We start from the raw sequence: 72089 nt of genomic DNA, 5'->3' as shown, positions 1-72089 counted from the left end.
AGTGCTTGTGTTATGTGGCGGATCCTGGCACCTGACAGGCAGCTAACAGTAACCTTCCCCTTATTCAGCCTAGTGAGTGGGACATCAGTGTGCCTGACTATAGAGTCACCTTTTACTAGTATGTTGGGTATGTTATTTTGCCTTAAGGGCTGTGATTGCATGGTACACTGGTTTTGTGAAGTATATGGTTCATGGTTTGTGTTGGGGGGTGGAGGTTGCTTGGATGTTTGCTTTGGAGGTCTCTGTTGGTTTTGCAGATTTATATTTAGAGCTTCCGAGTATGTTTTCATATATTTATGTGTGTTTTTTGCCAGTGCTGGTTTAATGGGTCTATGTAAGACTGGTGGTGCGATGCAAGTATTTCCCTTCTCCTCTTGACTGTCTGATCCAGTCTTGGATTGAGAGAGCTTAGCCTCTAGTTTGAGTGTATAACTGCATCATTCGCATGTAATCAAATGGAACAAAGAATCATTTGTTGCTAAGTAAAAACCATAATAGAGAATTGTAAAAAAGGGGAAGAATTTATGTATGGCATGGATAGATTACAAAAAAGAATCTGACAGTGTCCCACATTCATGGATTGAGGAATGCTTACAGATGTATATGTACAGAGAGACATAAAATGAAATATCAGGATTTGCAGGCAAAAATGAGAGCTATGTGGAAGAAAGATACACAGACAGTTTCAATAGTAGGAGGAGGTCTAATAAAAAGTGTTTACAGGTGTATTTAGATATGCTACCAATACATGTAACTCCATATGAACTGCAGAAGGGGTAAGCTCTGGGCACTTTGTGGGACTGCAAAGAGCACTTCTAGCTAACACCGAAGACTGAAACAATACTACTTTAAGAACTTTGATCATACCCTGACTCAGGAGTGGGGTCAAGATAGCTTCTTCTTCTTTCGGCTTTTCCCAGTTAGGGGTCACCAGAGCGGATCACCTGTCCGTTCATGATTGGCAGTGGAGCTTTGCAGTGTTGAGTTGTCAGCCCAGAGCCCAACCTTCCACAGAAGGCACACACATGCACGCAGTCATGCCTAGAGCCAATTTAGAGTGTCCAATCCACCTACAGCATGTCTTTGGGATGTGGGAGGAAACCAGAGCACCTGGAGGAAATCCACGTGACCACAGGGTGGACAAGCAGACTCCGCACAGAAGGCACCCCAGCCGAGGATCGAACCAGAGAACCTCTTGCTGTGAGGCAGCAATGCTAACCGCTTCACCACCAACTGTCAATATAGCTTGCTGAAGGAAATTATCTGAGAGTGTATAGAAGAGTCTTGATGGTTCAGACAAATAGAAGTCAAAAGGTAAGTGTTTGAATGAAATGTGAAAGAGTCCAGAAACATGCATAAAAGATGATTAGACATATTTGAGGATATCAGGAGAAAAGTGCTTATATACGTATCTTGTATTAATCATACAAGGAGAGATGGTTTCAATATCCTTGCTGGGAATGCACCTGAAATGCCATGTGCTGTTTGATTGCATGTTTCTATGTGAATTGTTCAGAAGAGCAGTTGTATGTATTGGTTAACTGAAATGTCTTCCATTTTTAACTAACTTATTCTGAGTCCTACACCACCAATGAACCATTCTCATGCAGTGGTCTCATCACACTAAGCATGGCTTCAATTTTGTCACATTTTAGGACCTCGTTCCATTACTTTACTGTAAAAATAGCCTCTTCAAAACTCCATCCTTTGCTAAGTTGTTCACGAAAGATAAAAAGCTTGATCATTTAACCTTTCATAATGATTTCCACAGTTAATACCTTTATCCTTACAACTGTAGTCCACTTCTCCCTTTAGCATAATCTTAATATCATGGATAGAATTAAAGATTTCCTCTTTCACTAACTACTCTTTAACAGAAATCTTTAATTGTTCAAACGTTAACCAATCTCCTTTACTTAAATCAAGCAACTCTCTGAAGTAATCCCAGTCTAAAGCAGACAATTTTTTTCCTTTTTGGAATTTTTTGACATTAAAATTTTTTTTTTTTTCAATAATTTTTCTTTTTCTTTCACAATTATATATGACACAAAAACATTTAAATTTTTACAACATGACCATAGGAGTATGTTATACATTAGTGTTGATACCATAAGGTGTAGGTCATACAACACATTTATTTACACTATTTACACAGATGCTTTCACCATTAGCTCAATTGTTATACAAAACAACACATACAATCTTAATACCTAAACTATGATTCGTCTGTCAAATCCTCTATGAGTTTCTAGGTTCCATTAAGGTGTATTCTTAAGTTGCTATGTGGTTGACTATGCTAATATTATAGTAAAGGTTTGTTCCCAAATTTCTCTGGACTTCATGTTTTGGTTTCTTTTATCCATTACTATTTTGTGAGCTAAAAGATGTTTTATGGCTATTTGTTTAAAACCCTCCCAAGATATATTCACCGGCTCTAGCCATTTGAGAGCTCTCTATATATAGTTTCATTAGTAGAAAAATTATTAAGAGTGTATTTACTTGTTTTTTGGGGATGTTAGATGGAAGAATGTGTAATAAGGCAAATTCCCATGTTAATGTTGATGCTTGGTAGCCCATCTTTTGTAACTGTACTTTGAGAGAATTCCATAATTTGTACACACATTTGCAACTCCAAAATACATGCAATAGGTCAGCTGTCTGGTCCTTGCATTGTGGGCATAGTGGTGTACTTGATGAAATGAATTTGTGGAGGATTGCAGGTATGAAGTATGCGTTATTATTAATCATTAGCTGTGTGTAAGCTAATTTTTTAAGTGGTATGATCTTCAGTGTTAAGCTAATCGCTTGTGCTATTTGTTGGTCATCTATGGAGCGTTTTAGTTTTCTCCAGTAGTTGGAAAAAGGAAGCCTCTTGTGGAATTTAATCTTGCTTATCATTTTATATGAATTAGTAATAGTTTTCCTTGTTGAAAAAATAGTTTTCCAAAGCAAATCAAGTTTCTATGTTACTATTGGATATAGTAGTGTTTTGTGGTAACTGGAACACAGTTCTTTGATTTGTCTTAGTATTATTATGAAAGATTTGGAAAGATTTAAGTTAGTCCTAATTTCTTGTATTGTGCAATTAAGATATGGGAAGATATCTTGGATTGTTTTGTCTTTTAGACACGAAAAGCATTCTAAGTCTAGCATTTTGTTATTTGTTTTTAGGTTTGGATTTTTATGGAGAGGTTGTAGTACTGTTATGGCTTGTCTAAGGTTCAAAGATTGAAACAGTTTTTGTGTTATGTTGCTAGGGTGTTTTAAGTGATCTAAAATGTAAGTTTGTATTTCTTTTTAATTCAGGAATGGGAGTGTTTTAGGATTGATACCTAGTGCTTTAATATATCTATGATATATTGTCACCAAAGGAGATGACCAGTTTTTCTTTGTCGGATCATGTTCAGCTATTCTTAGTATTCTGTTGGTGTTAATGATAGAGTAATAGGTTTTAAAATCCAGTAGATTCAGCCCTCCTTTGTTCTTAGGCAGTGTTAATTTTGGATAGGAAATTCTGGTTTTCTTAGGTTCCCATATAAACTTTGCCAGAAAGATGTGTATTTGGTTATAGAGTTTATTATGTATTATTACCTGTGATGTCATGAAAATGTACATTAGTCTAGGTAGAATAGTCATTTTTATTATTGATACTTTTGCCATGAATGGTAGTTTTAGGTTGTTCCACCTTTTACAGTCTTGCATTATGTTTTGCCATTTGAGAGTTACATTATATTGGTAGAAAAAATTAGTTTCTTCTTTTATTTTTATTGTGTCCAAAAGTGGTATTAATGGAATGAGTTTGGGTATTTTTAATGGGAAAATATTCGTTTTATTAAGATTTAGTTTATAGTAAGACATGGTCGAAAACTGTTCAATTGCAGTTATTATTTTGTTTATATCTGAATTTAGTATAATGCAGTATATGTTCAGATCATCTGCAAAAGTGGTGAGATATATTTTGAAGTTGTGTACTGATGGGGGGGTTATGGTATGTATTTTGTTTGATGTGTAAGAATAGTGGTTCTAAGTACAGGTTAAAGAGAAAGGGTGATGACAGGCATCTTTGCCTTGTTCCATTTTTTATCAGAATTCTATTTCACCACTTTGTATTAATATATAGGGATGTACAGGGATTACTATAGAGAGTTTGGATGATCTGTATGAAGTTATTAGGTATGTCAAAGTACGGTAATGTTTGGAGTAAGAATTCTATGTTGACCCTGTCAAATGCCTTGTGAGCATTTACTACCATTGTATAGATGTTAGTATTGTTCTGGTTTGCATAGGAAATTAGTGCATCTAATGTTAGTGTGTTGTCACCAGTCTTTCTATGTGGTGTAAATTCAGATTGTTCTGGAAAAATGATTTTCTCTATCAGGTTTTTCAATCTATTCACAAGTACTGAGGTAAGTATTTTTGTATCCACGTTTAAGAGGGAGATGGGTCTGTAGCTGTCAGGGTTTTTGGGGTCCGCATGTTCTTTTAATATAAATATGGTTTTAGAGGCATTGAAGTGAATATCATTTATTTTATTGTTTATTATGTAGTTCAAAATATAATGTAGTAATTTAGCTATCAAGGGGTTAAATGCTTGTAGAATTCTGAGGTGAGACCATCTGGTCCTGGAGCCTTGTGCGCTTTTAAGTGTTTGATTGTTGTGATTATTTCATTGACGGATATGGGTTCAGTTAGTTTTTTTTTGTTGGTCTAAATCTAGTTTGGGGAATTTCAGTTTTTGAAGGAAAAGAGTTCTATCTTCCTTTGTTATGTGTAATGTTTGCTCTCCATATATCTGAGAGTATATTTGTTCAAATATTTTGACAATGTCCTCATTTTTTGTGTAGTTTTTGTCCTTGTGGTTTATTTCTGATATACTGGAGGCGGTTTTATGTTGGAGATAATTCTGGCTAGAGCTCTAGATGGGATTTCTGCTTCCTCTGCATAGGTGGCTAGCATACTAGCTTCGTAGAATAATAGGTTTCTGGATTCTAGCATATGAAGGTCTCCTTGCATTTTTAAAGGTTCTTCCTGTGTCTGTTTCTTAGGGTTACTTAATAGTTCTTTTTCAAGATGCTCTAGTTTCCCTTTTAGTGTCTGTTTCTCTTTCAGTTGTATTGTTTTATAATATGCTGCTTTTTTGATAAATACTCCTCTAATTTGTGCTTTGGTCACAGCCCATTCTATGTCCATTGGTACTTGAGAGTTGATAGTATTAGCAAGAGATGTTTTTAGTATTTCTTTGACTTCTTTTATCACTTTTATTTTGGTGAGCAAATTGAGGTTTAATGACCAGTTATGCCCTCTATTCTCTCTATATATTTTTTTATCCCAGTAGATGTTCAGTGTGATTTTAGAATGGTCCAAAAAAAAAACCTGGTGTGGATAATTGTTGTTTGGGTCCATACAAATGAATATATCTGAAATTAAAAAGAAGTCTGTTCTTGACCACATTGTATGGCATTGCGAGTAAAATGTGAATTTCCCGGTTTTATCATCATTATCACCATATTTAAATGGGTCATATAGTTTAAAGTCTTGTTTGAATTTGTTTAACGCTAAAGAGGCTTGTTTATTATATTATTTAGTCAAGTTAGATTTGTCCTTCTCTGGGTTTTGGTATGTGTTCCAGTCACCTCCAATCACTAAATAGTGGTCTTTAAATTGGTTTAAGGTTGGGTATAGTGACATAAAGAAGAGCTGTTGGTTACTACAGGGTGCATATATATTAAGCACCATTATAGGTTTTGGTAATGTAGGGTTAGTAAATGTTATGTAACACCATCTTCCCTCCTTGTCGGCTTTAGTTTTAAGGATTTTTTCCTGAAATTGTTTTTTGATTATTATGACCACCCCAGCACTGTTTGTTTTTCCCTCTGAGACTATGATTTGCCTTATCCATTTCTTCCTGCTAATTTCTGCCCATTGCTCTGTGGTCAAATGTGTTTCTTGTATTAGTATGAGATTGGTTTTGTTTTCAATGCAAGGTGTAGGAATAATTTTCTTTTTTTCGCATTTTGGAGTCCTTTAATATTCCACGACTCTAGTTCCCACATTTATTTATTAAATATATTCATTAGATATGACTTGTATGTTAGTTTGGATTCATGGTCTTCATATGCATTGGTGTGTAATGGTTGTGTAAAGCATCTATCTATCTCCGTCCCTTCTCTGTGCCTATCCACTATACCCCTGGACCAGGAATAATCGGGGGGGGGGGGGTTGAAGGTTCAATATGTGGATTACTTTGCCATCTAATCTTTGGTTGTGTTTTCTTTTTACATGTGGATTTGTCACATATTAACCCCCTTGTGTGACTATATACAATACAAACTAAACTGAACAAACTAGTTCCCCAGAAAACACTGCTAATAAAGTCCCTAGTCCCTTTCAACAAAACTATTATACATTTGCAGTATTGCAGTTAGAGTGCAGCCATGTATTGTTTTTATCTTGTGATTTGTTCTTCCTAATAGTGTTTTTAAAGCAGTCCATTGAAAGTATTTTCTCAATAGCATATATCAGGTTGTGTAACATCGTATTGTCATTTTAATGTCAAGTTTGTCAAACTCCTTTGGTATCTGTATGGTCTTTCACATATATTTATGTGGGTTGTGAAATAAAATCTTGGCACTTATAACCTGTCTAATAATGTAACTTTAAACATCATATTCATACACATTTCCTCAGTAGTTTATATACAGTTGCATAACATGGTATTAGTGTTTAGTTGTCAACCTTGACATATTTGCCTTTCCCTTCCACTTATTACTTAACCTTCCCTTTATTTATTCAGAGTTTTTGTATATCTGTGGTGTCTATTTAGTCTTTCGCATCTATCTGCAAGGATTATAATATATGTACTTGGCACTTATCTTTCTAATGATATATTTTTAAAACAGCATGTTAATAAAGAATTTCTCAGTAGCTTATGTCAGGTAGTGTAACACAGTGTTATTAATCAGATGTCAAGCTTGCCATATTTGCATTTTCCATTCGTTCTGCTACTTTTCCTTCCCTTTATAAACTCAGTATTTAATCAACATTGGTGCCTATATAGCCTTCCGCATATATTATGTGGGTTATATAATGTGTTGTTGGCACCTATACTCCTGGGTAGGAGAGAGATAAAAAATATATATATATATATATATATATATATATATATATATATATATATATATTTCTCAGTTTGGTCAGGCAGATCCTTATCAACAGTTTGCTTAGCAGGTTACATTTCAGTTTTTAAGTATTATTAGATTTCCTTTGCAAGTTTCTGATTTTAACATTTTTAGCATTTATGCAAGTCATTAGTCCTTTTCCTAGTATATGTCTGCAAACTAGGTTTCTAGTAGATTATTACTTATTTATTATTTAAGGCTGAGTTCTTCATTCAGTCATATAGTGATGGGTGTAGAGTCTTAGTGAGTGTTTCAGTGTAACAGTACCTTAATTCTTCAAGGTCTTGCAAAATGTTGTACATATTTGGTGCATGTTTACTTCTTTAAAAGGAGCAGGTCGATTTCCGTTTCTGACACAAAAGTCTCTTCGGAAGCTTTTAACAGTCCCTTTAGTATGGTTGGTTTTCATAATGGAGCCCTCAGGTTCATAGGGGGAATGATTTAACAAGCCAAAGTCCCTGAAGGTGGTGCCTTCCTAAAATGTGCCCATTGGAAACTGCAGTTGATTTTTGGTTCCTACACAGGCTATACTTCCTTTTCCTGTGCTTCTTGTGGCTTACTTGTGAAGTTACGGGCCTAGGCAGCCAGGGGAAGTTCTCTGGAATGGATTCCCATCTACAATGCTAGCCAATCAGCTTGTTTCTTCACTTGAGGGTCATTTATTGTATTTTGAACTTGTATTCCCTTTCTGATGGTGGAATCTGCTTGAAAACAGCCATGAATGTCTTTTTTTCCTCTTTGGGGTTAGCAACCATATATTTGACTTCTTTAACATAGAAAATTAATAGATTTGGGAATTTCATCTGGAATTTGATTTTTTTCTCTATTAGAAATCTGCAGTATGGTGAAAGGAGTTGCCTTGCTTGTCTTATCTGTATGGGAAGATCCTGGGCAAAGGAGATTTTGTTATTATTCCTGGTAAGTGTGCCTTTTTTCTTGGCTGCCAGGATGATTTTGTTTACATCTTGATAGTTTAGTATTTTAATGTACACAGGTCTTGGATTCAGTGTTGATTTTCTTCAGACTGATCCAGCAAGGAATTTATTATTTGTCTGATTGTAGGTATTAGGTTATTGTGAGTCACAGATTCAGGTATTCCTATGATGATATTATTCCTTCAAGGTCTGTTAGTTTTTCTTGTAGGCTTTGTATTTCTTTGTCATGGGAATCAGTTCTTTGAGTTAAAGACTATTTTTATCTCATTTTCATTTATTTTGGATTCTGATTTTTCCATTCTGGTTATCATTTGGCTAAATGAATCCCCAAAGGTTTGGAATTGTAAGGATAAGTCCTTCATTGCTTGCTGGATAGATAGCAATGCAGTTTTTATGTCTTCCAAATTTGCTGGCTGATCACTCTTACTTTTATTTGCAGTTTTACAGTTGTCTGATTGTTCAGTTGCCTTCTGTCTTTTGGTAGTTGTATCCTTTTCATGTAAAGCTAGCACTGAGAATTTAGTCTTAGTTGTGCTGGTTTCCATAATATTTTCCTCTTTTGACATATTTGCTGTTTGAAGGTATTTCCAGTTTTTGTGTTCAGATTCTGGGCCTTAGGACCACATGGCTTAAGCTGTTTTTTCAGAAATCGTAGTTAATCCTGTTGTTTCAGAAAGAAATCTGTCACTTTTTCTTCCTTTGTTAGTTGCTGACTGTTAGCTGAGACATATATTTAGCAATATTTTTGCATTCTTGACTTAGATTTATCTTCTGGGTTTGTTTAAATCACGAGTATTTCAGAGAGCTAGGTACTAGCCGTGCTTACAGAACAGTGGCCATCTTGAACTCCCGACATTAAAAAATTCTTAATTTTCCAACTTTCCTTACCATTTTTTTCAATTCACTGATATTTCTTCTATTCTCTTTTATCTTTAGAATATATATTCTTCTAAGACTTTCCTGAGACAGCTTTATATTAAATAGGAAGAAGTGGATTTGGGTGGATAGTTTATTATTATGAATGTTTTCCAAACAAACAAAGCAGTTAATAAAAAATTGTCCACTGTTTTTATTTTGGACAGTTCATTGTTATTCTTGGAAATCTGTTTCTGCATACATACTTTGCCTATTGGTTATATAGACAGATTAATGCCGAGTAGATCAGCAGGCCCAATTTTGGATTTGTTTTAAATCTCAGTACATGACCTTTCTAACAGAAGAATATTTTTTTCTCTTCTCTAGGATGAGATGACATTTGTTTTGATTCTGTATGACATGATGGGCATAGAGCAGATACAACTGAACCATTATTCAAGAATACTGAAAAATATAAATGCTATATACCTTAAGGTGTTGATATGCATTGTGACAAAACTAGGATAGATGAATGCAACTTTTCAGTTTTCATCTGCTTTATATTTATTGTAAGTAAGCACTCAGTATGTAAGAAAAAGCAACTGCAGGTAATATGAAAGAAAAGGAAACCTGGAGGGCTGTTATAACTGCTTTTGGAAAGGAGATGGTGTTATCAGTAGAAGGTGTAAATGTAATAACTTCGCTATACTAGAACAATCATAATACAGAAGGAAAGACCTTCTCAGGGGACCATGTATGGAAACAGGCAATCAGTCTAGTTTAGCAGCTGAGAAAGACTAATATAAAACAGGGAGAAATGAAATGTCACTGTGTCAGTATCAGGACCTACAATGAAACAATGACAGAAATAATAAATCCTCTACCAAGTAAATTAAAACAGTTACACTAATAAAAAAAATGAAAAATCTACAAGAAAATAAAATAAGAAAATTTGTTTTAGCAGACGGCAAACCCTCCTATACCACTAATGCCCTCTTACCAACATACACTTTCTCCATGGTTGCACTGAGCAAGGGACATAAGACAATGAGAGATGGAAAAAGTGTTCCCACACCCCATCTGCAGCCTCCTGCTGCTGAAGACAGGGTACTTATTCTACACTTGTAATTAAGAAAGGAATCACAAAAAACAACACAGCTTCCAGTTCCCTCATTTATATTCCATCAGTAAGAACTTGATAGGAAAGATGACTCCAAACATAGATGAACAAAATGTTGTACGTTGCACTTATAGCAGTATTCTCTATTAGCATTTTCAGTGTTTCTGTTCTGATAATTCATGCTCAAAACCAGAGGCCAAGAGCACGTCATCTTCCATTGCATATCAAGTGCATTTTCTGATAAAGATGAATACTGTGAGGCTAAAACAGAAGGCATGTGCAAATAATGAAGATCCGTGCACAAGGATGATGTTTAAAAAGTCAGCAGTATGTACAACAAATCAAACATGAGGTAGGTAACTGTCCTAAAGTTGATCAAAGCCCAAGTTGTGTCATACATTTAATTTAAAGGAAAGAAATCACTGTTAGAATCACAAAGTGGGTTTTATTTTAGACAAGTGAAATGTAAAGTCATCTGGCTGCACAGAAGTAAGTGTAAGTGTAATGACATGAGGAAAGAAAGGTTAAATTACAGAGAAGCTCTTGAAAGGGAGGGTTAGGGTATTTATGCTACAGATAAATTCAGTACACACTCCCTGAGAAAGATGAGAAGGAAGACAGAGAATGGGGTAAACTGAGTTACACTGTGTTCACTGAAAAAGGTCTTGGGTGAGGAGTGAGGTGGCGGGGTGTCAAGCAGTTAGGGTAAAAGTGATTTACAGATAGGTGTCAGTACCTTATACCAATGAAGGAGACTAACAGGCTCCTTCTTATCCTGAATCATTCCACACCAGCAGGTAATGAGTAGCAACAGAAACCATAACCTCTGAACAATATGAAAAACAATTAGCATAATCTCGGTACAGCAGTTTCCCTAAGGCAAGCAGGTCACTGTAACCAGTGTGTACCAAAACAATTAAGATGCTTGGTAACAAGCATTTATAGGTATTATCAAAAGAATGTGCATTACAGTGCGTCACAGTTTTCTCACAGTAGACTGCAAGTCAGAGAACTACAAAGCTAAGGTCAGCAATATTAAAAGAATTGTTAGAAAGACTGCCTAGGAGCATAATATCATTTTACATTTCATAATATTTTTGGTATGCTTTAACTGCAAGTTTCTTTTACAGAGTAATATTTACAAATATAATGGACTGATAAGTACATAACTATACTGGCTGTATACACCTTCTGCAGACATATCTCTAAGCTGTCCAGAATTTCTAAAGAATGTCCAGATTTTTGCTTCATATTTTGGTCTGTTCCTCATAACCTGTATGGTTTTCTGACAAATCATTGTGGACTGAAGTCAGTAAATAGTGTCAGACACATGAGATGAGAATCAGACATCATATATTTTGGAAAATGCTTCCTAATGCAAAACTTGTTATTCTAGCAGCTTTCTAAGTTTAAAAGAGCAATATTTAAAATTGGTCCCTGATTTTGGGCCTTTTGCCCCCAACTATTTATGACTTTGTCCAGAATGTTTAACTAAGAGGTTGAAATGTATTTTCACAGGGTATGTAGTATGTAAAGCAGAATAGAAACACAGATGCAAACTGTATGCATGTTTTCAAGCTTATATAACTATGCATGATGGGGTAAATATGCAGTAGTCAGTCTAGGGAGAACATGTTTAGAAAAATACATTTTGAATGTTTAATACCATAGTCAGATATAGGGTTGTCTCTTTAGGAAGTGGTGAAAACTGTAAGAAATGTTCAATACCATAGTCTGAGACAGGGTTGTCACTTTCAGAAGAGGTGACAACTTTTAAGAAAAAGTCATTTTGCTCCCTCTCCAATCCATTTTCTTACTTTATAAATACTTGCTAGGTTTATAATGACTTTAAAAAATAACTACTTTGTGCTCTGCAACAGTTAAGCAAATATGCAGACACTCCATTTGCTAAACATTGTTTTACAGGATTATCATTGTCTTAAACAGTGCGCTTGATGAGTCAGTTATACTCGATAAACATCAAACCAAGTAATCTTACTGAAGTGATGAGGAATGGAAGGATAAATAACATCTGTATTCTATTTTCTATTACTATGTAGCTTATATTTTTCTTAAATGAAACTGTTGTTCATGTCAGGAATTCTATACTGAAACCAAAAAAGTGCATGTCTCAAGAGCATGTGTGTGTGTGTGTGTGTGTGTGTGTGTGTGTGTGTGTGTGTGTGTGTGTGTGTGTGTATATATATATATATATATATATATATATATATATATATATATATATATATATATGTATGCATTTACATAAAAAGAAGGATTGGCATGTTTTAGTTTTGTGTACTTTTAAACTGTAAATAGTTTTCTTTTTGTACAGTTTTAATCTTTAAAATTTAATAAAAATTTATTGTAAAAAAAATGCTATCTTTTTACTTGACATGCTGCAGTAGTATAGACTGGCAACAGTTTAATAGGTATAAGAGTAGTGAGTAACCTACATCTGGTCTGTGGAGTAAAGACATATTGTTAGGTGACTCAGACAGACTATTTGCAAATGGACACATTTCACACATCCAAGTTGGTCTGTAAAACAAACAAATACTATTTTGACAACAGACTGTTAACATACCTCTCAAATTATATGATTTAGGCATAGTGTTATTATTTTGGCCCTCAAATTTAGCCATGCTGCTCCTAGATTTATGATGTCCCTTAAAACGTCAAACCTGTTTACTGGTACATATTTTCTTAAATACATAAGCTAAGCCTATTTAAAGATTCATTACTAATAACTATATAGGGTCTAGTATATAAAGACCTTCTATTGTGAAAAATAAGAAACTGTTCCACTTTCTGACTCTCTGCTATGGTTTATAAAGGCTAGTGCTTTGATTTTTAATGCTAGATGGTTGACATGTATGTCTGTTAGTAAAAGGCAGAAGTCTAGATGACAATATATGATCTAGAAAAATGGTAAATGCACTCCAGAAATATATGGGAACTCAGAATACCTTTCAAGCACTCACCAAAACTGCCTTAAACTGCTGTTCTATGGTCCGTCATCATGGTTGAATATAATTCATAAAGAAGTCATAGTAATTAGGTAAGTGGGAAGATGAGGGATTATTACTGTCATATGACAATGAGGAGAAATGGCAATGTGCAAGCTTCCATTGTTAGAAGATTTCCAAGATCATTGAGTGTAGTGTGGGACAAGGTGTGTGTGAGGTGTGCCAGTATCATTAGGGTCTCCACTGTTGTAGAGATGTTCATACTATGTGATGATAATTTTTTTTGTGGATGTGACAGCTCTAATATGTTGCTCAGTGTTGTCTGCTGAGCAACACATTCACAAGGGAAGATGAGGGATTGTTGCACTAAGAAGTGCAGAGCAATTCTACTGTATGAGTCTGTTGTCCCAAAGGTTATTCCTTTGGGATCACCTTGCACTCCAATAGTATTGGCTTCATGAATAGCACACAATCATGGAGGGGGTTGTTTGCATATGTACTCCATGCATGGGGTGAGAACATGTGATCATGTCACATAGTAGTAGTAGTAATAATGAGGAGACCACATGATCATGCCACAAGGTGTTTACTATGGAGTGAGACCATATAAACATGCCCCATAGTGTACAAAATGGTGTTATCAGTCCTGTTTCATTGTGTACTAATGACTATGCAGCACTCAAAAGGCTTTAACCATATGAAATTTAATAAAAATTGATTTTTACAGGGAAGATAAACCTTCTCCATTCTCCTGCCTCAGAGACTTTGTCCCTCATCACCTTTGTACATAAATATAGACTGCAGGACCACAACTGTGGAGAAAAAAAGAAAAAAAAATGATCTGTCAGTTAAAAGTCAGCAGATTTAAACAAACAAGATGAAATCTCATCCACTTTAGACTGACAAATAGAGTAATGAATATGTGTTGCAGGTAGCAACCAAAATGCTAAACAGAAAACACCTCAAACTTATGATTTTTAATCTGTCTGAAATAAGCAATGGAACAGACTAGCTTAAAAGCCAGCAAACTAAGTACACGTGGAACACAGATTTATTTAAATTTATTTTACAAACCAGGTTGATACATAGTTTTTGAGTCCAGCAGCACCATTTGCTTAAGTAGTGTGGTCGCACAGTAGGTAGTTTAGTCTGAGGAAATAAAACCCAAGGCTATAAGTGAAGACCATTAGCTGCTCATAGCCTTAAGCCTCTGTACAAAAGTGCCATAGTCTGTGTACTGTAATGCCCTGTTGGACCTGCAGAAATGATACTTCCATTCATTTGCTCTGTATGTAGCTGATACATTTTGTTTCCTGGAATCTTTTTACTGAACAGTCACACTTCGATTCTCTATCTTCTGCTCCCTTTCTTTTCTTTAATGTCACCATTCCATTTAACTGCCCTTTCTCCTCTGTGTTCTTCTTATTATGTCACTAATTTGTCTGCCTCTCTCCCCAAAACTTTAATATCAACAGACAACATCTTTATTATACCATGACCCCCCCAAAACATGCACGCTGATTGGCCAGCGTGCACATTGTAAATCGAGTTATACTAATGGAAAAAGGTCCGGTCGCCCGGACTTTTTTCCATTAGTATAACTCACTAAACACTGTCTCGCTATGTTAAATGGGTTTAACATAGCGAGACAGCTTTAAAATAAGCAACGGAGATCTCCGTTGCTTATTTTAAAGCTGTATCACTATGCTAAACCCATTTAACATAGCGAGACAGGTTTTAAAAAAAAAGCAACGGAGAAAGCAAGATCTCTGTTGCTTTTTACTGTTTCGCTATGTTAAATGGGTTTAACATAGCGAGACAGTTTTAAAATAAGCAACGGACATCTCCGTTGCTTATTTTAAACTGTCTCGCTATGTTAAACCCATTTAACATAGCTAAAATAAAAAGCAACGGAGATCTTGCTTTCTCCATTGCTTTTGTCCACAGCTCTGATGTACTGCGCAGGCGTGCAGTACATCAGAACTGCCCCGGATGCCAGACATCTGCGGAAGGGCAGTAAACAGGCATTATACTATGCCATTATTTAAGAAAAGTAATAGTTTCTTTTCTTAAATAATGTCATGGTATAATAGCAATAACCCACTTCTGGGTGTGGGTAATGCTGTATTTACCTATGGTTGACTTTGTTTGGTCCCTCGGGCTTCGCCCTCGGGACCAAACCACGCCAACCGTGGGTAAATCCAGCATTATCCACATCCAGGCGTGGGTTATTGCTATAATGTACTTTTCTAGTATCTCTTTCACAGCCTGATTACCCTGTGTTTGTGGGTGGAGACAGGCCTTGTCACTTATTCCTTTATCAAGCAATGTATCCAAGTCTTGAACCCAGGACCCTGTGCATTACAATCACAGCAATGTACCTTTACACCATCCATTCGGTCCACAACTATTCCAGGTCTTTGCTTTCCACTACAGCTCTTCAGCTGCTTATTCTCACTTTTAAAACATTTTCACATGGCATTACTCACACCAAAGAAAAAGCTACCAAACTTTCTACTTTACTATAAATCTTTGAAAACCACTGTCCCTTCTGCTTTAGTGCCACCACAGAGTTATCTAACCATTTTTACCAGTTGCACAGGTATGCATTGGTTACATCCAGTCCTGCTGATTGCCTTTAGCAAGGCCTGACTGATTTTCAAATGTCAGCTTCAGTGCATTCTCTACTCACAACAAATGTGTCTTCTTCCACTTTTTGCCCCATCTAACTCTAGCTATGATACTTCTCCATAATGCTAGCACTTTGACCTTCCCGTTTTACCTAATCTGTACCATTTTCCTTTTAATGTTCCATATATCCCTTCTGCTTCTCCACATATTTTTTTTTTACACTTTTGTCTTTCTATCTTTCCCTCTGCCAGAATCTCTGCCACAACATGTACTCTATTGCTCCTTCTTCTCTGTCTAGATTCTCCACTTATTGTATCTCCCTAGCATGTCTCATTTCTTTAACTGCTGTTTTACATGCCCTGTAATAACTTTGTTTTTTTTTTAAATGCACTATAAACCATAGAATACCACCCCTTGTCAGGATCCCCAGCCATTTAGTAGTTCACAAAAGCAGAAGGTGCTTATTCTTTGGTCTCCCTTCAAAGAGTCACTGCCTCTGTCCTTCCTCTAAGCTTTTTTGCTTCCTCCACATGATAATATTCTTCTTAACAAAGTCTGTACTTCAAGACTGGTGAAGCAGCTTTATAGTCTATGCCAGCCAACTCCACTTACATAGAGCGACAAAACTCTATGACCTAAGTTTTATTAGTAGCTCAGGTGTCTGCTGGCAGAGGTAGAGGGAAGGAAGCAGTGATACTGCATTTCTGGCTCGCCTACAAGAGAAGGAGGTGGTGTGGTACAGGCTTGAGCTACTCCGTCCAGTGGAAGAGACCCCGGAGGAAACCAAAGACCACACTTGCGGAAGTGAATAACCTCTCTCTCTCTCTGATGCCCATTGCGCACAAAATCCTGAAGTATGTTAATAAGCATGTATAGTGAGGTGTAGGTTTAAAAACTAAAAAAAAATCCTTTGATGGCAGTCAGCTCTTGCCCCCATTGGTGATGAATTAATGGGCCAAGTGGCCAATAGAGAACTGATGGTCAGCAAACAAATGAATGAGAACAAAATAAAATGTGTGATATTAAATCACTTGAGCAAACAATGTGGACCTGCTTAGATATAGTTCTTCAGGAAGTATAAAAGAATAAAGCCCTGTAATAGAGCAAGTGACATTATACTTGTGTTAGAGAATAAAAACAATTCCAGAAGTAACCTCTTTCATACATGAATGAAATTAAAGAAGAAACAGCTACTCAAGTTTGTCTTTGTAGGAGAAGTATGATAGAGTATGACTGGTAGGATACAATTGTGCATGTCTTCATTTGTCATGGCAGGTTGTGTAAGCTGCAAGTATTCCAAATTACTACATCCCATTTCCCAAGCTGTAGTGATCTCAGGGCTGATAATAACTGAGGATGAACAGGGGGTCTTTTTCTATAGAGGAGGTGTGCAGAACATAGGAAAACTGCTTTATTTTAATTGGAAGTTTGTAGAAATGCCCTCTTGAGCCGTCCACCTCACAAATTTGGTTGCAGTTTGATTTATCTTAGAAAGATCAGCATATATAAGCCATAATTTCACCTAATTTTCACAGAGATGATGTCACTGTTACTGTGCATTCCAACAATAGTCTCAGACTTCAGAGCAAAGTTGACTGCCTAGCACAACAGAATCTCTGTTTCTTAAGTGTGAGGTTTTATTAAATTATTTTACATTTGGTTAACCAGGTACGTGAACTAGTCTGAGGACCTTTTAGCTACAACCCAGACCATTATGACAAAACAACAGGCCGTGATAGCAATACAGTATGACATTTATTTATTTACTTCCTTCTTTACTTACATTTTTGACTGTGTTGATCCGGTGCCTTTTTCCAACAGAGTCCTGAGGTGGAAAATTTGGCTGGAGCACCAGAAAAATTTCCATATACTTAATGATAAGTGCCCTGGTATGTTCTACATATGAGCCAACACCAACTCAGGCAGATGGGGTTTCAGTTTAACGTATCTTCTAAAGGATGGATTAGACAAATTGCATTTACAAATGCAGTTGAAATATATTATGACAGTTTAAAATGCATTTCAGCTTACATTTCGCAATTGCTGCCAGTATATCTTGCATACAGTTATATACAAATGTTATCACAGCACAGTAACCTCAGGTAGTGAACATACAATAACTAATACATTTATGTTAGACCAGCAATACAGTAATATACTATAATTAATAATGTTTTTTTTGGTGGAGCAACAGAAAACACTGTGAACAGGACATTTCAGTTAGAGTAGTAGAAAGTACATTAAATAGCACTCTATAGGTTACTTTATTGCACACTCAATTCATTATCCGAGTTGTTCAAACATTAGGCAGAATATTAAGTGCAAATGCACTAAATCCACAAACAGTTATACCTGACGTTGTTGATACTCAGCAAACTACATAAATATTTCTTAAAGACTTCCATGATATATACTTGTCTGATTTAACTTATGTGCCTAAAGTAAGTATAGTTTTCTATTAGTAGGCACTTCAGTTTTTTTCCTAAAAAGTCACTGCTTATCGAGGAGATGATGTTAGGAATCTGGTACATTTATTTTCAATATTCATTTGGTGAAAGGGTGTTGTGCATTTTATATCTTAATCTTTTTACTCCATGTTGTGTGCAAAGCCTCACGTCCCTACTTTAGAACCAAAGTTCTCTGGATTTACATTCAACTCATCTGACAGCAGCCAAAAAGGAAGTGGTTAGGGAATGCTTCCCTTTCTTTGCATTGCATATACCAAATTTATAAGGTAGAGAATGTGCCAGGAAACCTAAATTACTTTTACTGTATATATGTGGGCTGTAGCAACATCAACATTATAGTCTGGGAAATAATCTTTGAAATGAAGGATACGAACCATGTCTGTGTCTTTTCTAGAGAAATGCACTTAATAGCAAAATCCCATAAACCAGATCTTGGAACTTTCACACCTACGCTATGTATAAAAATAACTTTTAGTGATCTCTTCTAGTAAGTTTAACCCTCTTTCTGTTCCAGGATGTGATATGTTTTTAAATAAACTCCAAATTTACCTTCCTACCGAACAGATGTAATGGTTATGTGTATGTAAGTATATATATATATATATATATATATATATATATATATATATATATATATATATATATACGTTTATAAGTTATCAGGATTATTACTCTATTTAGATCTTTACACATTTACAATAGAAATAAATTATTTACTTTAAGAGGGGTTGAAATGAATTAGGAAGTAGTAACCATGGTAATATTTCTAACATCAAATGTTTTGACTGACTAATCACAGTACAGCAAATGCAGCTTCTTTTAGCCATCATTCTAAGAATGCTACATAATTGCTCAATGATTGCAAGATAACTCTGAGGTAGTTAATGTGTCTTTGACAGCCATTCAGAGTATGCTAAACACTTTCATGTCAATGAAAGATAAAATAAAAAAGAGAAGATAACACAACTGCATTTCTCAGAAGCTAGGAAGGTAAAAAAGAATTCAAACATAACTTATGAAAAGGGATATATGCACCGTTATCAAGATTCATCAAGATATGAGCCAGCTCATGGTGGAGTATGAAGGCAGCCAAGTATGCTGCCAGACATCTAGGTCCAACAACTAACTTGCAACAATGGTACTGCTGTAAATAAGAAGGAAAAAGAAAGGAAGAAGTGTCTGATATCCTGTTTTTTTTCTGGTTCTTTGATGGCTTTTGGGATCAGTGATACAGGACCCCATAAATGCAACCCTCAAATTGAATTGAGCATTAGATGTGAGCAAATAAAGTGTTGGTTCACTCAAACCTTCTAGCATCGTATGCTGAGTTCAAGAAGCAAAACAAATTCTCCTTATCATAATAACAAGCTCTGAGAGGATGTCACTACATGCAGATCTACATCTGCTGGTACATTGCTAAGAAGAACCACTGAAAGACGCACCTGAGGACAGACAAAGAGTCAAGTAAATAAGAAAATCTGGCGTGGAAACACTATGGGTGGATTAACATTCTAAAATTGTGTTAAGAAAAAAAGAAAAAGACTAACCTGTCTCCATGGTGCAGGTAAATGAAGCTGTGACTTTGACCATATGACCCAAGTTCAAACAGGGGCTCAAGCAGGGGAGAATTTGGAAAGGGGAGGATGGGAGTGACTGGTGTAAAACATGCCCATCCTGGACAGATGGTATAGTGGTTTCCCAGCCTGATGTCTTGCTCCTTGCAAGCAGAATAAAATATTTTGGCTGTGGTTTCCAAAGCTGGTTATGCGAATCCTTGTCTTCAGATGTTATGGAGTATATATGCACAGATAGAAAGGTAAAGGCAGTATCTGATGTGCTACAGGAGCTCATGTCTCCACCAAGGGGTTGATTTACTGCTTAATTATAAATCCCAGCTATTTGCATTAATGATGAAGGTGTCATTAAATATTTGCAGACCAGTGGGGGGAGGATGGAAGTGGTGAGCCACTTCATGGATATTTCAATGGTGACATCATATTTCATCCTGTGGAGCCATGAATTGTCAGACATGACAGTCTGTGGTATGGTATAGGTTATCTACTAAGTAGGCAAATACATGAGGCATTGAATGTGAGGGATTGGTCATGGATGGTCGAGGTCAAAGTACACTCATAGCTGCTTGGATAATGGCTCCTACTAGTATATGGAGAAAGTTGTTTTTCCTATGAAAAAGAAAAAAATAAATCCAAGATATCAATCTAGAAGATGATAAACATTTTTTTCAGTTTCTATAAAACAAAACTGGAAGTAAAACTGAAGAAAAATAGACCAAACTAAGAACAATAAAACATTAAGCCAACTCCACTGGCAAAGAGGGATAAAGCCCTGATTATGAACCAGGCAACCTAATTTTGATTGGTGGCTTAGATGCCTGCTGTATCTGTCAGCAAGACAGAGAAAGAGAAACTTGAACAAGCTTTAATTTCTTATCCTTCTTGGAGGGAAGAAAAGTGAAGCCTGGCCATCCAGGAGCACACACATTGCACTATTATACACAGGAGATCTACACTGTCAATGCAGATTAACCAAACATGACAGGGTCCTGTAGCAAAAAAGAAAAAAAAAACAGGTAAAAGAAAACAGTGAATAAATTAAATATGTAATGGGACAGAATAATAATGAATTGATTTTTCTTGTGTTGGACTGCGAATGTTATGAGAACTCATGTGTGCTTACATGAGTCGAGGTTTAACATGCAAAATTCATGTTCCAAAACTTCAACAAAAAAACAAAAAGCAATAAGGACGTATGCCCAAAATAAAGATGCCAAGCCTGTCAGATTTGAATCAATCAATAAATACTTATAGTGCTCTCACAGACACATTAAGTGACCATCATCCAATATTTGCAAGTTGTCAACAGAACAACATGCACAAAGCTATAAATATTAGTGAAGTTAAAAATGCAATGAACTCTGACCTCAACTCCCATATACTTTCAATAGCACAATGTGATTGGTCATCACTCAAATATTTCCCTCTAGATCAAGCTGAAGCCAAATTCACCTCTACTTTCCTGAATTTTATTTATTCACTTACCCCACTTAGAACACTTAGGAATGGCTCTAACCCTGCATCTTGGCTAAAATCAGAAACAAAACAAGTAATGCAGCAGAGAGATAAAGCTTAGAAAACTCGCACACACAAAAAATGCAATCCTCATATCAGTCTTACAGACAGCTATGCAACCTCTCTAAAAAACTTAGTTGAAAAAAGGAACTGCTACACTTCTCTAAATGAAAGTCCTTCTGGTCCTCAACACGCAGCCTCTTAAAACCATGGAAATGCTCTCAACCCAAGTCCTTTCCTACTATCTCCAACTACAAAATAGAAAATAAATTCAACTATCATTTCATAGACACAATAGCTGCAGTAATTTAAAACATTCAAGTTAAATTTTTCATTTCTCACTTCATCAAATCCTGTGTATTTTGCTTTACACCAGTATCAACCAAAGCTATGGAAAAGCCTTAGAAAGCTAAAACCAACCACTCTAGTCTCTGACAATCTGCCAGTTAAGTGCCTAAATCTATCTGCCACTCATCTCTCCTACCCCATTTCTATACTCATCAGTCTATATCTGAAGCCACTGTTACTGTATGATGGAAAATCCTTTATTCTACCTGTGCATAATGATGGCACTTCCACAGAAATGTCAAATTCCTATCCCACTGCTATTCTTTCAACCCTGTCAAGAATACTTGAAAGTTTGCCCATTATCAGGTTCTTCGATATCTCCAGTCCAATAATATCTTGTCACACACCCAGCCTAGCTTTCACTCCAATCATAGCACCACAACAGTCCTACTGTCTTTCTTTAATATAATTTTTCAAAAGAAAAATGAAAACAAGCTTGTATCCTCAATCTTCTTTGATCTTTACAACACGTTTGATACCGTCTCTTATCCAAAAGTGCAAGGAAAAACGCGGCAGGACACTGCTATACCTTTTAAAACCTTTTATTAAACGTTTAAAACACCAGATGAGCACTTTCGGGATACAACCCTTCATCAGATAAAGCTCTCAATATTACTATACATTTTAAAAGAAACAAGATCCAATAGCAATCAGTAAAAAACCCGCCTATTCTGAAGGACGGGCTTAATAGGTATTACCTCATTTAATCCTGGTTCTCTATGGGCCATTAACTCAATAATCCACCTAGACTCAGCTAACTCTGTTAAATGCTTAATGTCCCCTCCTCTATTATTTAATCTAACATTCACTATTACTCTAAACTTGAACCTATATGTGGGGTGGTCTTTCACATGCCTACTTAGGGCATTACGTAAGTCATTATTTCTAATGCTAGATAGATGCTGCAAGATCCTTACTTTCAACATGTTATTTGTTTTCCCCACATAAAAACAGGGGCACTGACAGCACTCAGCTAGGTACACTAAATCTGTTGTTCGACAAGTGGCCCTCCCCTTCAACAGAAAAACCCTATCAGTGACTGGATGTCTGAAGCTAGTCTCTTTGTTAATGCAACCACAAGCTTTACATATCCCACACGGTACGGTCCCTACTGTTGTCATTACAGGATTACTCGTAGTGATAGATCTCTCCTTACAAAGCAAATCTTTCAGATTTTTGTTCCTTCTATATCTGAAGCTGGGATTGCTCCCTATAATTCCCTTGAGACCATCATCACTTGTTAAAATATTCCAATTTTTTCGCACTATATTACAGATGTTCCCGATGTTACTACTGTAGGTGAACATCAGTTGTGCGCCTCCTTGTGGCGTCACTCTGTTACTGGTGATGGGTGAATCCCCTTGGGTCCATTTAAGCCAGGGTTTGTATTTGTTACACCTGAATCCTTTACTGTTATCCATTACTTTATTGACCAATTCACCTTCATAACCCCTTTTTTGGAAACATCCCCTAAGTTTAATGATTTCCTCCTCATAGCAAGCGTCAGCCAAACAAATCCTGGAGACCCTACTTACTTGTCCCTGCACAATGTTGGAATATGTGTAGCGAGGGTGCATGCTGTCATATGATAAAAGGGTGTTCTTCCAACAGTCTTTCCTGTGTAACCTCGAGGTAAAACCTACCTCCTCCTGCATAATGCAAACATCCAAAAATTCAATGGAATCATAAGAGGTGTTAACAGTGAATCTAAAAAATGTGGTCGTGGAGTGTAAAAATTCCACAAAGTCATCCAACAAACCTGCTTCCCCATCCCACAAAATAAAGATATCATCTACAAAATGCACATACATTTTGATGTGTCCCTTCCATCTATCATTGCCTAAAACAAAGGACCTCTCCCAATGAGAGAGGACTAAATTTGCATAAGTGTTTGCGCAGGGGGTGCCCATGGCTACCCCCTGCACTTGTCTATATATGGAATTGACTCCCATAAATAAATTATTTTCCAAAACCTGCGCCAATAATACCTGAATCAAGTTTATTTTTTCTCCAGTTACACCTAAGTCCTTCAAAAGTTCACCTACTGAGGTAATACCATAGTTGTTATTTATGACAGTAAACAGATTGTGAACATCCAGAGTCACCATCAAAAGTCTACCTATATTCTCCATTCTATTCACTTCACCCAACATCTTCAAAAAATGTCCCGTATCTGTCAAGATATTGCCCATCAATCCTACAAAGGGTCTAAGTGTATACTCCAACCAAATGGAGATATTCTCGGTTACCCAACCCCTACCTGAGACTATTGGTCTTAGGGGTGGGTTAACCAAAGACTTATGAATCTTGGGAAGTGCTTTAAAAATCAGTATGACAGCTTTGTCTATCCATAGAAACCCAAAGGTTTCTTCAGTTATAATCATGTCATTTAACAGCATTTGTAAACAATTGTGTACTCTGTCAATGGCCTGTTTAACTCCCATAGTGACAGTTCATTATCCAAAAGTGCTACACATTCTACACTCACTAGGTTGCTCACTGCTTCACTGAACTAGTTGTCAAGCTACCTCAACAGCCACTTACAAACAGTCAAATGACACTCAGCCTTTTCTATGTACTTACCAATATCTATTGGTGTACCACAAGGTTTCATTGTTGGACCTTTATTATTTAACCTTTTCATTGATAATCTTGCTTCTGCCTCAGCTCATGCAGCACTAATTTAATATGCAGATGATGCTACTCTAATTTGCTCATCATTCTTACTACCCACACTGCAAATCATTCATCTCAATCACAGTTACTGTTAAACCCCAATAAAATGAAAGTAATGGTCTATACCCCCAGATTTTACACAAACAAAAACTCCAACTTTAGTATCCTCTCCTATTAAGATATACAACTAGAAATGGTATCAGAAACAAAACTATTAGGGGTATATCTCTTAACTGTCTAGATTTTGCAGACTGCCCAGATGTTTGCCTCATATTTTTGGTTTATTCCTCATAAAATGTGTGTTTTTCTAGCAAACTACTGAGAAGTAAAGTCACTAAATTTGTTTGAGTTTCAGACTTCATATCCTTCAGAACATGCATGCTAACACAAATCCTGTTATCCTAGTGACTTTCTATGTCTATAAGAGCAATATTTAAAATCTATTAAAATTTTTGGGCTTCTCCCTATTATTTTAGGCTTTGTCCAGTTTTTTTTGCACTAAGAGGTTGAGTGCATGACTAGGGATCATCCTAGATGATCAACTTAACAGAAATATTCAACGCTTAGTGAGAAACACTCACTATAAATTAGGCCTCCTTTACCAAGCTTCTAATGTTCATACTGCACAATCACACAGAACAGCTGCTATATCCTACACCCTATCAAGCTTACTCTATGTCTCATATACACTTACAAGCATTAACTTCATGTCAATCCAAAAACTACAGCAATGCAATAACAAAATCACTAAATGTATTAACAAATTGCCCAACTCAAGTTAGCAATGTCTTGCACTCAAAAAACTAAACTGGATCACATTCACAAACACAAAAAAACACAAAGATATACAGATAAAATTGCACACAGAATACTCTTCTTTCCTTACATACATCACTCCTTCAATCCCCTTCTGCAGTGGTACAATTCCACAAGACTTCTTTGCTCAAAAGACACAAATATATCTCAGATAAAAAAAAAATCGGGTTCAGGCACCTAGGCAGCGAGACATTTCCCTGTGGAACATTTGACTGGGGACACATGCCTGAAGTGACATTCAGCTGCAGAGAAATATGGCTGTTTGAAAATTCCCTGTGGGCAAAGAGAAGCATACACTGCCATGCCCACAACTTCAGTAACCAAATGCACAGGAGGAAAACAATGTCCATGGTCCCCAATGGAACATGAGACAGCAGGCAATATGGCAGGCATCAATAGCAGGTTGGCCAGAGGGCATGTCACTGGTACTACAAATGCAGTGCACAATGGGCAGTGCCATTATAATTGGAGTGTGTGGACTACTACCCCATTCACAGTGTCTAGGGAACATTACCTAAAACACATACTAGAGCATAAATGTGACTACAGTATCCTGCAGGATTTCCTCCATGCTGTAGCACACTTCTACATGTTGTAGTTACATAAGTATGCACTGTACACTGAGCATTCTTCTGCCACCATTCATTTGGTTATTAAAGCTGTGAGCATGGCAGGGTGTGCTTCTCTTTGCCCACAGGGAATTTGCAAACAGCCATATTTCTCTGCAGCTGAATGTCACTTCAGCCATGTGTCCCCAGTCAAACGTACCACAGGGAAATGTCTCGCCGCCTAGGCGCCTGAACCCCAAAAAATCACATAATGCCATCAATGACTCCCTATCTTCCACCTACACATCTACATTGTGGACACCCCCCCACTACTATGCTAATATCCTCCCCTATTTGCTTCAAAGTCAAATTAAAGGGTTACCTAATTAATTCCTTGCACTACTCTTGTTCCAGCTCACCTGGCTAAACCCACAATTACATCTCTTGCTTTTTTTCTAGAACTGTTCATAGATTAATTCCAAATTTGGTTTCCTTTAACTCCATTCTTTCCCACTAATCATCCTGCCTGCCCTTTATCATCCTAAATCCTTCAATGTTATTCTCTACTCTAACTCTAAACTGTTAGCTTTCTATTTACAATAAATCCCTCTCTGCAGAACCACTCCAACAAGCTTCCCTTTAATAATGACTCCTTACTCTCCTGTCTCTTCCTAATTCTCTTTTCTACTCTCATTAATACACCCTCCATCTCTTTACATGTCATCTTGCAATGCCTTGTAGCTATTTCTTTCTTCTTCCTCCTAAATACAGTCATTGTGCCAAGGCATTATTTTTGTCATGTATTGTATTACATTGTTCTGTCCTGTCTACATGTTATATTCTTTATATAGTAACAATCTGTAATTCTGTGGAATTTTTCTCCCCAGACTTACACTGAAAAGGGGTCTTGCAGAGCCCACTCAGACCATCACAGTAATCCAACACAAAGAAAGAAATAAAAAAAAAAAGACTGGACTCACTAAAGTGGTTTAATATGCTGTTCTGCAACAAAGCAAGAAGTAACAGTTAGGAAACCCAACCCACACTGGACCGCCAAACTTATACCACCATCTAGACATGACGTATTAGATCAAAAATCGGTTTCTGGGTGATAATTGGATTTAATGGCAGAAACCAAATACCTTCTTCCAATACTATATGACAACAGCTTCAGAGTAGTTAGACATGCAGCCTTGGAGTCCATTAAGCAGCCTATCACCAAGTTCCAATTGCTCCAAAGCACTGTTTAAAGTGACTTCCTCAATGTTGTACATTAGATAAACAAAGGTTGAATGATTCAAACCCTTCACTCTTGCAACAGGAAGCAGCTTATTAACAAGTCCGGGCTTCAGTCTTTTGCGCTAGCTGCCAGTACTCCTGCAGTGTATTTCAGTGTTTCTTATTTGTGGATTCAGCATGGAATGAAGCAAAACTTGAAGAGTGTTATCTCACTGAAAATCCATATGTGATATTAAAGCTAAATGTTGTTGTGTCTTTCGGCTTTTCCTGGTTAGGGGTCGCCACAGCGGAACTCCGGTCCGCTAATGATTGGCAGTAGATTTTTAAGTGCCGAGTTGCCAACTCTGATGCACAACCTTCAATGAAGGTACGCCCATTCACGGATGTCTCCACACAGAAGACGCTCTAGCTGAGAATCGAACAGGACAACATCATACTGTGAGGCGACAACGCTACCGCAGCACCACCACATTTTCTATTATGTTAAATAAAAGTTTCTGGAGTATGTTGTTGGAGTTGCTGGTCTTCGCCAGTGTGTAAGCATCTTCAGCGAAAATGTCCATTTGCAACTTGCTTGCAGTTGTTCAGGTTCTGTGCTTTTATTCTTAAATAGGAATTAGTACAATCTTTAAGCTTTTACATAAAACAAACTCCATTAAACTCAACAGGTAAAATGCTAAATGACTGTGTTGCATTTTTCTACTTTCACATTGATACCAAGAGTGTCAGTATGTTTGAAAGTCAGGCAGAAACTAGAAAGTCAGGAAAATAATGGGAAATATTTCATTCTGAAATAGTGGCATAGTGGGGCAGCAGATAGTGTTGTTGCTTTACAGAAAGAGGTTCCCTGGTTCGATTCTTGGTTGGGGTGCCTTCTGTGTCTTCCCTATGTTCGCGTGGGATTCCTTGAGGTGCTCTGGTTTCCTCCTGCATTCCAAAGACATGCAGTAAACTGGCTGGACACTCTAAATCAGTCATAGGTGTGAGTGTGCATGCAAGTGTGCCAAGCAGAAGAACTACAGTGGGACGGCTGGCCACCAGGTGATGTAAACCTTGGCTCTAGATGATTGCCACTTCTGAAGTAACACCCAGAACCTATGAGCAAAAATGGGAAAAGGGGGATGCGGTTGGATATCATTCTGAAAATAAAAAGAAACACAGAAAAAAAGCACACTACTGACAATGGAAAAAGCAAAAAAATCAAAAATCTAAAGTGATGGAAAACACAGTCAATTTGGCAAATGAAGGAAGAAATAAAAGTTATTGATACATGAGGATACAAAGATAGGCAACAAAAGCTTACTGAAGCTAAATAAAATGGGTGGGTGGACAGACAAGAGCAATGAAAAGGGAAACCTATTCTGTCTCAACTTCTATGAAAGGGCAGTGAGAAAGTTAACAAACTCTTTCACAGGTTCCCAGGATAAAGGTGACTGATCCCAGTCCTTTCATGGAAGAAAAGGTCCAAAAACATAGCTAAAACTAAAATACTGACAATTCAGTGCAATGTAATAGTTCATCTTATTCACTGACAGCTGAATTGAAGACCTGTAATGTCACTAAATAAATGCTTTAGCAAGTATTTGTTTAAGGCAAAGTACACAATATCTAAAAACTAAAAAGACTTAATGAGATTCTGCTTACCAAGAGTTGGTGGAAAAATAGTTTCAGTTATATTATCCTGGCATTTTGATAAAAGTTTTAGGTAAAATTATGCCCTGATATTAACAAAGGCTTTCTGCATGTGATAAGGTGCACCACAAGCAGCCAAGCCATCACAGTAACTTTTTCTGATTTAGTCACAGGCCTACTACAGTGATTTTTGCAAATTCAGAAGAATCGCTCTGGTGTGCTGTGCCAACAGCCATGCTGTAGAACAATGAATAATTCTGAGGTAGCAGTAAATGCTAATTCCCTGTGTGCTCTCCCCCAAAAATACCTGCAGTAAGTGATTCGCAATGCTGAGTGATTCACAGAATCACCTGGCTGCATGGATTACCATGACTGGTTGTGATTATTAACTCAGCCAAAATGTCTGTCTGCCTGCCTGGGTGGTGACAGTAGGGGGATTAGGTAGGGGCTTGAGAGTGTAAATGTTTGTATGTGGGTGTGTAGCAGGCTGAATGCACAAGTGTGTTCATATGTCAGTTTAACAGACAGAAATGATAGTGTATGATATAATATACATTTGATGTCATTGATTGTGTGTGTTTGGCTATAACTCATCACATGGTTAGATTTTATGGTTTAAATATTTTTAATGGAGTGTAATAACAGATTCTGATTAAGTTCTTTGGAAGGAAAGTGCTTAATCAATGTTCATGCAATAAGCTTATTGCGTTGGATGCACATAGTTCAGCTTGTGTTTTTACTGTTTGGTTCTTGGTTACATGCTGGTGGACTTGCATGGAATTTTTTGGATTGTGTACTAAAACATGAACTGTTCCCATATATCTATAAGTAGTTAATCTCTGTGGAACAAAAGGCATATTGATTTATCCATTTTTTTTAAGGTGTTAAGAAAATGAAGGACAATCCTTATAATGGAAAGTTCAAGAATTTAACTCCAGTGCTATTTCGTTTAATCTTACTAATACAGAAAGGTTCATTGCATTTCTGTAAGATAGTCACTCACAGGTTCTCTGATAGAATTTCCCCAAAGCTAATCTTGCAAAAATGCAGAACAGTGCTTGTTTAATTTTTTAAACATTTTTTGTAATACATTTATTTAGCTGGGTTACTGAAGCAGCTGACTTTTAAGGCAGCTACAGATGTAGTCTACTTCAGATTCGATAAATAGTAAAAATGTAAAAAGTATGTAAAAAAATTGCAATGACTGCCATCACACAGATACATATCCATATGTAAGTGAATAACATGGGATCTATAGAAAAGGCATATTATATTTCACATTTCGATATTTTCTGCATTAAACAAAACATTTTTGGTTATCATATTTAGCCAATACTTAAATAAACAAAATATTACTTAGAAGCAGATGAACTTCAATTCAGTCCTCCTCATTAAATAGTCCTTCACTTTACTTGTTCTGAGTTTAAGTATCATGACTTCAAATACTGAAACCAAAAAACAAAATGATTCTGAAAGAGTCACCAATTTCCTGAATAAAAACAACAAAAGAAGTTTGCCCTGCCAAGGCCTTCACACACACACACACACACATTAAAAATGCTTTTGGTTATATAAGATCAGCTGTGGCTTGAATAAGCCAAATCATCATTACTTAATTACCTATTTTAGTTTAGTCCTGCATTACAGAGTTAACTATTTAATTTACTGGTTCTGTGTTGAAGTTCAGCAGTTTCAGTCTTTGTAAGTAGAGGCAGTTGTCCAGCACAATCTTTTACAACTGCAGAGAAGCGGACATGGTTTGAAGCAGACTATTAAAAAAGGTCAATAATTTGCTAAACACAAAATGCAAACAAAAACAACTATCTTCCTTGCTAAGTGTATGTCATGGTACCATACAAAATATTAGTTAAAAAATGTGAGTAAACATTGATCTTCAGGCCTTCTCTTGCATGTATGAGAAAAATAAAAACATACTGGTAGGACATAAAATATATTTGTGGCCAGTACTAGCTGAATTTGTGGGCAATCTGGTGCTACTTTTGAGGGAAGAGATTAAAGGTTGGTGATAAGATTTGATCGTGAAGGGGATGACATTAACAGGTATATAGGCAAAGTCAGCATTCATAAAAGAAAAGACAAATATATTTCCCTCTCATAGGAACTTGAGCAGTTTGATATATGGAGTGGGTATTAATGATATCTTTGAAATGGGCATATTTATTGCTAGTTTAAATTTTTTTGATGAAAATGAGATCTGTACCAAGGAAGTGGAAAATATTTTATCTAGTTTCAATGCACAAAGAATGTAAAACAGAGTCTTTTACTAGTCGTCACACACTAAGTTTGACCTCAGTCATTGGCAAATGATTTGAAGTCTGCCTTTAACAATTATTACAAAAGAACTATATTCAAACTCAAAGTCTGGACTTAGCACAGTGTCTGGCTAACTTATTTAGCATTCAGTTTTGCTTTGGAAAAATTAACATCTCCCATATGTATATACTCTAGCATAACTTAACTTTTTGACTTCATCCCATTATTACAGACAAATTAATCAAAGAAGGAGTTAAGTCATACTTAAAGTGGATCTCTAGGTAGTTACAACATAGACAGAAGTATGTACAGATACAAAGGAAACATTCACAATGCAATACAATTAATTGCGAGGCACCACATTAGCAATTGCTGGGTGTAATCTTCTTAAATGGTTTGTTTTCTGCATTTCCAATTACAAAATATGTTAATTATCCAAATGCATTGATAACTGTAAAATAGGTACATGTTTTATTTTTACTAAGATTATAACAACAATAAACAACTATTTCAAAGAAATACATTCATGGTTGATTAAACATACATGATTTATATTTTAATACTAGGAGTATGATACCTCCCAAGATTCTAATAATACCTTACATGATACAGTGAATTAAATTAAGGATTTGGAAATATTGACTGACAACAAAATAAGCTTGAAAGCAAACACAACTATTAAAAACAAAGTTAACAGAATGCCAGGGTTACTTTTTAGGACAATAAGCTAAAGGTACTGTATTTTACAAGTGGAGGTTTATAAACATTAATAAGATCTGTAAGGGAATACAATAGTTCCTTCTGTTTATACATACAAATCCAAAGTAATAACTTGGAGCTCATCTAAATCATTTAAAAGACAAATTCATGTAAAAAGTTATAGTGACTACTGTATTAAATTAGGATAACTAAATCTATGAAACATGGGCTACATTTCGTCCACAGAAAACCCTTGTAGCTGGTAAATACCTTAATAGTAAAGAACCAAGAACCACACTGGGAATTGATCTCCATATTAATATTAAAACAAATCCTCACCAGAATACTTTGTTTTCTGCCATGGCTTATAAGACATGTAAGAAAGAGATAGGTTTGCATAAAAGTACACACCAAGATTTTGAACAAAGTTCTAGCTTATTTATGGAAAACAAGGAGCTCTGAAACATTCAAACTAAGACTATACAAATGGATCGGTGACAAAAATTCACTTACAACATTAAGAATACTGTGTTCCTTGAAAGTAATTGGCCAAGAAAACAGACCACATGGAAATTATAATCTTTATATACTTCATTAGGCAAGAATAATTTTTGCCACTTCAAACATGTCATATCTAAAACTTTTTATTCTGAGTGGTGCAATACAATGGCGGTCAAATTCAGTATTGAGCTAATCTGAAATTTCAAAGGGTAGAATGGAATTTTTACATCCACTGCACACCAGAGTGTCATATTATAATTTATTGAAAGCTTATTAAGAACTCTCAAGTGGAACTGATATATTGCTTTCAATAAATATGCAACCCATGCGTGGTTTTATGTACACTCTTTGCCATTCATGGTTACAGTTTAACTGTTAAATTATACTCAGCTTTCATTATGGATGGGTATAAGTCTTAGTTTTAGGTTATTTTTAGGTTGAGAATGAAGCATGTACAGAATATATATTCACTGAGTTATTATAACAAATTTAAAAATAATATACATTTTGTTACACAAGACTGATTTGTCACTGCAAACTTTGACCAGAACTACCTATGCTGGGGTTTGGGGGGGCAATGTGAGGAGAGAAAAATTTAGGACTTACATCTTTAAGAGTTGAATGACAGTCTTAGGTGCATTTTATATGGACTTGTTATGTGCACATATCTGAAGATGTTAGGCAATGTCTACCTACAGATGTAAATATTGGACATTTATCTGCAGTCTGTTTATGGACTATGATTACCTTATTGGATATTAATCCCTATGGTGGACTGTTAAACTGCTTATTTTTATGAAGTGGTAAGCCCTTGTGAAATTTGAGCTCTTGCTTAATATTTAGTGCTGTACATTTAGCTAGCAGTCTGTCATTTTCACTCTTCCTTATGAGACTGGCCCACTACACTACACTATTCAGCTTCAAGTATTTGTGGCTGCATTGCAGTGTTTTACTCTGATATTCAGCTGCAGACTTGTCTTTTTAGGTACATTTTGTCACAGTGGAGATGTCATGTTGCCTTCTTATCATCATTTCATTATTGGATATAATTTAGAGACAGTGGTTTTATAATGAACTCTATCCTGATTTACTATTAGGTGGCATTCTCCTGGAGCCTTCAAAAGCTGATGTATCAGAGTGGTGAGACATTTCAATTTTGTGACCTGTGATTGGAACATTTGTATAATTGATGGACTACTATTTTGGTTTCTCTGTATTGTTTCCAGAGTCCTTATATTGCTATGTTTGCTATACCTCTTACTTCTTCTTCTTCTGGCTGCTCCCATTAGGGGTCACCATAATGGATCATCTGTTTCCATTTCTTCTTTTGCTCTGCATCTTGCTCTGTCACACTGGCTACCTGCATGTCCTCTCTCACCACATCCATAAACCTTATCTTAGGCCTTCCTCTTTTCCTCTTACCTGGCAGCTCCATCCTTAGCATCCTTTTCCCAATATACCCAGCATCCCTCCTCAGCACATGTCCAAACCAATGCAATCTCACCTCTCTGGCTTTGTCTCCAAACCATACAACCTGAGCTGACCCTCTAATATACTGATTCCTAATCTTGTCCATCCTTGTCACACCCAATGCAAATCTTAACATCTTTAACTCTGTCACCTCCAGCTCTGACTCCTGCCTTTGTGTCAATGCCACCGTCAGCAACCCATATAACATAGCTGGTCTCATTACCCTCTTGTAGACCTTCCCTTCCACTCTTACTGGTACCTGTCTGTCACAAATCACTCTTGGCACTGTTCACCTCCCACTCCACCCTGCCTGTACTTTCTTCTTCACCTCTCTTCCACACTCACTATTACTCTGAACTGTTGATCTCAAGTATTTAAACCTTCATCCAACTCTACTCCCTGTGTCCTCACCATTCCTCTATCCTCCCTCTCATTCACACACATATATTCTGTCTTAGTTCTGCTGACCTTCTTTCCTCTCCTCTCTACAGCATATCTCCACCTCTTGAGGGTCTCCTAAACCTGTTCCCTACTCTCACTACAGATCACAATGTCATCTGCAAACATCATAGTCCAAGGGGACTCCTGTCTGATCTTGTCTGTCAACCAGTCCATCACCATTACAAATAAGAAAGGGCTCAGAGCTGATACTTGATGTAATTCCACCTCCACCTTAAATGCATCCATCACTCCTACTGCAGATCTCACCACTGTCAAACTACCCTTGTACATATCCTGTACCACTCTTACATATTTCTCTGCAATTCCCGACTTCTTCATACAATACCACAACTCCTCTCTAGACACCCTGTCATATGCTTTCTCTAAGTCCACAAAGACACAACTCCTTCGGACCTTCTCTATAGTTCTCCATCAACACTCTCAGAGCAAACATTGCGTCTGTAGTCCTCTTTCCCAGCATGAAACCATACTGCTGATCACAAATCATCACCTACCCTCTTAACCTAGCTTCCACTACTCTTTTCCATAACGTCATGCTGTGACTGATCAATTGTATCCCTCTGAAGTTACTACAGCTGTGCACATCACCCTTATTCCTAAAAATAGGTACCAAAATGCTTCTTCTCCACTCCTCAGGCATCATCTCACTTTCCAAGATTTCATTAAATAATCTGGTTAAAAACTCCACTGCCATCTCTCCTAAACACATCCATGCTTCCACAAGTATGTCACCTGGACTAACAGCCTTTCCATTCTTCATCCTCTTCATATCTGTCTTTACTTCCTCCTTGCTAATCTGTTGCACATCCTGATTCACTATCCCCACATCATCAAAACTTTTCTCTCTCTCATTCTCTTCATTCCATCTGATTAACACACTATCCTCACTTGTAATTATGTTTTCCTCATTATCCTTTATCACCCTTATCTGCTGCACACCTTTCCCAGCTCAGTCCCTCTGTCTAGCCAATTGGCACATGTCCTTTTCTCCCTCCTTAGTATCCAGACTTTCATACAACTCTCCATACACCTTATCCTTAGCCTTTGCCACCTCCCTCTTTGCCATACACCTCATCTCCTTATACTCCTGTCTACCTTCTTCATTTCTCTGACAATCCCACTTCTTCTTCACCAACCTCTTAGGTTCATAGGTTGGTACTAGGCTATCGGCCCTAAGGCCTATGCAAGACTAGTCATAACAATTCCCTGGAAATTTTTTCCCACAATATTTACTTCTCTGGGCCCCTGTCTAGCAGGGTGACTGACATGATCCCCAGGGTGAATTTCCTATCTCCCATCCAATCATCAAGGTTCCTTTTGAAGAGGGCCAATGAGGTGCTCTGCTTGACGTGTATGGGCAGTCTATTCCAGAGTATGGGGAGTCCCTGGGTCAGGAACCTGTTTCTCTGTATACTCTCCTGTACTTTCTCATTCCACCACCAGGTCTCCTTGTCCTCCTTCCTCTGTCCAGATATCACACCAAGTACCTTTCTAGCTATCTCCCTTACCAGCTCTGCTGTAGTTACTCAGCTATTCAGTAAATCTTCACTGCCACCCAATGCCTGTCTTAACTCTGCCCTGAACTCCACCTGACAATCACCCTTTTTCAACTTCCATCATTTGATCCTTGGCACTGCCCTCATACTCCTCTTCTTGATCACCAATGTCATCCTACAGACCACCATCCCATGCTGCTGAACTACGCTTTCACCTGTCACCACTTTACAGTATCCAATCTCCTTCAGACTGGCCCTCCTGCATAGCATATAATCCACCTGTGTGCATCTTCCTCCCCTCTTGTACATCACCCTATGCTCCTCCCTCTTCTTAAAATATGTATCAACCACAGCCATGCCCATTCTTTTCACAACATCCACTACCATCAGACCTTCTGCATTTCTCTCCTTAATACCATACCTACCCATCGCTTCCTCATCCTCTCTGTTCCCTTCACCAACATGCCCATTGAAATCTGATCCAATCACCACTCTCTCACCCTTGGGTACACTCATCACCACTTCATCCAACTCACTCCAAAATTTTTCTTTCTCATCCATCGCACACCCAACTTGCAGAGCATATGCACTAACAACATTCATCATCACACCATCAATTTCCAGCTTCATAAACATCACTCTATCCAACACTCTTTTCATCTCCAAAACAGTCTTGGCATATTGTTCCTTCAGGATAACCCTACTAAATTTCACCTCCCATCCACACCATGACAGAACAATTTGAACCCACCTCCGATGCACCTGGCCATGCTTCCCTTCCATCTGGTCTCTTGCATCCACAATATATCAGCCTTCCTTCTCTCCATCATATAGCTCTCTCCCTATATCAGTCATGCTGCCAACATTCAAACTTCCTACCCTCACTTTGCTTCACTCTGGATTATGTTTATATGATTCGGAAATAAGCACTATAATAAATATGAAGTTGAAGTTAAGTATCACATAGTTCAATAAAAGTGTTATCAAAAACTCTCAGAGGGGAAACTGACAAATGACATTTTATACATAGGAGCCAAATGCAACACATTTAAAGTACTTCACTTCTGCAGTCTTGCATGTTGCTTTAGTCTCAGTTTGTAGTACAGGAGAGTATATCCTTCTCTTCAGGGTGAGAAGTGTACAACATGTCCTAAATATATCTGTAACTACTTGGTATTATATCAGAAATAAAATATATTTATTTTACTAGATAAGGCAACTTACTATGTCACTGAAAACATGCTATGACGTAAACTCCTAGTATTAAATCAGGAAACAATGAGGTTGTCAAACCAACAGTCAGCTATACTGAAACCCCAAAGGAGACATGACTTTCTCGGGTGTATGCCATTAATGAAACTTTTCCTACTCCAAAATGGCACTAACATGTGGTCACTTACAGATGTAATGTAGAGGTAAAATTGTAAGGTTTTAAAAGCACTTCACTATGATAGTCTGGCATGATGCATCTAGTTTCCATTGGAAGTGGATATATGGCTCTTAATCACGGTGGAAAATGTGACTGCATCAGAAGTTAAAATTATATATATTTTTCCTGGGCAGGGAAAGTTGCTGTCACTGGATTTCTATTTGTACCTCCTTTCTCCCAAAATTACACTCAAGCAGCAATACTCATTACATGGGGATAGTGTTTAGTATGTATATTTTATAATTATCAAATAAGTATATTCTATAGCTTAGGTTCATAGGTTCATAGGTTTATACTAGGCTATCTGCCCTAAGGCATTTATAAGCCTAGCCCAGAGTTTTTGTGGCTTACGCCACCCCTTATGTTAAAAAATACTGTGCCCATTAGTTTGTTGTGCCTCTGTCCAGCAGTGACACAGAGATGATTCCCGGGGTAAACATACGATCTCCCATCCACCGGTCAAGATTTCTCTTGAACAGAGCCAGCGAGGTGCTCTGCCTCACATGGACTGGGATTTTATTCCACAACATAGGGAGTCTCTGGGTGACAAATCTATCCCTCCAGCATGTCTTATTTATATCCGTGCTGAGGTTTAAGTCGCTTGCTCTAGTGGATCTGGTAGATTTGGATTTTTTGAGGTGGAGCATGTCCATTAATTCCGGGTTGGACATGGCCTTGTATGTCAGGCACATGTCACCTCTGAGCAGATGGTATGCGACTGAATAGAGCTGGAGTTTCTTCAGTCTGGCAGCATATGACAGATTCTGGAGTCCCTTTATCCTTTTGGTGAGGAACTTTTGGGGTCTCTCCAATTGCTGCAGGTGTCGGGTGAGATACATCCTGAATGGGGCATTGTACTCGATCATTGGTCTGATAAGTGAAGAGTACAGGGGAAGAATGACCTCACTTGATCTGGATGTGAATCCCTTCATGATCAGGTGGGCAATGTAGAAGGTTTTTCTAACCACTTTAGCAATGTGAGTGTCAAAAGAAAGGCCACTGTCAACCTGGGTCCCCAGGTCCCTGATAACCTCTTCTGTGCTTAGTGGATTGCCACCTATATGGTAGCTTGGGGTTACCTTGTTTTTCCCGAAGGGTATGACTATACATTTTTTGGCATTTAACTTCAGGCCATTGCTCTGGCACCAGCTATCAGTTTCTGTGAGACCCCTCTGAAGGATATCTGTGTCCGATGTACTTTCCACTATGGCTCCCAGTTTGCAGTCATCTGCAAACTTTGTCAGCCATAGCCCTCCTATGTTAGCCTGTACTTCTGAGAAGTAGATGCCGAACAACAGGGGGCCAAGGACTGAGCCCTGTGGGACACCACTTGTGACCAGCTTGGAGTCTGACATGGCGCCAGCTACTCTAACCCTGTGGGTTCTGTCCTTTAGCCAGTTTGCAACCCATCTTGTGACATATGGGTTTACAAAACAAAACTCCTTGTTGAAACAACACCAACTGGTAATTCGAAAAAATCAGGATACCAGGATAACGAACCTCAGTGCAAAATGTAAATAATTTACCAGGATAACGAACCACAGTGCAAAACGTAAATAATTTTACCAGGATAACGAACCATGGCTGAGCGAACGGCTAGTGTGGAATATTGTGATACACCAGCGATTTTACAAAGCAACGAGGAAGGAATGGATGATGTCCCAGTAACGAGACGTGAGTTCAAACAGGTGATGTGCCTGCTTTCCCAACTAATAGGATTGCTAACAAACAATGCTTCGCAAAACAATAACGAAGTACCGGCTAACCAAGAACAACTTTTTGCTGTATGTGACCTTGTTTCCGGAAGGTCCACAACCGGGTTTACAGGAAATGCCGAAATGGGTGGAAGTACCAACACGGACTCTGCAAACACGCAACAAGTGAGAAGCAAGCGAGGAATTAATCATACTACTACCTCCGGATCCGAAAGAGATTTCAACTTTAACAAATGGACTAACAAAGGTTTTTCCTTTGGGCAAGGTACTGTTCAGACCTGTGAAACTGTTAATGGTAACCTAGAATCAAAACTTAAGGATTTCAACAACAAATTGTATTCCTACAAATCAACCAAACTTGAAATTGACTACTTGTCAGAATGTTTAAATGTAAAGAGAGTCCCTAAGGGACTGCGTATTGCCAAATTTCCAAACAATGCTTTACCTGGCAGTGAATTGTATAGAGAACTGATAGCCTTGTTTAACAGAACGGGGCTTGAAATGCTAGGGTTAATGATTAAAGATTATGAAGTCAAAGCTTCAGTGTTGTTGGATGAAGTTAATGTACTGAATAATAGCATTGTTAAAGATACTATGTTTGGTAGCATAAAAAAAGATTATGAAAGCACATTTAATGAGATAGATAGTCATTGTGTCCGGATTGTAAACAGAAAAATAAAAAAGTTAGAGCGTGATTTACACGATTACAATACAGGACAGGCATACAGGATATATGGTAGAAATAGATGGGCGAGAGATCAGAACCCCAACAACAATGCTGACAATGAACAGGACAATGTTTTTAACGAGGGTTTTGATGACCAGGGCCCAAGAAGAAGTGAGAGGCTGGCGCAGAAATACAACCAACAACCTAACCAACCCAGGTTAGGCCAGCAGGATTTTCAGTTTGGTCAGGGGAGACAGAGGAACAGATTAGTGAGCACCCACACCAGGAGATGGAACCCCCCAAGGAGACAATAATAGATAGAATAGATCACATAACTTCTGAAACCGAGGATACACACAATTTATGTTGCAATGTTATTAAAGAGGGCAATTTTTCTATATTCAATTACACGGAAATAGAAGTTAGTAGCTTATTTTTTGACGTATTTACCAAAGGACTTCATTTTGTCCCAAACAATACTATTAATGTACCCAAGACAATTTTAGATTTAAAACTCTACACAAGGCAACTGAATTTAACAGTGAATTTGAAAGGGAATTTACCAGATAGCAGCAAATTACATAGGAAGAGCACATGGAACCCCCCACTGCACCCAGTCCTCGAAGAAATGGTAGAAACAGAAATTCGAAATGTATACATCAAAGATATTTCAAAAGGTAACAACTTTTCTGATGCATCTTACCAATTGATTAAAAAATTAAACAGCGAAGGAATTAGGGTAATGAAAACGGACAAAGGGGGAGGTGTAGTTCTTATGTATCAACATGACTACACAGCTGCTTTACATACACATTTACATGACAATGAGCAATATAACCAGGTATCCATAAATGAAAGGAATGTTGCATATGCCAAAATTAAATATAGGTTAGAAGACAATTTATATCAAGGGGCAATAAATGAGCAATTGTACAATTATTTGTTGGTCCCCAAGCCAGTGACCCCCATCATTTTCGGTATTCCCAAGGTGCACAAAGGGCTACAACCATTAGTATTTAGACCTATTGTAGCAGGAGCCAAGGGAATTACCGAACCACTAGGGAAGTTTGTGGATGCAATATTGAAAAAGTACACAACATCCCTAAAATCTTTATGTAAAGACTCCTGGGAATTTTTACGAAGTGTTAAGAAAGAATTTTACCATGATACTAAGTATATGGTCACAGTGGATGTAGTGGAATTATTTCCAAGCATTCCACATGAAATTGGCTTAGCATGGTTCAATGAAATGTTAGCTGAACATTCCATGCTAGGAGGCAAAATGATAGCATTGCTTGTCGAATTCATGGAAGTTATTTTAAATAACAACTTTGTATACTTTTGCGGGGAACTATTTAGACAAAAAAGGGGAGTAGCCATGGGGACCCCGTGTGCCTCTGCTTACGCCAACATTGTGTTAGGGTACTGGGAGTCAAAATACATATTTAACACACGGTGGGTGGAACACCTGGTACATTACCAACGCTATTTGGACGATATTTGTATTTTTTGGAAGGGCAGCAAGGAAGAACTTGAACAATTCATTGAATACATTAACAGTAGTACAAACTTTTTGAAATTCACATGCAACATAAGTATTGACAGTTTACAATATCTTGATGTAGATTTACGGAAGAACACAGAAAAAGATTGTTTTATGTCTTGTATACATAGAAAAGATAGTTATTCTAATATGTTCTTGTACTATAATAGCAATCATCCTTTATTCCAAAGGAAAGGAATTATCAAAGGACAAGTAATTAGGGCAGCCAGAATGTGTAGTGAAGAAAATTTGTTTAACGATGAATGTCTATTTTTGAAGAGATTATTTCAGGAAAGGGGCTATCCCACACAGTTAATAGACGCAGTAACATCAGAAGTAAAAAGTCAAAGAAAAGAGAAATACTTCCCTCTATTAGGAGAAGAGCGTAGATATGAGCATAGTAAAATAGACAATGAAATAAAAGAGAAAGGATGTCTTTTTGTTCACACAAATTGCAATGAAAGTGCATCAGTGGAGAAGGTTATTAATAAATATTGGCCAATAATAACCATGAATGAGGAATTTAAGAAAATGTTTGGAGACAAACCACAGTTTATTAGAAGACGAAACAAAAACTTGAAAGAATTGCTTGAGACAAATCATGAAGTAAGTCAAAGTGGGATGGATCGAAAGACTGGAACATTTAAATGTAATACTTGTAAGCAGTGCCCCAACATTATTAACAAAAAAGGGTTTTATTTGAAGGCAAGAAAAATGTATATAAAATCGCCCGGGTACTTTAATTGCAAGGCGAAGGGAGTGGTTTACCTTGGGTTGTGCCAGTATTGCCAAAGTTTTTATATAGGCAAAACGGAGAGGACACTGGCAAAAAGAATATATGAGCACCTTTACGATATTAGTAAAGGTAAAGAAACAAATGCCTTTTTTAAGCACTCATTAGTTTGTGAAGGAATGGAGTTAAAGTTTATAGTGCTAGAGCAGGCAAATATCAACCCTAGAGGAGGTGACTGGGAGACATCATTAGAATTTAAAGAACTGCTTTGGCAGATAAGATTAGAAGCAGCTAAATCACCTGGCCTCAATGGAGCTATTAGTATTGCCAGCTTGCTAAGAATTAGAAGAGCCAAGCTATAGAGCAACAACAAAAAAGTGGAACAAATAAAGAATAGAAATAGCCAAGCCCCCTGGCCATAAAGGAGCCATTTAGCAGGACAAGTCTGCTAAGAAGGAGAGGAGCATAGATTTAATATAACATAACAACAAATTAGAACATGTAATGTTCTTTATTGACCACTAGGGACATAAGATAGGGCAGGGGTTATATAAGTTTTAACAATATAAAATTTTTAGTATAGCAGTTTTTAGAATTTGGAGAGGTGTATAATTATGGGACACAATACTTGGTATTGGTAGGAAGATTTTGTCAAAACTAAAAAACCCAAAGAAATAAATATAGGGTGCACAATATTTATGACATGTATGTGAACGTACAGAATGGGGTATTATAAAGATTTTAGTTAACTAGTTTTTAGTATGATATAGTTATGAATTATTGAAGAATGTTGACATTTCAATCAACAGCCAGTGTAGCTACTAGTAGGTTCAGCAGTTTTGGAAAGTTTTTTACTTAAGTTTCTTTACTCATATTGTTTATGCACGTTTTTAATATATAGTTTTTAAATATGTATTTCTAGATGTTAATAATGGTTCAAGCATTTCATGACAAACTATGGTTTTGTATCCCATAGTAGAGTGGAACAAGGGATGGTTTATTATAAAATTGTAACAAAATTAATACCATCAGCTTGTGACAATGCTAAAAGGGATTCTATCTTTTTAAATACAATGTAATAAGTGATTAATTGCGAATCAATTAAATAATTAAGTGTGGCAGGAGTAGTATAAATGAATCTACCAAACAATGTATTAAATGTCTTGAGAAAGCCTGGGAGGGCCCGGGTGAAAGCGCTTGATGATATACTATACTCTGGATGTGTTCTATGTGTTTTTAATGCTGTGCTGGTGAAGCTAACAAATAAATTATATACATATGGGTTTACATTTAAGCTGGTAAGTTTCTCTATAATACCCGAGTGGGGTATTGTGTCGAAAGCTTTTGCAAGGTCAAGGTAGGCTGTATGGACTGCCTTTCCCTCATCAATAGCCTTGGTGACTGTTTCGAAGAAGTCGACCAAGTTCAAAAGGCATGATCTGCCCTTGACAAAGCCAAACTGGGTCGGGTCCAATGTCTGCAAGTCCCCTATGTCTTTGTTTATGAGTTCCATTATGATCCTCTCCATAGCTTTGCAGACCAGGCTTGTTAAGCTTATGGGGCGGTAATTACCAGGGTCCGTAGAGGCACCGCCTTTGTGGAGTGGGACCACAGTTGCTGTATGCCACTCCTTGGGCACGTATCCTGTGGTAAGGCTAAGATTAAACAGCTGCCTTATGTGCGGGTTTAGTTCCTCATTGAGTTTGTGTAGCACACAGCCGGGGACACCATCCGGTCCCATTGATGCTGTGTTTTTAGCTTTAGAGAGAGCAGCTTTCACCTGCGCATTGGAGATGTCTGGGAGGCTGCACTCCGCTGGGATAGTTATCTCTCCTTTTGGGGGAGAGAGGGGGGTGAAGTTTGCACTGAACCTGTCTGCCAGTATGTTGGCAATGTCTGTGGGTTCAGTGATTTTGTATCATTTTGGACTAATTCTGAGCATATCTGGGAGTTTCCACCCAGGTTTCTAACATAGCTGAAGAAGGCCTTATGATTGTCTTTTGAATCTATGGCAATTTTTCTCTCAAAGTTGGCCTTGGATGATTTTATGAGTGCTCGTATTTTTTTACTAATAATGATCAAGGGTGTCTTCTCTTTTATGGATTTTGCTCTATCATGTAACAGCTTTCTCCTCTTATTGTAAAGTTTGTTTATGGCTGGGGTCCACCAGACTGGACATTTGCCCTTGATGGAAAGAGTCTTGGTTTTATTAGGGATTGCCTGATCCATGCAGTCCTGGAGGTGTTCGTAGAAGGCATTTGTAAGGGCTTCCACAGCTTGGGTTGTGGTTTCCACTGGCTCGGGGGCCTTGAAGGATACCACACCTGTCTTGAGTAGTGTGAAGTTTGCTTTAGAGAAGTTCTTCACTGTGGTCTTTTTTGTTTGGGGTGGGGGCGGGATGTGGATATCCAGTGAGATTAGTTTATGATCTGATCTCACCAATGAGGGATATACTTCCGGTGTGGAGCATTTTGTCCCCATGTTTGTGTTGATGAGATCTAGTATATTTTCTCCTCTTGTGGGAACGGTGACTAGTTGTTCCATGGCATTTGAATTTATGAACTCCAGGAACCTTTGGGCTAGAAAGTTTGGGCTTGAGTAATGTTCCCAGTCTATATTCGGGTAGTTGAAGTCACCCAATATAATGGTGTTTGGAGATACTTTTATACCCTCCAGTGTCTTCAGGAAGGCTGTGTGGGGTTCCTGAGTTTGAGAGGGTGGCCTGTAGCATGCTACAAATTGTAGAGCAGTTTTGCCTATGGTTAATTGCACCTGGATGGTTTCCGATGCTTCATGCGTTGCCACCAACCTGGAGGTGTGGGTATCCTTGATGAATATGGATACACCCCCTCCTTTTGTGGTGTGGTCCGGGTTTTGGGGCCGAACGCATGATATTAGGTAAAACCTGATAGTGCCGGGTGCTCTCAGGAGCCTTGAACCAGGTTTCAGTCACAGCACAGACATCAATGTTCTCCATACTGAGAAGGGCCTCGAGTGCATGCATTTTGAGATTTAGACTTCTGGCATTGAGCAGCATTACCCTTAGTTTCTTCCCATTTTTGTTTTCTAGGGTGGTAGGTTTAGAATTTGAGCCTTGCCTAAAAAGGCACTATGGGGTGGCAAGAGCCTTAGCCAATATCCGGAATCCCAGGGTGACAGGTGCAAGCCGTCCCTGCTTGAAGCAGCGTGGTTTGTCAAGCATGTCATCCCAGGCAGACAGACACTGGATCCCCTTTGAATGACACCAGAAATTAAGCCAATTGTTAAAGCTGATCATCTTGTCTCTATGTTGCGGCATCATTCTTGGTGAAGAAAGGATGCTGCTCAGGGTCAGGGTCATACCTGCCTGGGCTACATAATCAGAGAGCTCCTCTATGTCTCTTTTCATGTAGTCCAGGGAGGTGCGTCTCAGGTCGCTCACACCAGCATGGACAATGACTGTGTCATATTTGTACTTGCTGTGGAGTGACCCAGTGCTTGTGTTATGTGGCGGATTCTAGCGCCCGATAGGCAGCTTACTGTGACCCTCTCCTTGTTCAGCCTGGTGAGTGGGACATCAGTGTGTCTGACTATGGAGTCACCTATGACAAGTATGTTTGGTGTTGTATTTGGCCTTAAGGGCTGTGACTGCTTTGCACACTGATTTTGTGTTTTATGTGTTGCCTGTGGTGTGTCATGAGGTGGCGGTTGCTTGGGTGTCTGCTTTGGAGGCCTCTGCTGTTTAGGTAAATTTTGCTCAGAGCCTCCGAGTATGTCTTTGTGTGTTTATGTGTTTGATTCATTGTTGTGATAGCTTTATGTGAGACTGGTTTTGTGGTGTGTATAGTTGCCTTCTCCTCCTGTCTGGTCTTGCCAGTCCTGAGTTGAGAGAGCTCAGCCTCCAGTTTGGCTAAATAGCTGCATCTCTCGCAAGTATTTGTGTTATGTGGGAGGAGGAGAGGGTTGTCTGTGTACATGAGGCAATTGTAACATTGCCTCAATATTCCCAGATTCACCAACTGGACAGGAGAGGACGCCAGCATCTGGCCCTTCGACATGCTACAGAAATTAAGAAGTTTGGGGTGTAACTGAATGAGAGAGGACTTAGTAAGGAAGTGGGTACTCCTGCGGGGGGGGGGTTCGCTAGTGAGGGACTTTGTATAATACAGAAGTGCTAAGCCTGAAAAGAAGATGCTTTTAAGACAAGTGCTGCGCTTTTTTTTTTTTTTTTTTGGGAGGAAAAAAAAAAGCTTTTTTAGGAACAAGTGCTGCACTTTTTAGTTAAGGGATATACTGTTTAGATTACTAGTAGAGCAGTTCTAAGGGAAAAAATGAAGAACAGACTTTATGGAGCCAGAAAAAGTTTAACCTTGTTAAACCGGCGCTGCCCGATGCTGCTCTAGTGGCAACTCCGCGCTAAATCTCGCTAAAGCATGCTAAAGCGTGCTTGATAGCAGGGGCTGGAAAGAGCCAGGAATTGACCCAATATGGCCAATAAAGCTACAGTTTCAAGTCAGTAACCACTCCCACGGGGGGCAGGGGAGCTGCTCAATGTTTTTCACTGCCATTGATCAACAGAGAGACTTTCCTTTAGCCCAAGCAAAAATGGCCTCACAGAAACTTACAAACAGTTCAGGAACAGCAAGCCTGTAACTGAACTTTTTTAAATCTCAGAAAAGTGGGAAAAAAGCAAGATTTTTTTTGTTTTTGTTTTTTCAGAGATAGCAGAGGTTCACAAGTAATATCAAGTTATAACAGTGCAGTAAATGACCCCACACAAGAGTGCTAGGTCAAAGACAGAAAATATGCAAGTTTTGAGAAAAAACGATTTTAAAATTAAGTGCAAACAGGAAATTCAGTAAACAGCTTTTGGTTGTGCTCTAAATACAGCTACTAATGCAGAAATCAAGTTTAACAAGCCAGAAAATGCTCAAACTAGGCAACTATGCAGAAAAACGTAGCAAATAAACAGAGAAAAAATACTTAAAATCTCAAAAGTGGCTCCCTTCTTCTCTCAGCATTTTCTCCTCTTGGTGGGTGCTTCACCAACAGCCAACAAGCCTGAAACATTTTCCTGAAATTCTTGCTAGAAAAATTCAAGCACTTTCAATGATATGGCCATGTATTGTTTGGTATGGGGGGGTTGTAATCATATGCATTTCAGAAAATCAGATATAATTTTTTTTCTCTGAAGTATATTTTCTGTTAGTTTAGAAGTAATAGCAAAGCGTTTTTTTTTTCTAGTTATGACAGATATGCATAGATTTCTGGTTTGCTGTCTGCATGTCTTAAGAGCTAGTTTATGCACTGCTACATAAAGCTGACTATCTGGGTGTCGTTTATTTAAAACTTATGAGAAAGTCTTGAAGCTGTGCAGAGATATTGTCATTTGTAGGCAGGGTTAAATGCAGGCCAGAATGGCCACGAGAAATAGATAGACAATACCATCTGCAAAACAGTCCACTTAAAATAAAACTCTAGCTATCAGTTCTCCTCAGAGTACTAGATATAAACAATATCAAAACCATAACTGTACAGTAGTGTTGTGACTTCTGGCCTAACAGAATATATATATATATATATATATATATATATATATATATATATATATATATATATATATATATATTCATATACATATATATTTTTCTCTCTCTCACTCTATACACACACACACACACACACACACACACACACACACACACACATATATATATATATATATATATATATATATATATATATATATATATATATACATATAATATATATATATATATATATGTGTGTAAATAGTGAATTTTTTATTCTTTGTATATTTTGAAGCAGGGAAAATTAAATTAAAATAATTTCTTTTTACTACAATTCAAGATGCAGCTGCTAATCAGACTATGATGGTAAAAGACAGCAGCATTATATAAATGTATTCCAGTATAATTCTTTGAAATTTTTTTGAGATTGTTGTAAACCATTTTGAATATATGTGTATTTATATATAGGAAAGAAATGTAGCCTGAAAGAATCAGCAGTCTGGTGACAGTTTTCTCTAAATGGTCAGTTCTAACAGGTTTAAAGAAATACCTAAAAACATTGTAGCTGAAATTCAAAGTGATGTCTGCTAGTATACAGCAGGAGGGCAGAATAATGTCTAAAGAAGAAAGGGACTAATTCATCTTCTGGATGATCAAAGGAAGAGCAAGCGACATGAAAATGCAACAATCCAGGTTGCTAGACTATTTCAGAAACAAAAAAAATATATCACCTGCTGGAAAATGAACGTATCCTCCCTCTTTACACACAGGTATTACGATAATCTGTAAAGTATTGCATGCAGGGCTGGAGTCCATGTTACTACAGGAATATAGGCAAAAAAGAGGAAGTTCAGAGGAAGGCAATAAAACTTGTACCAGGTCTGCAACTACAGGGTAGATAAAGACAGTGGAGTTCCGAAGGATGGCAATAGGGGGAGGGGGGGACATGATACAAATCTCTGGGTACTTCAAGGAATTCCATGAAGTCAAAGAGGCTACCATCTTAAAAAGAGAGATGTATAAAGGCAGATGAGAACATAAACCAAAGATACAAAATGGCTAGCTTGAGAGAAATACATGGAAGTATATATTTTTCTTACAAAATTTGGCAGAGTACTAGATAATCCCAGAAGTCATTTGAAAGAAATAGTAGGTTGCAAAAACAGCATGGAAGGAACATAAAAGAATATACCTGGTAAGAATATTAAGCTGCTGTCATTTGAATCTGAAAGATTTGAACAGGTAGGACAAGTGGTAAACTAGGTAGACCACAGGGTATTATATGCCATAACATTCTACATTTCTATGTGTTGTTTCATTTTACAGCCATCGCCTGCCAATGCCAGATCCACAATAGTCTATATGTTTGCTTTTTTGATCTATAAGTTATAATTTATCAGCTGACATACCCACAGTAGATTAGATGTTTGCTTTTTTGATCCATAAATGTTATCATTTATCAGTTTGCCATCAAGGTCAAGATTAGATACATCGCTGTTATTAGCACTGCTCCTCAAAGAGGGATTCTGTACACTGGTAAACAAAAAGTATCCTGTTTGCTAGCATAAGTACCTCCTTTGCCTGTGCAGTAACAGTAAAACAGGATACGTGTTTCACATGACTTTTTCTTCCTTGTTTTTAGTAGCTGCCCCCAAACCATTGCATACTGTTTGCTGGGTAACAGCAACACACTTTCTTTTCAGAACTAATCCGTTATTGGTTGCACTGTGGTAGTGTATGTATAACAACCATACAATGAAACAAACAGTTTCTGGTATGGCCTGCCCTGGAGCATGGAGTAAGACCCTACTCTGCAAATACAATAACTAACATCAAGGCTCTAAGATTCATGTGCTTGTCTAAATTCTTTGGGTCACCATGTGCAAAAAATAGAAAAATGGGTTGTGGAAGGATGGGCACTCTTGGTTTGCAGCTAAGAATTAAAGTCATGTTATCATCTTTCAGGACAGTTTCATTTGTAAAGTACAATATTATACAATATAGGAAATACTGTTTAATAAAGGTGCATAAGTAAGCTTTGGTGATCTTCTGACATTGCTAGCATTTTTACTGCTCAAACATGGTTGCATCTGCGTACAGCAGTTAAGACAAACAGCATACTTTTGAATGTATTTGCTTTTGTCTTATATGAGTAGTTTTGCAGCTGCATGTATGTCACCTCTATAAAATATTCCTGATGCAGGTGGTGTAGATTCAGAAGAATTTCACATTGTATCTTGTTTTTTCTCAGCAATTGAGCCATTTTCCAGGAAATTTTGGTCACTTTATTAACCTGCAAAGGTTTCTGAATATTTAGCCCACTGGGTAACAGAATTTCCTTTTTAACTGGACTATGCTGAAATAATTCAAAATGTCAATATTCCATCAAAACTGAGTCAGCAATAATCCTAAAATTCATCAAAGACCATTAAATGTTTGAAAACGTGATCATCAGCCAAGTTCCATGTCAGACTTTACAGAAAATGTTATAGTATTATTCACACTTAATCCTTGCTGCCATGTAAGAAATGAAAACAATGCTGTTCAGAAAAATTTGCAACCTAGCACTTTGTGGTCAGCATGCTAAAAACACTTCTGGGAAATTCACAAACACTTTATAACAAAAAACAGATCCATCATGCACTTTAAGGTAAATTAAGCACCTGATTTAACTAACACAATTTTGCTTTCAGCAGCTTTGAGACTGTAACCTGGCTTTCATCACCTTATAAAGAATTATGGCATGAAGGAAATAATAAGAAATAGCTACACATAACTACATTATGTTTTGCTTAGCAGTGATATGATTTAGCATTAATTTCTTCACTACTTTTACTAGCTTTTAACATTTGTCTAAAATGATTTTATGCAATGGCACCTTCACTTAAATAGCATTGATTTATTTCAGGTTATGTACGTGTGTATGCAACATTAAGTAGTAAAAAATGCTACATAAAACCAACTGACTGAAAATGCATGTCTATATGCATGTGTGTGTGTGTGTGTGTGTGTGTGTGTGTGTGTGTGCTTTTGTGATATCTGATATGCAATAAGTGTGATACCTTCTACAATATTACGGAGTAAGTTTCTGAATGAGTGTCCAATCAGTCCCAAAGTCCCTAACCCAGTTTATTTTTCATTTGTTACATAAACTAGCCCTCTGTGCATTTCACTTATCAGTTTTTCCCTTTTCTTATAATTAAATTACAGTTTCCATTCCTATTAGCTTCAATATAATGTGGTAGTTGAAAAGTGTATATAGATGCAGTTTTAGCAACACACTGAGGGTCAAATTAATTTGTGAGCTTATAATTCAGTTATGTTCTATAAATAGTTTAATCTGAGTTAGAATCAGATTCATTTTGTGGATAATTCAGTTTTCTGATAGCCTAATTGCAGTCAGTGTCTTTTTGTATTATTTATAAATTTTCTTTTAAATATTAATGAAGTCATTTCCAAGGAGATGATTTAAGTGTGTGTTGTTTTAGTAGGATTGTGGTGTCCATTTTGTTTTTTAAGTTACTTTTTGAGATCTAGAGTATTTTATTTATTTTTTATTTTATTTTACATTTGTTGACTGGGATAGTCCGACTGGATACATATCCATTTTCAGCGGAGGCCCTGGGAGAAAAGCTCCAAGGGTAAGCAGATACAGCATTACATAATACCAGCATTACATATTACAAACTGACTAGTTACAGAGATTACATAAGTAGGCAAGTTAAACAAGTTCCACAGGTTAGAGTTAATCTCGAGCGTAAGTCAGGATTAAATTAAATTACACAGTAAAATGGTTAACAGATTTTTACACATTCTAGAGAGGGTTAGCCAGGCTTGATACAGTGACATAGCCAGTTAAGTGACAAATGTTGTTTGAGTCTAGTTTTAAAATGACCTAAGGTGGAGTATTGTTTTTGTGAGACTGTGTGTGTGTTTATGTGCCTGTGTGTGTATGTATATGCATGCCACTATCTGTGTCTATGTGTTTGCATTTCATATCTGCAGTCTTAGAACTTCAGGTTTAAGCAAGTAAAATAAATACTGTGTTTTTCAGGTACTTTCATAAAATTGATGCTGCGCCACTGATGGCAATTAATCATTAGTGATGTGGGTAGGATAGTACTAAACAAATTTTTTATACACAAGGATGATATATTTTTAATACATCATACTATCTAGGTCCACTGCTAGAAGCAATACACACACACACACACACACACACACACACACACACACACACACACACACACACACACACACACACACACACAAAGATGCAGGCGTGTATAAATGTTAATGCACCAGTTAAGATTGTTTAAGACTGTTTGCACCATTAAAAAATAAAAAGCAAGGAAGTTCATCATAAGGGCCCTGACTGTGAGAAGGGAATAACATGTAGGAGTCAGGTGGAGAGACAGAGACAGGACATGGATGAGAGTCGGTGGACAGCAGGAGAGTGCTGGTTGAAGAGAAAAGCAAGCAGGATACAGAGAAAATAAATACTGGTACTGGTGATAGACAAGACAGATGGGCATGGAGATTACAGCTAAGAATGATGGTAGCCAGACAGTGGAGCTGAGAAATAGGACAGGGGATGAAATAAGCAGATAAAGGTGGAGGAAAAGAAGAGAAGAAGGTGGGAACAGGGGCGATAAGGTATGACAGAGATTTAGAGAAAGAACAAGGGAACGAATGTGACTAGAATGGGAAAGGCAGAAAACATACACAGAAGAGCAGGAGAAGAGTTAACCAGGAGAAGACATGATTGAGAAGAGAAGTGGCAAAGAATTCTGAAAGGATGCACATTCCTTAATGGCACAAAGTGGCAACTGATGGTGGGGGACTTAGTCATTAGTGGTAGTATAAAGGAGTGCAAGAGGAAGAGGAGTCTGGTGGAGCTGAAAATGGTACTTAGCCTAATCCTCTCCAGAAATAGACAAGTAGTGAACAAACTGGTCACAGCAGTAATTTTTACCCACATAAAATGCTCTATTTGGGAACAAATTACCTGACCCAGTACAGACAGGATTGGAAAGAAAAGAGAAATAAGAAACAAAAACAGAGTTAGCTAGGCATGACAGAATGCTGGAGGAAAGAAAGGAGGGAAGAGGCCAAATGTAATGGCAGGGAGACTTGGCTAGAAATGCAGCAGAAGGCCTAACCAGGAGAATTGGCTGCAAGAAGAAGCAGTACAGGGGAAAGTAGATGGAAAGGCCTACACAGAGGGATCAGAGGGACTTTTGGTGACTGGAACCCAAATACTAAGAAAATCAAGTAGGCAAGCGGGAAAGAAGAGCAGCAGTTTTCTGGATGTTGAAAGAGACCCACATCTAATCCTCTACAGAATAAGCCAAAAAGTGACCTATGCAGTCACAAAATAAAGGGGGGTCACTCAAATATAGTGGTCCATTTGAGAAATTATCTTGCAAAGAAAATTATGAAAGAAGTTAAGGAAACACCAAGGAGGCTGCAGACTTCTGCAGGGAGATGGGGAGATGAGAGGCATAGAGACATTTTCAGTAACACTACCTGTACCTGAGCTGAGGGCTAGCATAGTCAGGATGGTGAGGATCAGGCACCTTAACTACTAGCAAAATGAATGCAGAATGCAATACTAGCATGGGGGGTGACTGCTAAAGAGTATGTGTGGACACGCACCTTTTTAGCAAGAAGGACGTCTGTATGAGACCAAGGTAGACAGCACTGCAGAAAGATGGACTGGAAGAGTACATTAGTATGAGTGTGACTTTAAATTAATATGGAATGCAAGGGAGTAGGGACATTGTACAGGGCACAGTAAAGCATTACAATGAAGAATCTTGGGAAAAAAGAGATAGCAATCCAGGGTAAAGAAAATGCAGGAAGCCAGGTGACAACAGGTTTGGAAGAATTAAATTACAACAGAAACAAAAAATCAGCATAACAGGTACAATAAGATAGGAAGTGGGAGGGAGGAAAAAAGGAAGGTAACAATATGCAATGAAGGGAAACAGGGAAATGAAGGTTAAGATAGTAAAAAGAGAATGTGTGCTAGAAAGAAAGCTAGGGAGGGGAGGGAGGCCTGGACAAAGGGGAAGATGAGGCATCATGGTAGACTAGTAGAAGAAAGCAAGTGAAGATAGAGGGATCAGGTGGTACTTCGATTGCCGAAAGTCTAGGGAGGCATGTGGCTGAGATTCATGCACTATTTACTAACTATGAGGAATATGTAGCTTGGATGACTAAGAACTGAGTCAATAAAGAGAAGATGGTACACAGAAACTCCTAGGTACAGGGCTTTTTAGGAAGGGTATGGTAGATAAAGATGCATGTGGTGCTGTAATATTTATCAGGGAAGGACCGTAGTGGAAGTCTGAAGAAGTGGATGATGTAGGGAAATGGCAAAATAGATGAGGAGCAGAGGAGGAGCTGGAGGTAAAAGTCTGGAAAAGGGACTTCCACCATCATCTTCCTGATGTTAAAGTTGCTTAGAATAAAAGGAGTAGTCAGCCAAAAGTACAGTTACATAAACTTTCCATAACAGTAGATAAAGCTACGATTATTATTATTAATTATTATTAGTAATATTATTATTATTATTGAATAATCACTGTTGCAGTAGCCTTGGCTATATAGGATATATCTTGCTAAGGATATAACAGCTGGTCAGCTTTCAAAGCTTCAAGGGCCCCTTCCACATACCAAAATTGTTACTCAGTTTGAGCTGAGCTGATAAAAAATAGTTGTCTGTGTGCCAAGCCCTTCAGAGTTTTTATAACAACAGAGAGAGGAAGGCTAGAGCCCTGAAAAGGACAATGCTAGGAAAATAAAAATATATATTTTCATCCTGGCAAAAAAGCATACAAAAATAAGGAGGACAGAGGGAGAAAGGGAGCAGTTACTGCAGCAGTGATTTTTCAGACATCTACTGTCATGGTAAGTTTACTTACACCATTGAGCTATGTTCATTATATTGATCACTTCTGCAGTACTTTACCTATATAGGTTGACTGTCATAGCTTACACTCACTGGTAGGAGAAGGAGGAAAAGGAAGGATGAGGGTCCAGAAACCCATGAAGAATGGCCCCGGAAAGCTTGTCCTAGACATGGAGAAGGAATCAAGATGTAGTGCTTTTTAAAGGTACATACAGAGGACCATGTTGCTACTTCTAGAATACTTTTAGAATCCAACCTTTTCCAAAAAGCCACATATGAAGCCAAGGCCCTGGTAGAATGAGCCTTGACTCTTCTGGAATTGCCTTGTTAAAGTACAGCATAAGACAACTGTTTGGAAGCAGTCTGCTTTGACACAGTTTGTCCTTTCCTCTTACCTTCACAAAAAATAAACAACTGACAAGAATTCCTAAAGAACTGAGTTCTGTCAGGATAATGGTTTGTATTCATAGTCTGGGGCTGTTCAGGTACACAGCATGCATCGGTGGACAGCATCACTACATGGATGTGCAAATAAGATCAGCATAAAGTAGTTGCATTGAGAATATGGAAACGCAAGGCAAATTCTATAATCATGGCCTTTTTTCTAAACATGTAAATTGTGTAAAGGTCATCTTTTCATACACATGAACTATTTTGCAGCATTGGAAAATGTATGTGCCTTGGCATATTGAGGACAAGCAATGTAGAGCACAGTCATACATTAGAGCAAAGCTGCTTTTTTTGTTTTAAATTAAAGTGGTTAGAACAGTTTCATATAGGGATATCCTTTTGTGGGTACCCTGATGGTTTCATTAAATAACAGAAAAGGGATGACAGGAAAGATTGAAAAAGGGTAGAAAAACAAAGGGGGGAACACACAAGGGAAACATCAAGAGGGTTTGAGCTGGAGGAGGTGGGAGAGGATGGGCACTATGTTTTTGTTGGGGGATAGACCCCCCCCTCCTATTTTTCAGAATTTTTTCTTGTAAGATTTTTTTTGTGTGGGTGGAAAGTATGGAAGAGGGTGTATGAGACATGGTAATGTTCCTCAACTAAGTACCCAGTCCACAGAGCCTCAAACATGTCCACTGCCAGATGGTGTTACACTGTAGGTCCTTGATGTTGAGGGGGTAGGGGTCTGTGTTGGCATGGTGGTTGGCACTAACTGGGTGTGCATGCCTTCTACACACTGAAGAGAGGCTTCGACTGGCATAATTCTCTTGTCCACTATCTCTTGCAGTTTGCCCTTAACCAAACTCTGAAGCCCCCATTCAGTGAGGCTTGCCAGGCTGCCACATGCCGGAGTGCCTGTAGGACTGGCACCTCCACTCCGATCCTGTGCAGATAGCCCAAGATGACCAGGAGGTGATCTCTCCCTACCCTGGGATGTATGTGCCTGGACTGCTCCTGAGACATCTGAACCTTTATAAAAGAAAAATGAAATGGGACATAAGCAAAACAATAAATTTAAAAGAAACGCATAAGCAAAATAATAAATAAAAGAGAAATAAAAATGGTGCGGAGAGACAAAACAGAAAAAAGCACGGTAAATCCACACAATACCATTGTAATGCAAGGTATAAGGTCAATAAACCATTCAGAAAGATATCTTTATTGAAGTTCAGTTGTGTATGGGAATTGCTTATGAGTACACTTAGGGTAGCAATTTGGGAAGTGCTTATGTAACTTGGATATGTGTGAGAGCAGTGCTTATGCATACGTGTGATGATATGAAAAGTGATAAACAGAAACCTCCAGCAGGCAAGCTGGTGCAACTCAAGAACAAGTAAAATAGCAGCCAAAAATGTAGAACCAGCACCAGAGTCAAGGTGGCAACTGTACTGAAAACACATTTAATAAAATCAACAGAGAAAGTAAGCGCTTCATCCATTTTGTGCGAAAGAGCTTACTTTCTCTGTTGATTTTATTAAACGTGTTTTCAATGCAGTTGACATCTTGTCTCTGGTGCTGCTTCTACATTTATGATTTGAAAAAGTTTTCTTTCAATTCCATACATTTTAAACACATTTCACAGTACACAGTCAACAAACATTAAATAAATCATTAACTACTGCAGTAAAAACTGCACTATAACACATTTTCCTTGATCTGTTCATTTTTTCCTTGGAATTTCTTTCAGCTGCAAAGGTGTAAGAACAGTTGTTTGCAGGAGTAAAAGTGAAACTGTTTTAAAAGTATTGCTGTACTGCTGTCTATGCTACCCTGAATTATATGTAATAATTTCTACTATGGTTAATTAAGTAATACATATCTTATGGACACATGTTACTCATATATCTAAAGATTGCACCAGCCTCTTGGTTATTCTCTTTTCTTGTTGAGAATTGTACAGTATTTGTTCGTCAGCTACAAGTAAAAGAGAGGAGGATAATGTTATTTGCCTGTATTTGACTGCATTCCATATATTCATGTCTTATATTTCCTATAATCATTTATTTATTACTGTAACCTCTTAACAGAGAACAGCAGAGTTTTCTCTCTCTGTCATGAGCAGATGGATGTCTGATTACATGAAATGGTATTTATTTATTTTTTTTCTTAATCCATTTCATTTCAGAATGTCATCCCAAGTACATATTTGCAGGCTGAGATATCTGACTGTTGAAGTTCATGTACTTGTACAATGTATTCTGCCCCCATTGTATTTTAGAGGTATAGATATATATTTTCAGCTGTATATGGATTAAAAATTATATTTACTGTAAAACTTTGGACTTCTTTCCCAAACTGATAAACCTGCTTGGTCAGCTGGTCAACACTACACTTTTGCAAATCATCACACCAGTAATGGACTGCTGACTGCAGCGAGCTATACCAATTCTTGCCAGATATCATATTTTTCCAAGTGGTGGTATGTGTGCATGCCAGGATCTTCTCCAAGTACGAATCATCCAGAAGTTAGAGCATGATTAGGGTCTCCTTCTCAAACTAGCCTCGTGCCTTTACAGGTGCTGCTATTTTCAAACAGCCAGAACCAAACTGAGGAAAGTATGGTGATGGCTGTATTAACCACTCCCTGTTGGGTGTGACATCACCTTGACCAAACTCTTTTTACTAGCATGATCATTAGACCAGGTGTTTATAACATTCACAGGTTTGCTGTAACCACAAGTGCTTTGTCACACCCTGTTGTTTCTTGAAGGCAAACACTTACCTAGTAGAAAATAACTAATGGATTATTTATAAATTTCTCTAAATTAAATAGGTGCTGCCAGTAATATTTCTTCATAGCATTTTTTCTTATTTCTGCATTTGGTTTCATGCAGTCAAGTGTGGACTATTTATTTTTTTATCTTCATTTTTTTATTTCTTTTATTAATAGGTAGTGGAGAAATAAATTGCAATACTACTTTTGTATATGCATTACTTGTTAGGGTGTGACATACAGACCTGAATGACCAAGGATTAACATACACATTCATTGCAATCTGACATTCAGATGACTCCATTTTGAATTTTACCAGTTTATTTGTATATTAGCTATTTATGGCCAGTTTGTAATGTCCACATTGCTGTGTAGTGCTGCAAAGTTCATAAAAATCTGCAGTGCATCCACACCTTTTTAGACTTGTTCATGTAGCATGTCATGAGCATTTACAATAGACAAAAATATGGAATATGCCAATGTACCTCATAACATGTTTCCATTATACTATCATTCATACAAATGCATATAAATTAGCCTAATATGCATACTAAGCAAGTAAACTGGCCTGAATTTACATAACAAGGCTGAGCTGTGTGATATACTGATCTGCAAGTAGCCAAGATAGGTGGCAAATTACTTAGGATACCTCAGACATCCAAAAGTAAGAAAATTTTATGAAATAAGCAATAAGGGCAATTAACAGTTCCTGTCATAGTGTTTTAAAGGTTAATTGCAACTGTATTGTGTTATTACATTCAATGACTGCTTAACTATGGGGAACTGCTTGCAGTTCATTTGACATGTGCTTCTGTACATTGAAAATGTAATAACTGAACAATACATCATTGTTATTCTCCATGCAATTTAAACCGTGTTATTAAACTTGTCAATGTTTACTGTACATAAGACAGAAATTCAGATGTGTAGCGGAAAAAGAAGTTATGTCTTACCATAACATTCCATCTGTGTTGTTGATCTTCACTAATCCTTGAAACGACTTTGTTGTTTACTTCAGCTCACGCCTTCCAAACTCTCGAGCTAGGCTCTCCCCATAATGCTCCTCTCTAAATTACCTCAGATTGAGTTTGCCTAAAATAGAGGCAGACAGATAGTAAATAACAATAAGAGACCAGATCAGTGTCCCTAATATGAAGCCAGTCTTCAGAGTATTCAATCCCACTAAGAGTCTCAGGTCAGGGGAAGGAGGGGGGGAGTCAAGGATTAGTTAAGATCGACAACACAGATGGAACATTATGGTAAGACATAACTTCTTTATCTGATGTTGTCAATCTTCATGTACTCCTTGACTGTGGGACAGAGCCCCTAGCTACCGGAATCTTGGGAGGTCTCAGGGAAGAACATTCCTGAGCACCATCAACCCAAATGATGCACACCTCCTAAAGACCTGGTCCAGTTTGTAATGAGTGACAAAAGTATGAGGAGATGACCATGTGGCTGCTGCAAAAATGTCATTTAAAGAAGCTCTGGCATGAAAAACTGCAGAAGCTGCTACAACTCTAGATGAATGGGCTTTCACAGAGCGTGGTGGGTGACGTCCCTTTGAATGATAGATAAAAGTCATACAGTCTCTGAGCCATTTAGCTAAGGCAACCATGGAAACTGCGTTACCTAAGGAAAGTGAAAAAGGCAACAAACAGTTGGTCAGATTTTCTGATATCCTTTGTTCTGTGATGGTAAAAACGTAACTGCCTGTGAGCGTCTAATAAATGTAGGCAGTACTCTCTCTTATTGGAGGAATTAGGGAAAAAGACTGGTAAGTGCAAGGTTTGATTGATATTAGATTCTGAAACTACCTTTGGCAAGAAAGAAGGATCAGTTCAGAGGGAAACCCTGTCCTTGTGAAATATTATATAGGGGGGCTTGCAGGACACGGCTTGAATCTCTGATTCTGTTCTTGTGGAAGTAATAACTACTAAAAAGACAGTTTTCCATGTCAGAAATTTTAAGTCTCAAGTAGCCGAAGGTTCAAATGGGAATAGAGTAAGAGATTGTAGGACTGAGGGTAAATCCCATGGTGCAGTGGGCTATTTAAGCAGAGGCCTTAACATTGGGGTTCCCTTCAAAAAAAGCTTTACAAAGTTTATGTGAAATAAGTGAAGAACCATCAAAACCAATATGGAAATTAGATATCATGGCTAGATGGACCCAAATGGTAGAGACTGAAGAGCCAGATTGATAAAGAACAGCCAGAAAATCCAATATTTTATCCATGGGAGCTGTATAAGGGTCAAGATCATTGCTAAGAGCCCATCTAGCAAATTTTTTCCATTTAATCTGGTACGGTTTCCTAGTAGAAGGTTTGTGATGGGCCAAAATAATTTATCAGACTGGTAAGGTAAGGGAAGAATGCCTGGCAGTTATGGGAATTAGAGAAGCCATGCAGTGAGCTTGAGATGTTGGAGATTCAGATGAACCATACCTTCTGGATGAGATAATAGATCTGGAGCTGGGTCCAAAATCCAAGGCTTCCAAAGTAGATGAGGTCATATGAAGGGAAACCATACCTGTCGAGGCCAGAAAGGAGCAATGAGGATTATTGTGTTCTCTGACCACTTGGCTTTCTTTAGAAACTGGGATATCAGAGGAGTTAGGGGAAAGGCATACAGGAGACCAGGAGGCCAATCATGGAGAAAAACCTCTCTGGGTGACTCCCCTGGGGGGGGGGTTAAGGCAAAGTAACTGTTGCACTTGTTGCTTAGAGGGGATGCAAACAGATCACAGCAAGGTTGACCCTAGTGGAAGAATATCTTCTTCATCACCACAGGATTGAGAGACCACTTGGGAGGCATTAGGATAGTTCTGCTCAGTTTGTATGCTATCACATTGGATCTCCCTGGAATATGCATTGCCATGAGAAAGCAGTTGGAAGAAATTGCCCATTGACAGACTCTGACAGCTTCTCAACAAAGTGGGTAAGATTTGGTTCCCCCTTACTTGTTGATGTACCAGACTACCGACAAGTTGTCCATCTGAATTGCCACTGTTCCCAAGGGAAGGGCATCTTGTAATGCTTGCAATGCCAAGAGCACCACCCTCATCTCTAGAACATTGATGTGCAAATTGGCTTTCTGTTGAGACCAAGTACCTTGGAAAGTCTTTCCCAGATAATGCCCCCCCATATGGGAAGCATCTATGGTCACTATGGCTTGGGGCTGTGGAAGGATAAAAGGATGGCCTGAAAAAATCTAATTGGAATGGAGTCACCAAGACAGGTTTTGTTTGAAGCAATTGGTGATGAAGATGCGGTATGACACTGGCTGATTCATTAATGACCATTGGAAGGCTAGAAGCTAAAATCCACATGTGATATCTGGCCAAGGGAACTAGAGTTACAGAGACTACCATAGAGGCCAGCACCTATAGGATGAGTGTGGCTGGAACACTTCTGTTCTGAACTATATGGTTTACTTGTGATCTGATCTTTTGGAGCCTGTCTACTGGGAGTGAAATGATTCCAGTAACAGTGTTTATTAGAGCTCCAATAAATTCCAACTGTTGAGTAGGTTGTAAATTTGACTTTTCATGATTTACTGTAATGCCTAATGAAGCCCAAAGATACAGGATGTAATCTCTTGCCTGTTCTAGTTGATGTCTGTTGGTAATGGTAAGGAGCCAGTCATTGAAATGAGGAAAAACTCAAAATCCCTGCAGTCTGAGATGAGCTGCTACCACTGCCATGCATTTTGTAAACACCCAGGAGCTGTGGTGAGACCAAAGGGCAGTGCTCGGAACTGGAAATGACTGGCTCCCAGCTGGAAGTGCAGGAATCTTCTGGAGCAGTTGTCCATTTTTATATGGTAATACACATCCTGAAGATCTACAGACTACATACAATCATCTTTTTCCAAGAACAGAAGTAATGACTGTACCGAGACCATCTGGAATTTGGTTTGCTGAACTGCCTCATTGAACTGGCTGAGATCCAAAATGGGTCTCCAGTCCCCTGTCTTTTTGGGCACTAAAATGAATCTTGAGTAAAATCCAGATCCTCTTTGGTCTGGTGGGACTTCATGGATGACTCTTTTTTCGAGCAGTTTTTGAATGTCTACGACTGCTGCTTCCCTGTGACTGGGTGGAACATCTGAGAGTCTTTTTTGTGTTTTTGGATTTGACAAAAGGGGAATGACGTAACCTCTGGAAATGATCCCTTGTGCCCATTTGTCCAATGTCATCTGTAGCCAGGCAGATCAGTGCATAGATAATCATCCCCCGACTGCCTCCAGAGGAAGGCAATCAGGCCTCAGTTCAGAAGTGCTGGTAGGACCTACCAGAGAAAGAATCTCTGGACCCCTGGTTCTGCGGTCCACCTCTGCCTCTAGGATGGCGTCTTCCATTGTTACTTCCCTGTCTTCCCCAGGGAAAGTCATTGCCACATGAGTCCTGGAAAGGCCCTTGGGACTTTTTGAACCATAGCCTCCTACTTCTCTGGTTTCTGGAGTAGGGCCGTTGAGGAGTGGAGAGGCGTACGTCAATGGCAGAAAGAGTCTTCCCATCTTTCTCATATCTGGCCAGTGTGTCTTTTACCATGAGTCCAAAAAGGGATGTTCATCAAATGGAGCATTGATAAACGAAGATTTAAATGGCTCCACAAAGTCACTCAAGTGCATCTAGGCATGTTTCCTAATGGCAACCCCTGAACCCGCTGCTCTTGTCGTCTCTTCGGCTGCGTGGGCAATTAGTCTCATGGACGAGTTAGAAATTGATTCAAGGGTGGTGAGCTGAGAGGTAACCTTGTCTCGTACCCCTCTGGCTATTGCTCCTGTGAGAGTATCTGACAGCTCTTTAATCAGATCTCTTTGCAACCTGGTAAAGTGCGCCATGTAGTTCAAAGACCTGAGACTGAAGGCCAATGCAATGTAAATGCTCTTCCCAAACCTATCCATAGTCCTAGACTCCTTGTTAGGAGGATGGATAGTAGGAATTTCCTCTGCAAATTCTTTCTTTGTGGCTGCCGCTATCATCATGGCATCTACTGGGATCCCCTTAGCCCAATGCTGCTTGTCCTTAGGAACAAAAAGGATCCGGTCAGGTCTCTTGGGGATCGGCTCAATGGAGTCAGTAATCTTCCAGGCCCACTGTGCAATCAATTTAATGAGCTTGTCAGAGGGCAGAGAGATCCAAGAGGTAGCGGGCTGGGCACAAAAAGCCTCCAAGTATACCAATTCCTCCGAGGAAGGCTGGTGGAAGTCCAGGCACACCTCTGTTTCAGGATTTCCAGGATGTCCCCAAAGGAAACATTGTCAGGAGGTGACCTGGGGGAACCTTCCCCCTCATCTAAATCGGTATCCTCAGTGAAGTACTCCTCTGGGGAGTCTAAGTGCTTTATCTTGCACTTTTTCTTTACAAGTACTTCTTCAGGTCGATGTTCCAGTGAAGTATACAAAGTGGAAACCACCAAGCTGGGACTCTCCTGAGGCTTTTGTGCCTCCTGTCCCAGGAATGAGGCTGACAGTAGCTTTGGTTGAGGGGTTATAGATGATTAGCCTGATAGAGATGGCAAAGACTGGGAGTCCACAATAGACAAGGCCTTCTCCATGATCCGGAAGGCTGCCCCCCCCATAGAAGGATGGGAGCCTGGAACCAAAATAGATTCCTTCACAACCATGATCCAACTCCACACGGAGGAGGTGGCCTCCAAGGCAGAAGCCTGGGTAGAGCCACTGAACACAGAAGCACCGAGGGGCATGGAAAGTTCTGAAAAAACGGAAGTTGAGCCCTGCCCCTCAAAACCGGAGATGAAGTCTCGTCCCCCGGAGACCTCCACAGCCGAAGCCAGGCAGGTCATTGCCAGGGGCTCCAAAAACTAAACTGGAGTTGGAGGAGGAAGATGAGACTGTGTGAAAGCAGGACAGGTCCCAGTGCCAAGTTGGCTAGGAACCAAAGATGGAGGTAATCCCCTCACCATCAAAAGCTGGTCCACCAGCCTCATGATGTCTGATTCTGAGAGTGTCTTAATGGCTCAAATGGATGATACCAAAGAACTAGGCGGTCTCCGTTCCATGAATGGACTAGGTGGTCGGTCTGCAAATGTATCGACTGATGGAATGGAGAATATGTGGTTCTAAGTAGTGTCCTGAATGAAGTCTACTTTGGTTCCAACAAAACCTCTAGTGCCGAAGCTTTAGGTGTCCATTTCAAAGAAATTGTTGGTGCTGAATCATTTTTGCCTGTTGGTGCCAAGGACACCGTAAACACTGAAGGCTGTCAGTGTAGTATTGCAGGCAGTTCTGAGGAACTGCTCGTTATCGAGTGAGATTGTTTCTTTGGCTTAGAGGAGGAGAAAGAGGAAGATGACGAGTTGGCATCGGTCTTCAGACCAGATATGGCCTCTTCAAACTCTCCTTTTAACAATCCTTTTAAGATGAGCTTATTTCTCCAGAGAAAGCATGACAGATGGCACAATCCTCTTGCAGGTGGATAACACTCAAACAATACACACAACATACATACCCATCTGAATTGGGCATCATTCTTTCCTATTTTTGGCACCTCTTAAAGCCAGAGGTGCCCTTCGAAGGTTTGTCAGCCATACAGAAAAAAACTAGGCCCAACCAAGAAAAGGTCAAACACACACACACACACACACACACACACACACACACACACACACACACACACACACACACACACACACACACATTCACTGGTTTAAAGAGGGAACAAAGAAGATTTTTTTTTTTTTTAATTTTAATGGAGAAGGGAAGAAGGTACTAGCTATGGTAGCCAGAAATACCTCAAGAGGTAAAGGAAGTACCAGCAATGGTACGTTATAGAAAACTACCAAAAGGTAGAGGAAAAAGGGAAGGGATCACTCACATGTTCTAGAAAGAAAAGAGGAGTGGGTAGAAAAGCTACAAAGAGCTAAGGATAAATGAGATGGGAAAAAAAACTTACTAAAGATAATGCCAAACCTCAAGAGAGGTTGAACACGTCTGATACATGAAATGGCAAGTGAGGTCTGAGGTAATTTACAGAGAAGCATTATGGATCGAGCCTAGCTCAAGAGTTTGGAAGGGGCGAGCTAAAGTAAACGGCCAAGTCAGTTCTAAGGCTCGGAACCAAACCTGCAGTCAAGGATTACATGAAGACTGACAACATCAGATCTGTTGTTTTAGTAATGTCAGTGAGGGAAGAGTACCTGTCAGTGGCAGACAGTATTACATTTTTTGTATTGAAAAATCTGAAGTTGTGCTCTTTAAGATTGTAGTTTTGTTGGATTGTTTCTGCAATGGTGTTGATGGCAGGAACATCAGGCAAATAGATGACACTTTAACTACTGATGTCATGTAAAAGGTACTATGGTAAGTGTCTGACACTAGTGCTTCAATTTTTTCCCCTGTAAAGTACAGGCAGAGAATAAGGGATCCAGGTATAAACATGATAACTTTAGCTATGAAGAAAATTGTGTACTCATGGCAGCAATTAGGACATACAGCATACTGCGGTTTGGTAAAGGGGAGTCCAGACAAGCCAAGAGTAGTAAAGCATGGAGCCCAGTAATTGAAATCAATCCAGATGGAGGCAGAAACAGACCTCTGACACAGCTCAAGAACAGTGCAAATGATCTGGTAGGACATGCTGGAAGCAAGGCTAGACAGAATGTAATTTCCAAGACTACAGTGGAAGGGGGGCTCCAAATCTTAAGTTAACACCAGATGATGAATTCCTTCTGTCCACCTGTGGGTAGAGCTAGGATACAGAATTTGGTGTAACTTGAATAATTAGTCGCAGCATGGATGCTGTTCCATCAAACCAAAGTCTGCAACAGCATCTGTATTCCTCCTTTCCTGAAGGTTGGTTTAAAGTATACACTTTTTAAATGTTTAACATAGAATGGTGACATACAGTGCTGTAATTAAACATGTCATAATTCATTATTATTAGGTCAGCCATGTACATCAACAGCTAATAAAAGTGGTAAATGCCCCCCACATAAACATGTTATACTGTATGCTGTTGCAGTATTATTAATATGTTGTAATGATTTATTTTTAGAGTCAGCATCAGAAACAAACAGTTCATCTTTACCAATAAATATGGATGACGTCAGCAGTAGAATGGATGTTGCTGATGATAATGAAGATGATGATGATGATGATGATGATGATGATGTTGATGATAATGTAGTTATATTTATGATGCACCCTGAAGGAAGGCAGTCTCCCAGTGTAATGACAGGCTACCTCACCTAATAATCCTCAGAAAAACAAACTACAAAACTGATGAAAAAGCGAACTAGTTCCCAGTAAGAGGCAGGCTTCTAAAAGACTCAAACTGAATTTATTAAACCAAATAAAAAGTGAGCGCATAAGCGCTTTCGGCAAAAACAATGTCTCGCCTTCTTCAGACAAATAACCGAATACAATTTTAAAAATATATTATATATACACAACAATTAAAATAATCCAATTGTATTGAAATGCATTCGTATATACAGCATTGCCATGGGAACCTTAAAAGAGAAATAAGTTTCAGGCATTCTAATGCTGAAAAACTTGGATGAAATTAAATACCATACATATTTAAATGCATGATCATTAAATCTTGCCAGGTACTTTCATAAAATAAAGCACATATGAAAAACCATTGTTCGCAAATTAATTCATGCAGGTTTAAAATTTCAAAAAAGAGGATGCATTCATGAAGTGTGTGTTATATGCATTTTAACATACTTTACTTATACATATTCCAAATAATGGAAAAAAATATAGAAAAAGATTTTTTTCTAAAAATAACAACATGGTGACCACAGATGCTTCCTAAAATGTAATGGGTGATTGTAAACATACACAAATAACAATATTATATAAATAACTTCATTACACTATAAATTAATAAATAACATTTAAATAATTTATAGTGTAATGAAGTAAAGTATGTTAAAATGCATATAACACACACTTCATGAATGCATCCTCTTTTTTGAAATTTTAAACCTGCATGAATTAATTTGCGAACTATGGTTTTTCGTATGTGCTTTATTTTATGAAAGTACCTGGCAAGATTTAATGATCATGTATTTAAATATGTATGGTATTTAATTTCATCCAAGTTTTTCAGCATTAGAATGCCTGAAACTTATTTCTCTTTTAAGGTTCCCATGGCAACGCTGTATATATGAATGCATTTCAATGCAATTGGATTATTTTAATTGTTGTGTATATATATAATATATTTTTAAAATTGTATTCGGTTATTTGTCTGAAGAAGGTGAGACATTGTTTTTGCCAAAAGCACTTATGCGCTCACTTTTTATTTGGTTTAATAAATTCAGTTTGAGTCTTTTAGAAGCCTGCCTCTTATTGGGAACTAGTTCGCTTTTTTATCAGGCTACCTCACCTCACATGTTAGTAACTCTACAGAAAGTGACACTGCATCACAAAGTCAAACACAGGCTGACATTCCGCTCCCGCTTTTACAACAGGAGCAAACATGCACTTCCACACCAGTGTCTCCACAGGCAAAAGAAGAGTTTTTGGATGAAGGCAGGCAGTCTGGGGCCATTTTGTCCATAGTGATAATATTACGAAGAGGTGCTAGGTGCAGGAATTACTTTGAACTTCCTCAGGAAACATGTAAAGTACTGGCAGCACAATGGGAAATGTGCTGTGACATAGTTAGGGCTCAAACTAGTGCAAAAGACAGTCAGTTAGAAATGATGAGAGTCCTAAGATTTCAAACAGTACTTTGGACTGGCAGAGAGAAGGGATAATGCCATGGTTTCTCTGATGTATAGCATCATGGTACACCAGGCATCAGTTGCAGCCTTCGTTCGTACACTGGTTCGGACATACCAGAGTCAAGTCAGATTCAGTTTAAACAGAGGAAGGGGACGGGGACAGTCCAGACTCATGGGGGAAGACCACATGATGCTAATGCTGGCTCTCAATACTGTAATGTCAGCACTCACAGTGAGCAATCACAACACATTTCTCACAGGACATGTCAACAGTCATCTTCATCTAGGAGAACCTCATGTTTCAAGTAGAGCTCAAGGTCACAAAGCACTGTCAGGTCACTGACAGGAGGATCACCTTCATCCTCTAGATCATACCGATTAACTCACCTTACATTTCTCATGGTAGCCTATCATCCATCTGTGCTGCACCATCACCAGGCCTATCAATAGATGTGTATGACACCTTTGATCTAGAGCTATTGTAATTTAACATTTCTTTATAAGTATGTTTCTGTAATGAAATTTAAGGATTGGTTGGCATTGGGTGGGTGGACATACATGTGAAGTTATTCCCTTTCCAGCTATTACTTTCACCATATTTTGTAAGTTGCAATCCTGTACATTTGTAATTAAATGCAACTGTGTGTGGGGAGGAGGTAAGTCTGTGTAAAAAACTGTAAGCACATACATACCTCATCACTGCAAAAAGGAATAGGGATTTGACCTCATTAATATTTTACATGACGGTAAGAAAGAAGTGGTGTGCAGAGTACCATAATTCTTTACAAATAAATTGAAAATGAAAGTTACATTTCTCACTGCTGACAGTACCTGTTTCTATTGAATACTAAATAAATAATTTAAAAAATACAGCAAGTGCAAATGTTGACTTATGTATTGACTTGCTGCCTTTCAGAATCACTGCACAGTAGTCAATGAGCACTCAGGCAAACATCTAGTAATAAAAAATATTTTAAGATGAGACAGAATGCTAGATGAACATTGGCAGTAGGCCATGCACCAGACTGCATAGATCATAGGTATCACTGCATACATCAATTATACTGTACATGTTTTTTAAAAAAAAAGTAAATACTGACCTAAATGCCCTGGTTCATAGTTCTGAACTAGACACCGTCTCTTAACCTGTGAAGCTGCATGCCATGCACAAGCCTGCTACATGGGCTACCAGCTGGTCATAGTGGGACTGCAACTGAGAGTTGCAGTGACAGCATGGGTCACTTCACACGAAACCGGTGTATAATCATATTATGCAGAATGCATCATTTAGGTGCTACACAACAGTATTCCATTCAGGAATATATGATAATGAAACACTAATGAGCTGTTGCTCATTGTAGCTATACCATGTCTCTGAATCTGAGTTATCACCATTGCACTATTGGCCATGAAATCCCCCCCCACCCCCACCCCAACCCCCGACATGACAGGGATATTTCTTTCTGAAATTTGGCCAGTGAATGTGAAACTCTCTCCTAAATCCTAAAACATCAAACATCTGAAAATTGTCAGGCTTACAAGACAACTTCTTTAAAAAGGTAAATCGGAAATAATAAAAAATGCTAATTTTACAAAGATGTGTCCAGCTTTGTTAACACGTATTTTGAACTTTTGTATTCTTAAGTATATTGACATTAAATAAAATACCTGTTTCTCTAGATAATATAAATACATGGACTGATGGTAACTTGTCCCTTCCCATTTTTAACTCATAATCAAATAACTTATTCCATGAACTGAAAATATATATATAAAAAAAAACTCATACTATTATTGCAATGAGTCTTGTTTGGGGCTGTCTGTATTGGGGTTACTCATACTACCTGCTATGTTCTGGGCAACGTGGTGAAGGCCAACTAACTAATTTCGCCCTAATAAAGTACATTACTGTCACACCATGAATTATGCCTGGTTTGGTGATTTGTTTTCATCTTTTGTTTCCTAAAACTTTGTCTGTGAAATAAAATATATCTCTCTGTTTAACTTTGGTGTGTGTGTGTGTGTGTGTGTGTGTGTGTGTGTGTGTGTGTGTGTGTGTGTGTGTGTGTGTGTGTGTGTGTGTTTATACTTTCTATTTACATAGGTGACAGGTTACACAATATGATCTGACAAATAAGAAAATAAATAATATAAACAAACATGGTCATCCTGCCAAAACATGCAGTCCAGATTACATGACTTTGCTGGTCATTTGGCTAGACAGATAAGTGTTTGTACAGCAAAAAGTCACATCCACAAGAAGAACTCTATAGTTCCGAGTTGCACTTGCAAATGTTAGTGAAAAAGTGATAAAAAAAGCTGTCATTAGGTTTGTGCTACCAGAATTACCAAACTTCAGAAATGATGGTGCAAGTAAATGACATTGTAAGGGCAAGAGTAATGAGTTCTGCATTACAGTACAGTAGGCAACACAAGCTAATTTGAAGTGACTTGTAATTAAACATTAAAAGAACACCAAGAGGACTAATAGAATGCTAACTAATTTTAATTCCTAAAAAAGCAGATTGCTATGTATTTAGCAATAAATGCTGAATAGGTAATTTAGCACAAAAAATATGTAACTTGCAGGAAGCAGTAAATAAGTAAAAGGAGATGGTCCTCAAGGTTTTCTACACTACTGTTAAAACTAGTAAGAAATACTACCTCTCCAATATCCTTAACATAATAAAATTGATACCCAATGAAGAGACGAATTAAGGAAATTGTACTGCTTGTGGCATTCACTCCTGAAAGTGTGTGATTCTCTGAATAGCATACTTCAGCTTACAGCAACTTAGTCAAGAGCCCCAAGGGTCTTTATTACTTGTGCTAAGAAGTCAGTTTCATATTCTGTAAAATATTTTTACAGGCAAAAATACCTTCATATTCACAAGATAAATAATGTTAGTTTCAAAGATCATTTTAATTTGGGTTGAGGTAAACATTTTATATGGCACATGATCAGTTCTGACAACACCTTTCCTGAAGAAAAATCAAGCATTCATTACCTCACTGTTCCATCAGTCAGTCACACTATTTAAAATACTAAAACAGCAGTGAAAGTGTAAGTCATCTCTGCAGCCTAAGGGAACAACATAATTTCAAGTCTTCATGCAGGCAAACCAGAACACAGAACAACATTAGTATGTAACAGGCATTTTAAGAGGTGACAGCTAATCAGATTCTGGTTTTCAACTTACTTCCAGGAAACATAATAGAAACAAAACCTGGATATTGAGGCTTTTACTGATGGATTTCCAAGACGTCTTTAAGTCTTTAAAAATAGGTAACTTCAGATACCCAAAGAAAACAGCAATATGAAATTTTTACCACAAGGATTGAGGAAGACAAGAGAGCAAGCACAGGAAATGGCCATTTTATTGAAGGAATAAAAACAACAGTATTACTTCCTGCTGTAAAACCTACCCACAGCTTCCTGAGTTCATCAGCAGCATATTGTTGAGGTCACAGACATTTCACTGATACTAAGTGCAGTCATTTAAAGCAGTAAAAAAAGCCTTGAGGTTTTTGTATATCACTTTCAAAGTACAGCCTTTTGAAAAAAAGCTCCGTCACGTGAGCTGACCAGACTGGTGTGGAGTGATACAGCTAACATAGCTGCTGCTAATCAGCTTAAGCAGAGAAAGTCTGTAAATTATATTGGTGTGTCAAAACGAGATCCCTTTGTCTAAATATATTTATTTTTTGTGAGTATGCAGATGTTCTAATGTCATTTATCCTGGGGCAACAAGTGCACCTCCTACAAGCCCAGTTGCTATTCCTTCTGAAACAAGTACCAGATCATTAGTTCCCCTTTTAAGTCTGGACTGCCTACTGTGTTTAAAAAATCTGATTATCCCCTGTTGTTTTTTTTTCTGTTTCTTTAATTTAGGGCTTCTTAATTACTCACAGCTACTAGTAATTCTGTTGATAAACTAGTCTTTGAAATCAGATATGGCTTATAGTTATATTTCCAATTCCCACTCGTATAAACCAAAAAAGTACAGGGCACAGACTACTATATATAAATAAAAAAAAAATAGAACAACCATTTTGATAAGATCACGTATGTCAGGATAATCCAAGAAAAACATGTTTTATTAAGATAGAACATCAGACTTCAACAGAACCTGTTAAAAATATATGCATTAAAGAAAGAAGGGTCAGCTGTCATGTGATCATTTAAATTCTTTTAAATAGACCACATAGTGTTGGTTTTAACAGATTCTGGTGAAGTCTGATTTAACTTGTACACAGACAACAGCACTTAATCTTAATAAAACCTGGCTTTTATTAAACTTGTTCTTTAACACACTTGGGGGAGAACATTTGCTGTTTTTTTTTTTTTTTTTGAATATAAGACTATTTTTGTACATAAATGCATGTAATAATATAAAATGACAATGACATTTCTACTATTGAACCTTTATCTCTTCTATAGTTTTAAATAGCAAGTATTGTTTTTTCATTAAATTAACTAGAATCTTCCAATGACAAAGAAGGACAGGGTTAAGCTTCAGTCTGCGGTAGTCTAACCTGACAAAAGACACCTGGTTGCTTGTAATAAAGGCAAGTGGGACACAAAACTACCAAGAATTAGATACACTACCTCCCCATCTGCTGTGACCACTTCACCACAAAGAATATGTAATCTAGTCAATCTGTCTTCTGAATACATTTCTGGTTCTTAAATACACTGCACCTCATAACCCAGTACTTTTGCTCTTCATTCAAGGAATATACAAAAAAAAAAATTTCTAGCACCACTTAATCATTCTCAGAATCACAGGGGAGCTGGAGCTTATTCCAGCAAGCAATCAGCACAAGATGGTGAAAGTGTCCTTGGTATAGACAATTTAGGATCACCAGTTTGCCTATCTGCATGTCTTTGGATGTAGGAGGAAACTGGAGACATAGTAAAAGCACGTGCAGAAAAGGTGAGGACATCCAGACTACAAACAAATTCACCTATGGCTTGACTGGCCTAACCCTCATGAAAAAATGTGTTATGGTCTAAGAGTGGGCATTAGAAAGGTGCAGATGGTCATAAGACTCAATTGTCTTGTATTTCCTGTGATCCTATGATCAGCCAAAAAATATGTACATGTTGGTTACATCATTGTAATAAATCAAGCTGGAGCTATAGCCTTATAGACTGTAATGGAAAATAATTCCCATAGATTTTAATAAAGAAGAATCCCCAGTGAGTACAATGACAAAAAATGTACACAGTAAGAACAAATAAATAAAAGCTAGTCATTCAAAAATGAAGGACAACAATGTGAAAGTGACTTGAAGCCC

General features: G+C 38.0%; 1 long non-coding RNA gene across 1 annotated transcript; it reads right to left on the bottom strand.

The window, feature by feature from the left end:
- Positions 1 to 13784: 13784 nt before the first annotated feature.
- Positions 13785 to 70155, bottom strand: LOC122814838. Its single transcript, XR_006366907.1, has 3 exons — positions 69989 to 70155; positions 17472 to 17639; positions 13785 to 13869 (listed from the first exon to the last, which is right to left on the bottom strand). It is a non-coding gene; the product is annotated as an uncharacterized LOC122814838 (long non-coding RNA).
- Between the last annotated feature and the right edge of the window lie 1934 nt (positions 70156 to 72089).

The sequence above is a fragment of the Protopterus annectens genome, chromosome 11.part0, assembly GCF_019279795.1.
Source record: "Protopterus annectens isolate FY-2018-M chromosome 11.part0, PAN1.0, whole genome shotgun sequence".
NCBI classification, from domain to species: domain Eukaryota; kingdom Metazoa; phylum Chordata; order Ceratodontiformes; family Protopteridae; genus Protopterus; species Protopterus annectens.
Note: the sequence above shows the minus strand (reverse complement) of the source record. Positions and strands in the feature narration are given on the sequence as shown.